Source organism: Mesoplodon densirostris, chromosome 15 (genome assembly GCF_025265405.1).
Source record: "Mesoplodon densirostris isolate mMesDen1 chromosome 15, mMesDen1 primary haplotype, whole genome shotgun sequence".
In the NCBI taxonomy this organism is placed as follows: Eukaryota; Metazoa; Chordata; class Mammalia; order Artiodactyla; family Ziphiidae; genus Mesoplodon; species Mesoplodon densirostris.
The window spans coordinates 394,546-465,896 of record NC_082675.1 but is presented as its reverse complement, the minus strand read 5'-3'; the positions used below and the strand labels follow the sequence as shown (position 1 = coordinate 465,896).

The 71,351-nt window shown below is 46.4% G+C and overlaps 2 protein-coding genes across 8 annotated transcripts; one reads left to right on the top strand and one right to left on the bottom strand.

Moving 5' to 3' along the window:
- Window positions 1–30,611: 30,611 nt before the first annotated feature.
- ZNF605 (zinc finger protein 605) lies at window positions 30,612–50,786 on the bottom strand. 7 transcript variants are annotated; one of them, XM_060118932.1, is made up of 9 exons: window positions 50,716–50,766; window positions 46,568–46,667; window positions 46,340–46,466; window positions 44,741–44,803; window positions 44,166–44,333; window positions 42,498–42,673; window positions 39,656–39,776; window positions 39,335–39,427; window positions 30,612–35,897 (listed from the first exon to the last, which is right to left on the bottom strand). In XM_060118932.1, exons 7-9 carry the CDS (start codon window positions 39,687–39,689, stop codon window positions 34,102–34,104), a joined length of 1,923 nt encoding a protein of 640 aa, XP_059974915.1. In that variant the 5' UTR covers window positions 39,690–39,776; window positions 42,498–42,673; window positions 44,166–44,333; window positions 44,741–44,803; window positions 46,340–46,466; window positions 46,568–46,667; window positions 50,716–50,766; the 3' UTR covers window positions 30,612–34,101. The 7 variants fall into 7 exon arrangements, with proteins under 7 accessions (XP_059974915.1, XP_059974908.1, XP_059974909.1 ...); XM_060118925.1 differs by lacking the exon at window positions 42,498–42,673; XM_060118926.1 differs by lacking the exons at window positions 42,498–42,673; window positions 50,716–50,766 and adding an exon at window positions 50,520–50,679.
- A 2,988-nt stretch (window positions 50,787–53,774) lies between these two features.
- ZNF26 (zinc finger protein 26) lies at window positions 53,775–67,919 on the top strand. The gene is made up of 4 exons (XM_060118777.1): window positions 53,775–54,209; window positions 62,449–62,575; window positions 62,845–62,940; window positions 65,417–67,919. Exons 1-4 carry the CDS (start codon window positions 54,177–54,179, stop codon window positions 66,766–66,768), a joined length of 1,608 nt encoding a protein of 535 aa, XP_059974760.1. The 5' UTR covers window positions 53,775–54,176; the 3' UTR covers window positions 66,769–67,919.
- Window positions 67,920–71,351: the final 3,432 nt, after the last annotated feature.

Genomic DNA, 71,351 nt, shown 5'->3' with positions numbered 1-71,351 from the left:
ATAGACTGCTTCCCCAGCCCCACACATTAACAATACACCAATAGGGACGTTGTATAATAAGAGGGGGTTACAGCTGCAAGAACTGCAGAGCTCAGACCTTCCTTAAGAAGTAGTCTCTTGGGCTTCCCTGGTGGCACAGTGGTTGAGAGTCTGCCTGCCGATGCAGGGGACATGGGTTCGTGCCCCAGTCTGGGAAGATCCCACATGCCGCGCAGCGGCTGGGCCCGTGAGCCATGGCCGCTGAGCCTGCGCGTCTGGAGCCTGTGCTCCGCAACGGGAGAGGCCACAACAGTGAGAAGCCCGCGTAACTGCAAAAAAAAAAAAAAAGGAAGTAGTCTCTAGGGAAACCCAAGGACAACAGGGGAGACAAAAACAAATACACCAAAGAGGAAATTTTAGCCTCTATCATCACCTACACCTATAGGAGACAATAAGCAACCTACCTCCTAGCCAGATAAGCATGAAACCTCACACTAAAAGCCTATTTACCTCAATTCCTTTTACTCAATGCATCATGTTCCACTTTCAACCAGAAGTCTACAAGGAAGACTAAAAGACAAAAACACAGTTTGAAGAGAGTAAGCATCAGAATCGGGCTCAGACACGGCAGAGATTTTGGAATTATAAGGGACCTCATGGAAAAAGTGGACAACATGCAATAACAAATGGGTAATATAAACAGAGAAATGGAAATTCTAAGGAAGAATCAAAATGAAGTGCTGGAGATAAAAAACATTAACAGAAATCAAGAATGCCTTTGATGGGCTCATCAACAGACTGTACACATCCAAGGAGAGAATCAGTGAGCTTGAAAAAATATGCCAACAGAAACTTCCAATGCAGAAATGCAAAGAGAAAAGAAGTTTTAAATGAAAGAGAATATCAAAGAACTTTGATGGACTAACATGTAAAGGGAATACCAACAAGAGGAAAAAGAGAAAAAAACAGAAAAAAACATTTGAAATAATAATGGCCAAGAATTTTCCAAAATAATGACACCAAACCACAGGAATCTCAAAGAACACCAAGCAGGATAAGTACCAAAAAAATTACAACTAGGGCCTCCCTGGTGGCGCAAGTGGTTGAGAGTCCGCCTGCCGATGCAGGGGATACGGGTTCGTGCCCCGGTCTGGGAGGATCCCATATGCCGCGGAGCGGCTGGGCCCGTGAGCCATGGCCGCTGAGCCTGCGCGTCCGGAGCCTGCGCGTCCGGAGCCTGTGCTCCGCAACGGGGGAGGCCACAGCAGTGAGAGGCCCGCATACCGCAAAAAAAAAAAAAAAAAATTACAACTAGATGTATCATATATGCAGAAAACAGAACAATAAGAGAAAATCCTCAGGTGAGTAAGAGGAAAAAAAACAAAAACCAAAAACACCTCACCTATTGAGGATCAGCATAAGAATCACATCAGGTTTCTCTTCAAAAACCACACAAGGAAGAAGAGAGTGGAGTGAAATATTTAAAGTATTGAAAGAAAAAAAAAAAACCCACCGAACTAGAATTCCATACCCTGCAAGGTTATTTCTTCAAAAGTGAAGGAGAAATAAAGACTTTTTCAGACAAACAAAAATTGAGAGAATTTGTTGCCAGTCATCCTGCCTTGCAAGAAATGTTAAAACAAATTCTTTAGAGAGAAAGAAAAGGATAAAGGTTAGAAACTCTGATCTACATGAAGAGTTAGAGAAGGAATAAGTGAAGGTGAAACAAAAACCTTTATTTTTCTGTTCTTCAAAGAGGTAACATTTTGTTCAAAATAAGAGCAACAATGTAGTCAGTAATTATAGCTGTAATAAGAGCTAGGAAGAAGGAATTGGGAATATTCTGTTATAAGATTCTCGTGTTACCATGAAGCAGTACAGTGTTATTTGAAAATGAACTTGGATTAGTTGTAAATGGTTGTTGCAAACTATAGGGCAACCATTACAAAAAAATTTTTTTAAGTATAATTGATATGCTAAGAGAGGAGAAAAATGGAATCTTATAAAATGCTCTATTAAAATTAAAAAGGTAGGGGCTTCCCTGGTGGCGCAGTGGTTGAGGGTCTGCCTGCCGATGCAGGGGACTTCGGTTCGTGCCCCGGTTTGGGAGGATCCTACATGCCGCGGAGCGGCTGGGCCCGTGAGCCATGGCCCCTGAGCCTGTGTGTCCGGAGCCTGTGCTCCGCAACAGGAGAGGCCACAACAGTGAGAGGCCCGCGTACTGCTCGCTAAATAAATGAATGAATGAATGAATAAATAAATAAATAAATAAAGCAGGCAGAAAAGAATATGATAAGTAAGGAAAAAATAAGGGCGATGCATAGAAAACAGTAACAAATATGGTAGATATTTGCCTAACTATGTCAATAATCACTTTGTTAATGGTCTAACTACATCAATTAAAAGACAGAGACTGTCCTTGTGAATTAAAAACAAAACAAAACAAACAAAAAACCATGAAGCAGTACAGAAAACCAGAAAAACCCAAGACCTGACTCTATATCAACTACAAGAAACCTTTCAATATAAAGACACAGATATATTAATGGTAAATGAATGGAGAAAGTTATACTATGCTAACACTAATCAAAAGGAAGTGAGAGGGCCTCCCTGGTGGCGCAGTGGTTGAGAGTCTGCCTGCCGATGCAGGGGACACGGGTTCGTGCCCCGATCCCGGAGGATCCCACATGCCGCGGAGCGGCTGGGCCCGCGAGCCATGGCCGCGGGGCCTGTGTGTCCGGAGCCTGTGCTCCGCAACGGGAGAGGCCACAGCAGTGAGAGGCCCGCGTACAGCAAAAAAAAAAAAAAAAAAAAAAAAAAAAAAAAAAAAAGGAAGTGAGAGTAGTTACATAAATTTCAGACAAAGCAGACTTCAGAGCAAGGCAAATTATCAGAGATAATGAGAGGCATTACACACTGCTAAAGGATTCAAAGCTCCAAGAAGATATAGCAATCCTTAACGTATATACACTAACAACACAGCATCAAAATATGTGAGGGAAAAACTGATAGAACTGCAAGGACAAATAGATTAATCCAGTATTATATTTGGAGATTTCAACACTGCATATCAGTAATGGGCAGATCCAGGAAGGGCATAGTTGAACTGAACAGCATCATCAATCACCTGGACTTAGTAGACATTTACAGACTACATCATCCAATCAGGGCAGAAATCACATTCTTCTCAAGTTTGTCTGGAACATTCACCAAGATATGCCACATTCTAGGCAATAAAACAGTCGAACACATTTAAAAGAAAGTAAATCATACAAAATATGTTCTCAGACCACAGTGGAATTAAACTAGAAAATTTCCAACAGATAGTTGGAAAATCCCCCAAACACTTGGAGATTAAACAACACAATTCTAAATAACAAGCAAAACAATTTCTAAATAACAAATAGGTCAAAGAAGAACTCTCTCAAGAGAAATTTTTAAATATTTCAAATGAAATGAAAATGAAAGTACAACTTAAAAGAGGAGATATATGTATACATATAGCTGGTTTGCTTCGCTGTACAGCAGAAACTAACACAACATTGTAAAGCAACTATACCCCAATTAAATATATATATTACATATATATAAAAGTATGCTGTTTCTCAGCTGCTGAACCTGATATAAAAATTAACAACAACAACAACAAATTTGTGAGATGCGGTGAGAACAGTGCTTAGAAGGAAATTTATAGTATTGAATGAATATATTAGAAAAGAACAAAGATCCAAAATCATTAAGATACCACCTTAGGCAACTAGAAAATGAAGAGCAAACAATAAATGCTGGAGAGGTTGTGGAGAAAAGGGAACCCTCTTGCACTGTTGGTGGGAATGTAAATTGATACAGCCACTATGGAGAACAGTATGGAGGTTCCTTAAAAAACTAAAAATAGAATTACCATATGACCCAGCAGTCCCACTACTGGGCATATACACTGAGAAAACCATAATTCAAAAAGAGTCATGTACCACAATGTTCACTGCAGCTCTATTTACAATAGCCAGGACATGGAAACAACCTAAGTGTCCATTGACAGATGAATGGATAAAGAAGATGTCGTACATATATACAATGGAATATTACTCAGCCATAAAAAGGAACGAAATTGGGTCATTTGTAGAGACATGGATGGACCTAGAGTCTGTCGTACAGAGTGAAGTAAGTCAGAAAGAGAAAAACAAATATCGTATATTAACACATATATGTAGAATCTAGAAAAATGATACAGATGAACTTATTTCCAGGGAAGGAATAGGGACGTAGACATAGACAATGTGGACATGGTGGGGAAGGGGAGGGTGGGACAAATTGGGAGATGAGGATTGACATATATACACTACCATGTGTAAAATAGATAGCTAGTGGGAACCTGCTGTATAGCACAGGGAACTCAGTTGGTGACCTAGCTGGGGGGGGTGGGGGGGGTGGGAGGGAGGCCCAAGAGGGAGGGGATATATGTGTACATATAGTTGATTCACTTCGTTGTACAGCAGAAACTAACAGAACATTGTAAAGCAACTATACCCCAATAAAATTTTTTTTTTAAATATTTTCATGGGTATATACATATGTAAAATTCAACAAATTGTAGGTTTAACCTAAGTTCAGTATCTGTGTATCACTTATAAGTCAACACAGCAGTAGAAAAAAAAACCCTGACAAACTGTAAGAGCTTTTAACTTTCTTGACAAAAAAATAATAGCTTTCAAAAACAGAATTAAGCTTATGAATTTATAAGCCAACTTACAGTTGGGTGTAAAATGAACCCATAATTTACATACTAATGAATCTGGTGTTTCATTAGTAAATTCGCACACTGCTTGGCTTAAGGCCATTGGAGAATATCTAAACGCATTCAGCATGGATGGGAAACGCACGCTGTCTGAAAGGAAGCAGTGGCTCTTGCAGATGTGGGCCAAACACACACAAAGGCAGAGCCATCCCGTCACTAACGGGTCATTTCTACAACATGAGGCAACTGGATGCCGATACCTAGATTAGATTAGACTGGACCGAGGAAACCATGCCTCAGGTGATTAATATCTGACAGTCTAAGAAAGTAAAAAAAAAAAAAATACTGCAGGATGAAAACTAAGTTATTTTGAAGGCTATAAAGGGAGAAATTAAAATTCACTCATGTATAAGACTTGCAAAGTGAGAGGGGTGACTGAGAAAAAATACTTTCCCTTCTGAGGAAAAGTTTAATGAGAGAGAATCTGGAAGACAGAAAGAAATCGGAGACACCTCGAGGGAGACATTTATCTTTGTCTACTCTTTGTCACTGAGACCAGGGGTCATAGCCAACTCCATGTTTACCCACAGGGTGGTTTCAGCGTGGCTATAATCTCACAAAGAATCATAGGCCATCAACACCAGATGTTGTATGTAGGTCCCACCACCCTGGTAAAATCAATGGTTGAGTTTACCTCTATGCATCATCCCCACCAAGGAATTATTCATTTGAGAAAACAAGCCAAATGCTGCTTTTACAGAAGACACTCCCCATAAGTGGTCATCAGGAAGCTGTTCTACCAGGAAGGCAGGACAGTGGACAAGATGCCATTGTTCCCCACAGAGCCTGTGACTTTATGGGAGAGGCCAAGCCATGTGCACACAGCAACCGCAACACAGGCAGTGGGAACAGAGGCCTCGGGGGCACCCAAGACAGCGAAGACTCCTGGATGGTCCTGAGGCTGTGTGACCCTAGAGTGGGGAGGGTAAGAGTTGGCCTCAAGAATGGTCAACTGCACTTGAGGTCAGACATGGCCTTAAGCAAGGTAGGAAATGCCCGACAGGTAGGAAATACCTACTCTAGTGCTCAGAGCTGAGGCAGGAGAGCTCCCACTCTATGAGTAATGCACCCTCCCTCCAAGGAAGAGTTCCAGTTTTAAAGATAATCTAAAAATCGCCTCCTTATTCTGCAGAGATGCTTATTGTATTAGTGCAGTCGTCTGCTCTAGAAGGCCACTCCCATCATAACTAGTGAACACAATATGTTATCTCTGATCAATTCAATGAAAACACATTTTTCAGGAGCCAATTTCCCAAATACACCAAGCTTTAATATTCACCAACATCACTGACTTACCAAAATCTTACTATTAATAATACATACAGGACTTCCCTGGTGGCGCAGTGGTTGAGAGTCCGCCTGCCGATGCAGGGGACCCGGGTTCGTGCTCCGGTCCGGGAAGATCCCACATGCCGTGGAGCGGCTGGGCCCGTGAGCCATGGCCGCTGAGCCTGCGTATCCGGAGCCTGTGCTCCACAACGGGAGAGGCCACAACAGTGAGAGGCCTGCGTACTGCAAAAAAAAAACAAAAAACAAAAAACATACATACATACATTTTGGGACTTCCCTGGTGGTCCAGTGGTTAAGATTCCACGCTTCCTAATGCAGGGGGCCTGGGTTGGATCCCTGGTCAGGGAACTAGATCCTGCATGCCGCAACTAAAGATCCCACATGCTGCAACGAAGATCTCGCATGCCGCAACAAAGACCCAGTGCAGCCAAGTAAATAAATATTTTTATAAAAAAACATACATTTTAAGGCAATTCATATTTGGATGGGATGGTTTTTAGCATTATTTGAGGATAGCTAGGAAGTTTTAGTTGAAGAGATTCTGTTTAATTTTAATGGAACCATTAAAAAGATTGTTACCTGTTTACTGTCAGGGTGGTTTAGTATTCTAATGAATATAATATTTACTTACAAGTGTATACTTTGTCATTTGTATCCCAAATCTAATTATAAATTGAGGTGGAAAATGAGATAAAATCACAGAAGTAACCCAAATCAGGAAAACATTGATGTAACTGTTAAAACAGAATCAGGAAAGTACTGGGAAAATACTGCTGTAACAGAGAGGAAAGTGTCCCCATTCCAGAGAAGTTCCTGTGAATGTCCAAGAGTTAAGGAAAACAAGAAACTCCGAGTGACCAGAGACACTGAGGGAGAATCCAGAGACTACAAAACCAGGCAACACAGGATTCAGATAAATTCCAGATACCATGGCAACACAGACTCCTTAGTCTTAAAGGGAAGCCACAGGTAAATGGTATTTCACTGAGTTCAAGAATTACTGATGTATATTCCACTTCTACTAGTGATTCTTAACTATTCTTTTTATAAAAGCCATTTTGGGAATGTACACATGCCACTTCCCACCTCGAACCTCCTCTACCCCAGCCCTACCCAGTCTCTGAGAAAAGCCCAGCCATCCTACAAGAAGCACAGAAGCTTTTCTTTAAGTGACAATAGGTGATGAAATATAGGTGAGAAAAATTTAGAAATAAGTAAATCAATTCCTGTAAGAAAAAATGTACAAATTGTGTCAAATGCCCTCCAGAAACGAAAATATGCCAATTTGCTATACCATGAATGGAGAGACAATATATTTAAAAAATTTGTAGGTGAGAATAATAATAAATAAAATTTAAATATACATCAGTGAAAATTTTTAATTTGGTGGCATATGTTCCTACATATCAATTGCAAGCTGAGGAAGAAAATGGGGCAAAAATCACAAAATAACAGGAAAAACAAAGCCAAGAAGACAAATGACCCATCTGTTAGATCAGGCAGGGTAAGGAAGCTACCCTGGAACGGACTTGGCCTGACACAGGAATTTCCATCATAGGTGGCCGGAAGTACAAAAGACCCTGGAAACTCCGAGGGGCCAGGGGAGTGGCAGGAGGATTCCTATCTTTAAGGAAGTGGGCAACAGACTCTGCTGGGGCCCGGGGGAGGGGCCATGCAGGCCGGCACCCGCCTCGGCCCGAGCCCTGCTGCACGGACCCTCGCGGTGCGGCGTCAGCGCGGGGAAGGGCTGCCGCCCCGAGCCCGGGACAACGGCGGACCCCCGCTGCGAGGCCCAGGTGCCAGCCCGAAGCCGCCCCCGGGGCGCCCACACGGCGGACCCTGCAGATCCTCCGCCCTCCGCGCCGCCAGCTCTCCACCCCTTGGGACCCGGGACGGGGACTGAGCCAAGCGCGGCAGGGGAGCCGCCTCCGCAGCGGGAACGGCCCCAGCCAACCTCAGCACCTAGGCCAACGGCAATTGTCCGCCTCCCGTTGCTGGGCAGGATGCTGTCTCCCGGCAACACAGAGGCGCGGAATTGGCCAACAAACGGACAAGAATTTTAGCCAATGGCGTCTTGCGCCAGTGGGCCGTGGGCGCCCTGGCCAATGGAAAACGTGAGCGGTCAGTTACTAAGCTGAAACCGGTCTCTAAGTAGCGCGCCCGCGGAGGATGGAACCCAGAAGGCACTAGCTGAGCATTGATAAAGGGAAAGAAAATATTCTCTGTGAGCCAGATTTTAAAGTTTTGCTAAACCTACTAGGCTTTCAGTGTTGTTCAGCCTCGCTCATGTACTGCTGTCGATCTGGCAGCCGCTCTGCCCCAGGCCACCCCCATCCAGACCCGGGTTTATCCCCGAAGAGCCCCGAGGACCGGGATGCCAAGGGATCACTGCACAGAGAAGGCAGGAGCAGCGACCTCCCAGGAACACTGAAATCAGTGCTCTTATTTATTTCTACTTTAATTTTACTTTTAATTATGTTCTTGGGAAAGAAGTGCTGCATTCCCACGGGCTGGCATTTAAGTGGGTGGTCGGTAAGCTCAGTGACAGAAACCTGGCTGTCTGTGATGAGATTCCTTGGGTTCACAGGATGGGGACAGGGGTGTCAGAGAGGCGAGCTCTATTAGCCAGTGATGAGTCTGGTTTGAAATAGTGGAAAGATAAGAGGAAGAGTAACTCATCTGAGTATACATTTTGGACAGCTGTGACTAGGGAACTTTTTATATATCCAATAATAAAACAAAATAAACAAGGTTGGGCTTAAAACATTTAAAATTGAATACAAAGATAAGAGCATGGACTTCACTGTGTTTCAAATGAATACTACAGTCACACAGGAGAAAAAAGAACCAGTCCAAGTAGATTGAAATATCAATACAATACTTTTGTTATATGTGCTTAGGCCAAAGACAGAAATAACTGCAAAGAATTCTGAAAGCTACTAGTAGGTTGTTTTTTGCAGTAGTATGGTGTAGAATTCTAGGATTATTTTTGTATTATGTAACTGAATACATGATTAAATAACTGAGCAGTGATTAGTAGTATTGGGACCTACGGTTTTCCCCACTGGAGAAAGGAGATACAGACACTGAGGAGGGAAGGGGAGAGCAGTTGCAAGGGGTTAGATTACAATTAGTTAGAGCAGGGATTCATAATGGTCACATATACGGGGTTATGTGTGTCTATTTCCTAGCTCTGTCCATTAAAACGGCCTAGCTCTAATGATACCTCAGTAGCAATGAGCACACCAGCCTCCATATTGAGATTGATGAATCCCATTCGCCCCTGATAGGAACCAGCCTCCCTTGGAGAGGGGTTGGCTCAAGCAGGGAACACACAAGACTGACATGAGGGCAGGGTCAGCGCAGCACAGCTGCCCGACACGGTGGCCACACCCCTCAGAGATGTTTTTCTGTGGTCTTTGCTCTGCGGTCCTCAACCAGTCACTGCCTCTCTGGGCCCTACTTCCTCCCTAAGAGAACAAAGGATTGTATCCTGGCAGCCTGGGGTCTCTTTTGCCCCCTTTGCTCCCGTACCTACCTGTGACCCTGTGGTCTTTCTCCAGCACCGGTCTGAACAGTGGAAGGGGGGTGTAAACAAGCTGTGAAGCCACAAGCTGAGTCCTCACCCTCGTTCTGAGGCGTCTAAATGGCCCTTCTGCTCTCGTTTCACGGGAGCTGCAGCCTGAGGGTCTCAGCACTGCGCTGGGGCTGGGCAAGAAGGGGAAGCCTCTCCAGACCCAGCGCACGGCTCGGGGTGGGAGAGATGGCACGGGGGGTGGGGTCCGCAAGATGTTGCACGCGGGGCCCCCGCGTGTGTGCTAGAGGGACTGGCGGTGGCAGCTTCGTGGGCTAGTGCTGGCCTCCAGTCCTTCACGGGTGGCGACCACAGCCTGCAGGTCTCACTGTGAGCGCTCGTCTTCCGACTTCTAACCCACTGCAGGTTGGGGGCCACGCCCACCTGGAGCCCGAGCTGAATCGCTGTGAACGCCCAGACCACGCACTGGAGGCCCTGCTCCGCGATAGCAGAGGCAAAGGGACCGGAGGCCCTTGCCTCCCAGCCCCCCAAGCCTGTGCGAGCAGACGGCAGGGACTCCATTCCCTTCCTCAACCCCGGAGTGCAGCTGGGGCTGGTGGCGGGCGCCAGCAGGGGCAGCCATCTCGTGACCCCCGTGCTGAGCTGCTTCCCCGAGGGAGAAGCGGTGCAGGCAGTGCCGCAGTCACTGCCTCCTGTGGCTTGCCCGTGGCCCTCAGCCTCTGCCTCAGGGAGCACAGCTGGGGCTGAGCGGCAAGCCCAAGGGCATCCCTGGCAGGAGGACACTTGCCCCTGGGGGCCAAGGAGGCCTCAGCAGCAGGGCCCCCTGCCCAGCCAGAGGTCCCCTGACAGCCCACGGCAGTCCCGTGGATGAGGAGGCGGTTCTGACCCTCTCAAGGGACCAGCAGCCACCCCGACCCCCGCCCTGGTGCTGGCTGTCATGTAGCCCTACAGCCTCGGGCTTGGGTGGCAGTCGGCCCTGCAGCCGGGTTCCTCCTGCCCGTTCAGTGTCAGCCCTCACTGGGGCTTCAACACAGACTCGTTTCTTAAGAACGTTTAGAACGTGAGCACACAGAGCAAGGTTTGGACGGTAAACTCTTGTGGATATGATTAGATGCGTATAGACGTACTGTTCTACGGAGACATGCTACTGGCCCCCAGGAAAGTCAGGCTCAGGGTACCAGCTCCTGCATTTCAGCAGCAGCTTTTCTCCTTCTCCCACACTTCCGTGAAAAGTAGGGGCAGGAAGTGAGGTGGGGACCTGCAGCCCACCGGCTGCAACTGTGGTGCTGACCGCTCTTAAATCTGGTACTGGGGAGAAGCAGGAGGGGAGGAAACACCCGTCAGAAAATCCTGGAGCCACAGGGAGCTCGACGTGGGGACGAGGAGACCCTGGGCTGGTGGCATGTGGGAACTTCAGCTGAGGTAGGGTCAGTGTCCAGGCAGCCAGGGAGCCCTGGCCATTCCCCTTCGGGCCCCCCCCCCCGTTGTCTCCTGCTTTCTGACCCTGACCCTCCCCTCCATCGGAAAAGATGTCACTGCTTAAATGTCAGTCCCACGGGGCTCGGGGCTGGGAAGTGCCGAGCCTCCCTCATGGCCAGATGCCAACTTGGAGAGGCCAAGGGCAGGAAAGGCTGGCATCGGTGCCGGAGAGCTTGCTCACGTCACACTGGAGAACGTCCAGGAGGATGGGAGACGGATACAAAATGGAAATTTCAAACATGAAAAGCATTTTATAGGAAATGTTCACAGCACGGAAAAAGCAGTTTAACTCAGGACAAAGTGACTTTGGCTCTGACTCTGACAATGAGTGAGCAAAGCACGTGTGACACCTCGCCCACCTGTGCCCACCTGCGCCCTGGGTTGTTCTCACCTGAGCGCCCTGGTTGTTCTCACCTGAGCGCCCTGGGCTTGTGCCCTGGGGAAAAAATTCCCTCTGGGTTTACATTTCGTCTTCAGAAAGCCACCTCTCATCTTCCGGAACTTTTTTGGAACTGAGGGTTTTTCTCGCCCTCCGGAGGTCCCACGTTCTTTGTTTCGCAGATTTTCTTCTCTATCTCTTTGATGTCACTTAAGAAGAAGGATATCATGAAGGAGGGATTAGTGATCACTAAACCCTAGGGATGATCCCTCTAGCAGGAAACTGGCACATGGTTCTAACCGGTTCTATTATTAGTGCTGTTCAATATGAATTACTAAAATTTAAAACAATATTAGGGCCTCCCTGGTGGCGCAAGTGGTTGAGAGTCCGCCTGCCGATGCAGGGGATACGGGTTCGTGCCCCGGTCAGGGAGGATCCCATATGCCGCGGAGCGGCTGGGCCCGTGAGCCATGGCCGCTGAGCCTGCGCGTCCGGAGCCTGCGCGTCCGGAGCCTGTGCTCCGCAACGGGGGAGGCCACAACAGTGAGAGGCCCGCATACCGCAAAAAAATAAAAAATAAAAATAAATAAATAAAACAATATTATATCAAAAGCTGATTTTAGAATAATTCTATTACAGCTCAAACTGTAGAGGACCAGGCAAGTGGAACAAAAGTATAAATGTATTTCTTGCTTTTTGTTGACTTACATTGCCGTTTCAAGGGAAAATGAGTGTATTCACATGCCTTGCCATATAGAGGAAGAAAACATATTTTAAATTCTAATTCAGAGGCTGTTGTCCTGCAGCTCTTCACATACCATAGAACAGTATCTCCTCTTTGGCAAGTAAGGTAAAGAGGCTAATTTGTGACTGGATATTTGTGGCCAACACAAAGTCAGGCGATACATCACTGCACAGGGGTGGGAGGTGGGCATCTGCTGTTGCCCCGAAGAGATCGAACCCAACCAAGAGCGAGGTCAAATCAATGACCTTGACACACCTGCACAGTCGTAGTGCTCCTGACCAATTCATCATCCAACTTTATAAAACTGTTATATGATTACCAGCTTATCAACTGCATAGCAGAATTTCTTTGTCCCATTTTTGTGGTAAGAATTAAGGGAACGGTCATAAAGGGTCTAACTGGATAAGTATATTTATTTATTATTTGTTTTATTTATTTTGGCAGGTGGACTCTTCGTTCCTCAGGGCTCACCAATGGGAGTGGCTGTAGTCTGATGCTGCTAGATGGCAGGTATTCTTTGCTTCCTTCCTGAGTTCCTTCAGGGCTCACCAGCTCACCTTTGGAGGGCTGCAATTGCTATTGACTATGACATCATTTATTTACTGATATGGAAGGCAATATTTTATTTCTCAAGTAAAAATAATGTTAATAAAGTGGCTTATAGGAAAGGGAGTCTTGTGAGTTTGGTGGAGCGCTCTTCTCAGATCTTGGAGTCAGGTGAACGTTAAGCAATTGGAAAAAGCATTTTCCTTCAATATAAATGATGATATCAGTTTCAAAACCAGAACACTGGGCCTCAAGCCGGTACTAAAATTGCTGAACCTTAGATTCACACAATAAACCAGGATTCCAAAAGGGGGCAGGAAGGGTCCCAGGCAGTAGGTAGCTCCCCCTGGACTTTAGCAGAATCAAAGGCAAGTTGTCTCTGGAAGACAATGTTCCCCAATTCATTCAGTCAGGATTCCTCCAGCTTAAAATTAAACACATATTATTGACAGCTCACAAAGATCACCAAACCCACATGGAAACGAAGCCATTATGAGGGAAAAGATCACCCAAATGATAAGCAACAGATTTAGGCCCAAAATACATCAGATATTAGAATGATCAGATACAGACTATAAAAGGATTAGATGAAATGTTTAAATAAATAAATTAGGGAATCACAAAAGTAAATAAGCAAAAAGAGACTATAAAAATGACCAGGCAGGGCTTCCCTGGTGGCGCAGTGGTTGAGAGTCCGCCTGCCGATGCAGGGGACACGGGTTCGTGCCCCGGTCCGGGAGGATCCCACATGCCGCGGAGCGGCTGGGCCCGTAAGCCATGGCCGCTGAGCCTGCGCTTCTGGAGCCTGTGCTCCGCAACAGGAGAGGCCACAACAGTGAGAGGCCCGTGAACCGCAAAAAAAAAAAAAAAAAAAAAAAAAAAAAAAAGACCAGGCAGACTTTTAAAGTTTACTTTTATTTATCTTAAATATGCATATGGAAAATTCACTATTGTTGATGTTAAGTGCTGAGCATATTGACAAACGCATAGTCATGTAACCACCACAATCAAGACACAAACGCTGCCATCATCCTCCCCAAATTCTTTCCTGCTACCCCTTTGAAGTCACCCATTCCTTCCTCACCTCCAAACCCTGATTATGACTGATCTGTTCTCTCTCTGTATAATCAATGCCATTCCCAGGATGTCGGGTAAGTGGAATCAGTCACACAGTAGGCAGCATTTCAGTCTGGCTTCTCTCACCCAGCGTAAGGTGTGAGACCAAGCTGTGCGGCCACGTGGTTCCATAGCCTGCTCCCCTGTGGTGCTGAGTAGCATCCCACTGTGGGTGCTACAGTGCATTGATCTATTTGTTATAGTACATTTATCCACCCTCCAGCTGGGCATGTGGGTTGTATCCAGTCCTTGGTGAATATGTAAAACCTGCTATGAACATTGCAATGAAAGTTTTTCCTTTTTTTTTTTTTCTTTTTTTTTTTTTTTGCGGTACACGGGCCTCTCACTGTTGTGGCCTCTCCCGTTGCGGAGCACAGGCTCCGGACGCACAGGCTCAGCGGCCATGGCTCACAGGCCCAGCCGCTCCGCGGCATGTGGGATCTTCTCAGACTGGGGCACGAACCCATGTCCCGTGCATCAGCAGGCAGACTCTCAACCACTGCGCCACCAGGGAAGCCCTGCAATGCAAGTTTTTACGTGAAAATGTTTTCCTTTCTCTTGGGCATAAATTGGCAATATGGTAAATGTACATGTAACTTTAAAGAACTGCCAAATTGCTTTCCAGAATGCATTGTCTTGCATTCCCACCAGCAATGTATGCTCTCCAGTGGTTCCACATCCACACCAGTGCTTAACAGTGTCAGTTCTTTTTAAATTTGTTTGTTGTTAACCTAATAGATGTGTAGTGATATCTCATTGTGGTATTAATTCCCTAATAATTAATGATGTTGATCATATTTTCATGTGCTTATTTAACATCTATTTATTTTCTTTGAAGTGTTCAACTATTTTGCCCATTTAAAAATTGGGTTGTTGTGTCCCTATTTTTAAGTTTTGAGAGTTCTTTATGTATTTTGGATATAAATTCTTTCTTAGATATGTGATTTGTGAATATTTTCTCCCACTCTTGGCTTCTTTTTAATTTTCTTAACAGATTTTTCAACTGAGCTGACTTCAAATCCATTAATCCTATCTTCTAATATGTCTCTTCTGCTGTCAACTCCATTCAATGAGTTCATAATCTCATTGTATTTTTAGTTTTAGAATACCCATTAAAAATTTTTTTTAAATTTATTTTTGGCTGCGTTGGGTCTTCATTGTTGCGCGTGGGCTTTCTCTATTTGTGGCGAGCGGGGGCTACTCTTTGTTGCACTGTGCAGGCTTCTCATTGTGGTGGCTTCTCTTGTTGTGGAGCACAGGATCTAGGTGCATGGGCTTCAGTAGTTGTGGCACGCAGGCTCAGTAGTTGTGGCTTGCAGGCTTAGTTGCTCCACAGCATGTGGGATCTTCCCGGACCAGGGCTTGAACCCATGTCTCCTGCATAGGCAGGTGGATTCTTAACCACTGCACCACCAGGGAAGCCCCAGAATACCCATTTTTAATACAGTTTGTTACAATTCTATATCTTTCCATTCATTATGTCTACTTTTTCCTCTATCTTCTACTTATTCATCATAGTTACTTCAAGGTCCTCATCTGCCAAGTCCAGTATCTGAATCATCTGTAGGTCTGTTTCTATTGACCATTTTTTCTTTTGGTCATCAGTTACATTTTCCTGATTTTTTTGCACAACTAGCTGTCTTTTATGTTTAATGTTGTATAAATAAGAAATGTACAGTCCCTCCAGATGATACTGTCTTAGATCAGAGAGGATTACTCCTTTCCTATTTCAGGGAAATAGTATAGGGACTGTGCACTTCAATCCAGTAAGAGAGTGAGTTGTGTTGGGGCTGAAGGTCTATCACTGAGGCACAACTTACACACAATAAAATGCATGTTGTGTAGTTTAACGAGCCATGATAAATACACACCTGTCTCTAACACCCCAATCAAGAGGTAAACTTTTCCCCAATCCCTCAAAATGTTCCCATTTGAATTTGTCAAAAATTTTTTGCATATACGGAGATAATTTTTCTCCTTTGTTAATGTGAATTACACTGATTGGTCTTCAAGTATTCATTAAAATTTGCATTCCTGGGATAAATGCTACTTGGTCATGATGTATTAACCATTTTTACATATTGCTAATATTTGCTTGATGTTTATATTTTGTTTAGGGCTTCCCTGGTGGCGCAGTGGTTGAGAGTCCTCCTGCCGATGCAGGGGACAGGGGTTCGTGCCCCAGTCCAGGAAGATCCCACATGCCGCGGAGCGGCTAGGCCTGTGAGCCATGGCCGCTGAGCCTGCACGTCCGGAGCCTGTGCTCCGCAACAGGAGAGGCCACAACAGTGAGAGGCCCGCGTACCACAAAAAAAATATATATATATATATATATTTTGTTTAGGATTTCTGCATCTGTTGAATTGGCCTGTCATTTTCCTTTCTTATAATATCCTTGTTAGGTTTTTTTTTTTTTTTTTTGCGGTATGCGGGCCTCTCACTGCTGTGGCCTCTCCCGTCGTGGAGCACAGGCTCCGGACGCGCAGGCTCAGCAGCCATGGCTCACGGGCCCAGCCTCTCCGCGGCATGTGGGATCTTCCCGGACCGGGGCACGAACCTGTGTCCCCTGCATCGGCAGGCAGACTCTCAACCACTGCGCCACCAGGGAAGCCCATCCTGGATGCTTTTAATACAGATGTTAGACTTGGAGCTGCAGCAACCATCTTGAGCCATGAGGCAATATGTGTGAGCACAGAAAACCATCTTGTGAAGTACAGCAGAGTGAAACCCTAGAAATAGCCGTAAATCTCTTATGACACCAGTGAAGTGCTGTGTCAGCCCAGGGCTGTCTACTTCCAGGTGTCTTATAGGAGAAAATTAAATGGCCTTATTATTAAAGCTAGTATTATTTAGGTTTTCTGTTACTTATAAATGAAAGCATTATTTATTTGTTTGTTTATTTGTTTATTTATTTATTTATTTGGCTGCGTTGGGTCTTCGTTGCTGCACGTGCGCTTTCTCTAGTTGTGGCGAGCGGGGGCTACTCTTCGTTGCGGTGTGCAGGCTTCTCATTGTGGTGGCTTCTCTTGTTGCGGAGCTTGGGCTCTAGGTGTGCGGGCTTCAGTAGTTGTGGAACGTGGGCTTCTAGAGTCCCAGCTCAGTAGCTGTGATGCACGGGCTTAGTTGCTCCACGGCATGTGGGATCTTCCCGGACCAGGGATCGAAACTGTGTACCCTGTATCGGCAGGCGGACTCTCAACCACTGCACCACCAGGGAAGCCCGGAAATGATTTTTTTTAAAGAACCAAATGGGAACTCTAGAATGAAAAACAGCTGATATAAAATATTTATTGAATGGACTTATCAGCAGATTTGACATTATAAAGAAAAGGATTTATGACCTTGAAAACTGGTTAATAAAAACTACACAATCTAAAGTATAAAAATTGGAAAGAAATTGTAGAGCATCAGTGACCTGTAGGACAATATCAAAAAGTCTTAAATACCTGTAATTGGAGGGTCATAAAAGAGGAAAGAAAATAGGGCAGAAAAAATATTTGAGCAAACAATGGCTGAAAATGTTCCAAATTTGATGAAAAACACCATTCCACAGACACAAGAAGCTCAGAGTATCCCATTCAGGATACACATAAAGAAAACCACAGCAAGGCCCATCACAGCCAAACTGCTGAAAACCAAAGATAAAGAGAAAATCTTTAAATCAGCCAAAGAATAAAAGACACATGACAGGGACTTCCCTGGTGGAGCAGTGGTTAAGAATCCGCCTGCCAATGCAGGGGACATGGGTTCGATCCCTGGTCTGGGAAGATCCCACATGCTGCAGGGCAACTAAGCCTGTGTGCCGCAACTACTGAGCCTGCGCTCTAGAGCCCGTGAGCCACAACTACTGAGCCAGCGTGCCAAAACTACTGAAGCCTGTGTGCCTAGAGCCCATGCTCCGCAACAAGAGAAGCCACCACAATGAGAAGCCCACGCACCGCAATGAAGAGTAGCCCCCGCTCGCTGCAACTAGAGAAAGCCTGCGCGCAGCAACGAAGACCCAACGCAGCCGAAAAATAAATAAATAAATATATCAAAAAAAAAATTAGACTGTAGTTGCACAAGTAGATGATTGCAGAACCCTCTAAACTTACTAAAAAATATTAAATTGTTCACTTTAAATGGGTGAATTGTATGAAACCACAATTGAGGAATAAATAAATAAGTTACTCACCTGGGACTTGGTCATTTTTTGCTACTCTTGGGAAAGGGCCAGCAAATCTAGGCTCTGCCCTAACATGTGAATCTTCTGGACTCTGTTACAATGCTGAAGTTAGAGGGCTCTAGTCAGGTCTCTTCACCAAGGATGAATCCTTGATCCTGGGTGTCCTCCATCTCACATAAGCCGATTAGTTCATGGAAACTGGAATCTGTTGAATCAGTAGCAAATTAAATTCTCTTTCGTTGAGGCATATTCTTTAGCATCTAAATCTCCCTATCTTGCTGGAAACTGACCTTCATTTAAAGCCTGGACTGGGTTTTCTATAGACTCTAAGCAGAGCTAACAAGGACTGGAATATGCAGAGGGTACCCCACAGCATTAATGGCAGGGCCTTTTTTTTTTTTTTAATTTTTGGCTGCGTCGGGTCTTCGTTGCTGAGAGCAGGCTTTCTCTAGTTGCGTCGAGCGGCGGCTACTCTTCGTTGTGGTGCACGGGCTTCTCATTGCGGTGGCTTCTCTTGTTGCAGAGCATGGGCTCTAGGCGCGTCGGCTTCAGTGGTTGTGGCATGCGGGCTCAGTAGTTGTGGCGCACGGGCTTAGTTGCTCCACGGCCTGTGGGATCTTCCTGGACCAGGGCTCGAACCCGTGTCCCCTGCACTGGCAGGCAGATTCTTAACCACTGCACCACCAGGGAAGTCCCAGTAGCAGTGTTTAACCCAAGAGCTCTGCAAAAACTCCAAAAAGCCCCGTGAATTCCATGATCATCTGTGAGACTTAACAGGTCCTCTACAAATATCTCAAGACCCCTTGGTACAAAACATTTAATTAGGTGCTTGGGAGTGAATGTGTTTCAAGCAAAGAACATGAGATATGGAGTAAAACAAATAAGGTTCCTTCTGAGCTTTGTCTCTTGCTGGCCATGTGACTTTAAGCAAGGCACTTCACTTCACTGAGCCTGGTGTGTTTTGTTTTGTTTTAAATGGTGATGGAAACACAGACCACATGGGATGCTTATAAGAATTAAAAAGGTGATATGGACACGAAAGTGCCTACTAAGGACCCTTAAGATAAGAAGTGGAAACAGAATGATTATGAGAAGGGTTTCTGGAGCTTGAATGTGTACATCAAAATCTTGTCTTTGCCTTGGAGTCCCCATCAATTCTTAAGCTTGAAGGGGCCCACATTCCCTTCTTTCTGTGCTGGAGAGGATTCGGGCCCTCTGGCCTGGCCTATCCTTACGTGGGAGCAAGAGAAGAAGCACGGTCCAAACACAGGACTGCACGTGGGTGGAGGGAGGGGTGAGTGCAAGTGTGCATGGTCTCTGAAAGGCTGCCTCTGAATTCCAGAACCCTTGTCTCACACAAGCTTCCACAGCACAGCACTCTGGAAGGTCGGAAGAATGTGATTTTCTTCACAAGGGTGGGTGGCCTGGGAAACTGGGCATTATTCCATCATTCTCTCTGAAAGTAAGTAAGTGAGGGAGAGAGACAAAGAATGTGTGCGTGTGTGTAACACATAGCAAATGGGAAAGGAGAACATCAATTTCACTTTTAAAGGCATGAATAAAAGAGGAAATTGAATCCAACAATTCATTAAGTGAACAATTTGCATCAGTTTCTCCTCAAAATACAACAGAGTTCATTTTAACCTCATAATGTTCTTGGGTGTTCTAAATTAGTTAATATGTGTAAAAAGCTTAGAACTGAGACTGGCACACAAACATTTTATAAATGCTAGTTAGTGTTCTTATTATTGCATGATATGATTATAGAGAAATCAGAATATACATGTAAGCTAAATAAAGAAACAATTACCCATAATCCCGCTACTTCAAGGTAAGTAGTTTCTCAAAGGGTGGTAGAAACAAAAACGTGATCTTATAGTCTTTCTAACTTTGTAAACTGGCTTTAATGCTATATAGTGAAGACATATTTTTATATACATATTTTTTTTCAGACCAGTAAATATACTCATAGACCTGTTGTTTTGGCCTATCAGAGGCCACCCAATCAGTGTCAGTCACTAACCCCCAAATGATACCTAACCCCTCACCCTGAGCCCCTGCCATGCATTATTACCTCCCCAGGTCCCCCAGCCATCGCCTCCCAGAAGGTGTCCCTAAACATGAGCTGCCGAGGCCCTTCAATGATTCACGCCCACAGGCTCCCCTCACCCCTTTCTCCATAGTCCATTCACTAGCCCCCAGACCAACTAACATGCGATATCCAGGTGTCCCATGTCTCCAATCACTGATTCGAGGCCACCCAATCATTACCCTCAAAGACCCCTCACTCAATCCCACCGCCTGGGCAAACATTCCTGAGGCCCTCAACACTTACTCCACCAAGGCTGCCCCCAACCAGCCCTGCGACTCCCACTCAGACCCACGTGGCCCATCCCGGCCCTCCCACAGCCCTACCTCGTACACCAACAACTCCCATCACCGACTCTCAAAATCATCCACCTCCACAGGCTTCTTCATGTTTTTGTAAAAATTATTTATTTATTTGTTTGTTATTATTATTTTTTTATTTTATTTATTTATTTTTGGCTGTGTTGGGTCTTCGTTTCTGTGCGAGGGCTTTCTCTAGTTGCGGCAAGCAGGGGCCACTCTTCGTCGCGGTGCGCGGGCCTCTCATTATCGCAGCCTCTCTTGTCGCAGAGCACAGGCTCCAGACGCGCAGGCTCAGTAGTTGTGGCTCACGGGCCCAGTTGCTCCGCGGCATGTGGGATCCTCCCAGACCAGGGCTCGAACCTGTGTCCCCTGCACTAGCAGGCAGACCCTCAACCACTGAGCCACCAGGGAAGCCCTATTATTATTATTATTATTATTATTTATTTATTTATTTTTTTTTTTTTGGGGGCTGCGTCAGGTCTTAGTTGCAGCACGCGGGATCTTTCACTGTGGCGTTTGGGCTTCTCTCCAGGTGTGGCGCGTGCCAGTTTTCTCCCTCTAGTTGTGGCGTGTGGGTTTAGTTGCCTCGCGGCATGTGGGATCTTAGTTCCCCGACCAGGGATAAGATAAGCTTCCTCCACGAGCCTATAATTTACACACACCGCACTCCCCTGCCCCATCACTGACCCCCATAGGGCCCCCAACCCACTCGTCCCTACGGCACAGTAATAAGCTACTGAGAAAAATTCTCCCTCCAACAATGAGATCCGGCCTCCCCATTGACAGAACTCTCACAAACCCCAGCCATCCCCAAACCATACAGAACCCCAATCATTCACCCCACAAACATTAAACGTCATGGTTCCTCCAAACAGCAAGTTCGTCGCCCTCTGCCGACCCCAGCAGGCACCCAGTTTCTGCTCTCCACACAGGCCGCCGTCACCGACCTCCGGAAGGCACCCCAGGTCCAGGTGCCGCATCACTGACGCCTTCAGACCGACTCAGGTAACCTTCAAGCACCAGTGCTGCGCACCCCACATCATTTATCACTACAGCTGTCCAGTCACTGTCTGCGGACCCACGGATCCCCACACACCGGCCCTCGCATGTCCGCAATCACTTAAAACCCCTTCCCCACGCCAGCTCGCCCCAATCACCCACCCCCGCAGCCCCGGTACTCGCCTCCCCAAGCCCGCACGGCGTCCGACGCAGCTGTCACACTCCAGGCCCACGACCTGCGATCCCAAGGCCCGAATCACCCAATCTCCGCAGTCCTCGGCCACTCACCCCAAGAACCCCCGGTTCCGACCCTCACTGGCCGCCTCACTCGGCCGCACGGCTGTGCTGCGGGCCCACAGCGGGACCCCAGCAAACGCGGACGCCGCCCCCAACACCTGACCTCTCCCCCGGGTCGCGACGCTGACGCCGCAGGGCCGCGCAAGTGTCCGCGCAGAACTACATTTCCCATAGCGCTGCTCTCTCTAGAACTACATTTCCCAGAGGGCTCCGCGGCGCATCTGGCCGGGAGCTCCCACCGCCGCCTCTGCTCGGGTGGGCGGGCTGCGAGGATGGGTGTCCGGACCCGGCGACAGCCCGTCTGACCACCCTGGCGTCAGACGCCGGAGGCTTTGAGGCGGAGGTGAGCTGAAGCCCAGAGAGTGAACGTGGTGGGGGGAAACTAAGAGGAAACACCCTCTTAAGTGTATTGTTGCAAGAAGTTTAGATCGCATAGTGCAAAGTGGAGTATCCCACTACTTTAACAGTAAAACGTGGAAATAAATGAATTAGGCAGTAAAGACATTGGGAAGAAACAAAATAGACGTCTGGGAAGCAGAAGAAATAAATGTGTGAAAGATCCATTACCCCATCTGCAGACAGTTTTCCCTATATTTACATCTTATATTACTGGGGTATATTCGTTACAACTGATGCACTAATATGGATACATTATGATTGTTATTAAAGTCCATAGTTTACACCAGGATGCACTTTTCGTGTCCTACATTCCCCGAGTTTTGACAAAATTGTATCCACCATTACAGTATCATGATTAGTTTTACTGCCCTAAAAATCTCCCATGCTCCACCTATTTGCACCTCTCTCCATAACTAGAACCGCCCCCCCAAATCTCAGCAACCACTGATCTTTTTACTGTCTCCACAGTTTCACCTTTTCTAGAGTGTCATATAGTTGAAATCATATAGTTGAAATCATATGGTAGCCTTTTCACATTGGCTCCTTTCACTTAGCAATGTGCTTTCAAGATTCCTCCATGTCGTTTTACAGCTCATTTTTAAATTTCTGAATAATATTCCATTATATGGATGCACACAGTTTGTTTATATATTTACCAGTTGAAGGACATCTCGATTGCTTCCAAGTTTCAGTACTCATGAAAAAAGCTGCTATAAATATTCGTGTGTAGGTTTTCATGTGGATATGAAATATTCATGAAATTTCATTTGGACATATTTATTTGGATAAATACCAAGGGGCACGATTTCTAGATTACATGGTAAGAGCATGTTTAATTTTGTTAAAACACATGCCAAACTGTCTTCCAAAGTGGCTGTACCATTTTGCATCCCCACCAGCAATGAGTGAGAGTTCCTGTTGCTCCTCATCCTCGCCAGCATTTGGTGTTCTCAGTGTTTTGGATTCTAGCCATTCTATATGTACCTGTTGGTATCTCATTGTTGTTTTCATTTGCACTTCCTTAGTGACGTATGATACTGAGCAGCTTTTCATATGCTTATTTGCCATCTCTATATCATCTTTGGTGAGGTGTCTGTTCAGGTCTCTTGCCCATTTTTAAACTGGGTTGAGTATTAGAGAAACAGAGAAACAGAACCAATAAGATATATCTAGAGCTATCTCTCTGTACATATTTTTGTTTGTTATTGGGTCATTTGACGAAATTTGAACATGGACGATAGATTAACAGAATTGTATCACTATTAAAAGTTGATAACTGTAAGGGGATTATGTAAGAAAATATCATTTTCTTAGGAAATACACATTGAAGTATTTAAGGGTAAAGGTACATTTATGCAATTCCCAAATAACATCACACACGCATACACATATGGGAGACAGACAGAGAATACATAACACAATAACGCAAAAGTGGGGGTGAATTGTTTACAATAGGTGAATCTGGGTAAAGGATATTCAGATGCTCTATGTACTGTTCTCACTCCTACAACTTTTCTGTAATTTTGAAATTATTTCCAAACAAAATGGTTTTTTTCCCCAAAAAAGAAAAAAGTTGGTCAAAACAAATGCATATCATTGAGAAAAACCAGAACACTGGGCACAAAATCAAAATCTAACGGCTTGCAGGAAGAAAAAGGTCACATACAAACGATTAGGAATCAGAAAAGCTTCCTGCTGCAAGCAAGAAGATCATGGAGCAATGCATCCAAACTCATAAGAAGATGTGCTTACGGAATCACAGTGTATCAATGCTGAGTATTGCCCTGACCACAGTGACAAGGTACTACTTTGGAAGCATGAGGACGTGGGAAGAGTGTGCACTTGTGGAAGGCAACCCCTCACCCCGACAACAAACCTACGGCTGGTGCCTCATCACAGAAGCAGGATGGACAGCAGAGGTAAAGCGCATTGTCCCATAACTGACATGGTGATCTCCTCCATAAACCAAGTGCACGATGTGTCTTTGTCAGCTTGGGCTGCTGTAACAAAATGCCATAGAATGAGTGGCTTAGACAACAAAACTGATCTTCTCACTGTTCTGGAGGCTCGGAGTCTCAGATCAGGGTTCCGGCCAGGGTGGTTGGGTCCTGGTCGGCAGGTGGCTGCCTTCTCGCTGTGTCTTCACAGGGCAGAGAGAGAGCTCAAGCCCTCCGGTGCCTCTTCTTAGAAGGGCACAAATCCCATCATGAGGGCCCCACCTTCGTGATCTCATACCACCTTACCTCCAAAGGCCCTGCCTCAAATACCATCGCTTTGGGGTTTAGGGCTTCAACACATGAATTTGGGTGGGTGGGGGCATAGACATTCAGTGCATAACATCATGCATATGTTTGATGAACATAAAAACTTAAAGCCGCGGTGATAGTTCTTGTCTTGTTTAAATTTTCTAACTAAAGGGGTTTTAAATGGGTTAGGTTTCTTCACTGAGTTTGACATCTGATGAGCACCAAACGCCAGACTGGGAGCAGATTTAGGGAGCTCCTTTCTATCCCAAGGATTTTTTTTCCTAAAGAAAGAATTGGAATTGAATTTTACCACATACTTCTTCTATTTCTTATCTTTAAATCTATTCATCTGAATGTGTTAATTAATAGTAACAGACTTTTCCAAAGTTAACTGTTTCAATCCTAGGGTGAACTTACTTGTCACTGTTGTTTTTAATATATTGCTAGACTCAGTTTGCTAAAGTTATTTTGGATTTCTTTATTGATGTTCAAAGTGAGTTTGATCTCGTCTCTGTATTTTCTGAAAAAAGTATTTGATCTAAATTTTCATATTTTATAGTTTCCTCTAATAATTTTTCAAAACTCTTTTTTCATTCGATGCTGTTTACTTTTTATTTTTCTCAACCTTTTTGAGAGATTCATCATTTAATTGGCATTTTCAAAGAATCTGTTAATAATTTTGTTGATAATCTCTATTATATGTTTATTTTTTCTATATCAGTGATTTTTCTCTCTGTTCTTCTCATTTAGCTAATTTAATTAATGTGTTGTTTTAAAATATTTCAAAGCCTGTGGGCAAAATCGTTAACACCCACTACTAGTAGCTTCAGCCTTCCCTTCCACCACTAGTTCCTGTCTCTCCGTTTCTTCCGGAGCCTGAATCAGCACCTTACTGTCCCCGTGTGTCCTCACCTACTAGCCCCAGGACTCCAGCTTCTGTTCAACCCTTTCCTTGGCCCTGGCTGCTCCTTTTAGGGTAAGTGTGAATGAATTCAGTTGTTCCAATTGTGCCTTTTCATTGAGCACTTTTGTTTTCCAGTGATTAAGAACAAGGAGAATGATTTAATTGTTAACAAAATGATTGTTTTTCAAATTATAACAAGATGTGATCATGGTTCATCATGTAGAAAATAGACACATACAAAAAAAGAAAGTAATTGCCTTTAATCACACTCCTCTGGGAAAAGCAGTTGAAATCATATTACATCCACTGCACTGGTACAGTTGGCTAACCACACTCCAAATGATAGGAAAACCACTAGGTATTTTCTAAGTAAAGATTTATTGAGATATAATTTATACAAACTAAAAGTCACTCTTTTTATATCAACGTGTGTACATTTTGACAAATGCGCAATTGTATACCCACGACCATAATAAAACTCACTAGCTTTTAATATTATTTGTAACTTCTAATTACATTTACCAAAGCTTTGAAAAATGCACCCACATAACGGCCTATGGGGATGAACCAAATGACTGCTGTTTATTGTCCTACAGCAGGAAGGTTAAAGGGAAGGAAACAAGTAACAGGTGTGGAGGACCCCAAAGGAAAGGCCGTGGCCGGGACCAGGCTTACATCCCCACTGCAGATAAACACACCAGATGGGAAACAAGGAGAGAAAAAAGCTTCCCCAGGTGGGAGAGTCTGATGTGGAGCCTCAGTCAGAGATCACTAAGGGCTGAAAAGGGAGGGAGAGATTCCCAGGGAATGGCCCTAGGATGGGACTTGAAAGCTGGCAAAGCTGTAAATTAGAAGAGAGTAGATTTTCAAGTAGGGGCGCTGGGGACTGACTGAGCAGGAGATGAATACCAACAGTAACCTGGCTGGGAAAAGTCCATGCCAGCCGTGGCTGACTAGATAGCACAGTGGCAGTCTGGATGGTCTTACTCCATTCAGGCTGCTATAACACCAAGACTGGGTGGCTTATAAACAGCAGGAATTATTGCTCACAGTTCTGGAGGCTGGAAGTCGAAGACCAGAGTGCCAGCGTGGTCGGGTTCTGCTGAAAGCCCCCCCACCCCGCCAGGTCCCTGACTTCTCGTGTACCCTCACCTGGGGGAAGAGATGAGCTAGCTTTCTCGGGTCTTTTATGAGGGCACTGATTCCAATCAGGAGGGCTTCACCCTCATGACCTAAACACCTCCAAAGCCCCAGCTCCTAATGCCTTCACTTTGGGGTTTAGGATTTCAACATACGAATTTGGGGGAAACACAAATATTCAGATCATAGTAGAAAACAAGTTACAATCAGCTACTAAAAGTTGGGAATGAAGACCAGGTATGATTCTAGAGGCGCAACTGAAAGGTCCATGTGGGGGACACGGCAGAGCACAGGCGGGCACTGGGACTCAAGGTTCACGTCCTGGCTCCCCAGTGACATCTGTTACTACCTCTGTTTCCCACCTACATAACAGCAAGATTAAACTGGATGGCCCTAAGAGGCCCTTCTGACTCACATTCAGGACTAGGGGAAACAGGCAGTAGCAATAAGGCTCATTAATAACGGTATTTATTGGGCCCTCACTATATACAAGGCTTTCCACTTCCTATTGCATTCAGCCTTCCTAACAATCATATGTAGCATGTACTATTATGATCATCCTCATATGTTAGGAAACCGAGGAGCTGAGAAGGCATGTCTGAGGTTATATGTTGAGTGACGTGGCCAGGACCTGAGCCCAGGCAGACCCGCCATCTGAACCACCCCCCCCCCGTTAGCCCTGTTCCTTAGGTGACAGCTACTGTACACGAGTGAATTATTGGAGGGGGTGGGAGAGAGAATGTACATGAAATGAAACACGATGTGCTGAAACAAGAACAGGACTTGGTTCCAGACTATACATCAGGGAACAAGAATAAGGAAAAGGACTGAGATTTCTAGAATGGGAGACTGGAGGAATGTTGTTACCAGTGACAGAAGGATTTGCAGCTTGGGAAAGGCAGAGAACATGTATTTCAGAATTATGAGAAGCCTATGTATTCAAAAAATTTAAAACAGAATTACCACATGATCCCATAATTCGACTTCTGGGAATCACTAAATAATTAAAAGCAGGGTCTCAAAGAGACGTTTGTACACCCATGTTCACAGTGACATCATTCACAACAGCTAGAATGTGGAAAACAGCCCAAGTGTCCATCAATGGATGAAAGGATAAGCAAAATGTGATGTATATATACAATGGAATATTATTCAGCCTTAAAAGGAAGGAAATTCTGACACCTGCTACAACATGGATAAACCTTGAAGACATTATGCTCAGTGAAATAAGCCAGTCACATAAGGACAGATACTGTAGGATCCCACTTGTATGAGGTACAGACAGAAAGTAGAAAGCTGGTAACCAGAGGCTGGTGGAGGGGGCTTCGGGGCGTTTAATGGGTACAGAATTTTAGTGTTGCAAGATGAAAGGAGCTATTGAGATGGATGATGGTAATATATTCACAATATTATGAATATATTTAACACACTGGAGTGTACACTTAAGATAGTTAGGGTGGTATATTTTATGTTATATGCATGTTAGCAGTTTTTAAAAATAAAAAAAAAAAGAGGCCTAGGCATTATTTCTTTCTTACTTTGGTCTTATGAAGAATCTTGCAAATAGCTAAGGCAGGTGTAATACCTACTTTAGTCAAAACTCTTTTGATTGCAAGAGACAGAATGCAACTAAAACAGAAGATTAGGAAACAGAGAATTTGAGAGTGTAGATACCTCAGGGACGAGTGGGTCCAGACCTCAAATGACATCACTGGGACCTTCCCTAGTCATGTCTCTGCTTCATTTTAAGTCTAGAACCCTCCACTCCAGCTGAAGATCGAGTTCTCCAGGTAGGGAGGATGCACAAGAGCAGCTCCACCCTCCAAGGGAGGCCACCGCTTGGCACCCGTTTATAGGGTCTTGGTAAATACAACTTCTTGACTCACATGCACAAAACCTGGGCCGTCACTGGCCGACGGGATAGAATATGGCTGCGGCCAGGCAGGCCAGAGCAGTGCATTTGCAGTGAGGAGCGGGGGCCAGGATTCCGGCCCCCAGCACAGGATGAATGGACTGACTGGCCCGACACCGCAAGACCACATAACCCCATTTTAGTTGTACAGATTGGAAATTGGAGCTCAAAAAAGTTTAATTTGTCAAAAACTATGCAATAGTAAAATGGCTAATAATGCAAATGAGGTATGCCTTTTGTGATCCTAATTTTTTCAGACTCTCAGTCTTCCCAGCTTTAGTTTGTGACAAATGCCGGTAAGGATTTTGAGATATCTAAAGAAATTAGCTGATTTATACAGTGACGAAAACAGCATAATTACCAGCAGTGTAACAAAGAGCACTTCATTTCTAGGGAGATAGAGGGGTTCAAACCCAGCCCTGCCACCTGGTGGGACCCTGGTACCAAAGTAGCTTAGAGTGAGCGTGGAGCTAAACACTAAGCAAGCAAACAGTAAGGGAAACACGGGAAGCGCCAGGCACAGAGCTCACCTGCCACCAGCACTGCACTGACCACGCCCGGGGACTTCTCATTCCTTCCACCGGGGAGCCTCTCAACAAGGCGAACTCGCAAGACTTAACACCCACACTCAGGCATGAGTCAAAGATGGGACCTGATTGACGCTAGTGGCCATCAAGGCAGGACAGGAGCCGAGGACTGTCGTCTCTCACAGGGACAGCCCGGACGTGGGGTGTGGGATCGAGGCCTGGCTGGGCCCGCTCTGGCAGCATTGCCCGTGTTTCGTGGGGACATGGATTTGGTGTCTGACGGCGTTTCCAACATGACCTGTCTACGGCCCTACCCAGACCCTCCGCTTCAGAAGGCACAGGGCAGGTGTGGGTAAACCGTCTTAGACTCTGTGTCTTATCTCTATTTTTCTTGAAAGTTATGCTCTTGGTAGAGCTAAGCTGTGAGTACCCTACTCTTTTAAACCTCAGAGGATTAGGGGTTAATCCCCTTCCCCCATCTTTTTGTGAGTCTGAGCTTGATGTGTTTTATAATGAATGATTTTAACGACTCTAGAGCTTTGAGAACTTCAAATTACAAATGTCACCTCACTTGTGTTTCTCTCATCTCACCAGTGACTGCTCCATAGCTACATTCTCTTTGCTGGGCACCTTTAATGATTTAGGTATTGTTAAATACCTAAATATAATGACTTAGGTATCGTTAAATACCTAAATAAAATGATTTAGGTATTTAGGTATTAAATAAATTTGGTGTTCCTGGTTTATTTCATCTTAGCATTCTGAAAGAGTCTCAATGACAAGATGTCAAGACTACCCAGATGAATTGTGTAATAACTGTGAAACAAGTTGTAAAGAGCCCACAAAGAAAATACAGAATACATGGTATCACTAAATCTGCAGATTTGGCCCCAGAACAAATCCACTACTAAGGTCAGTTGATGTGGTGATGGGGTGTGTGGTGTTGGGAGGGAACTGTGCTGTGTGGAAGAAAAGCTTTACTTTAACTTAGTTAAATTTCATTCTTTTGAGCTGATCATGACACGTTACATTGCCTGCTTCTAAGTTGCAGACAGACATCAGGAGGTAAATGAAATTTTCTAAGATAATCAGAGTGAGGATGGCTTTTCCCTTCACCATGTGGCAAATAAGGGGCCAGGGGAGAATTCCGATGGTGGAAACCACTTTACATCATAACAGAATACAGAGAAACCATTACAGGTAACTGTCACAATGCTCTTTTCCAATTATGCCCAAACCTCAAAAGATTTATTTCATTCACTAGCTATTTCCATAAAGACAGGACCAGAGTGATACACAAGTTTATTAACACAATCTGCATTGTGAACAGTACCTCCTGGGGTTATATGAAATGGAAAACCTGCAGAAAGAGCTTCTTCAAAATGCAGATTGAAATGCAAATCCAACTGTTAGAGAAAATACCGCTGTGTAGCCTGATGGCAATTATTTCCCTTCAAATGAGGTTTGCCTGTCAGCAGGAGAGAAAGACTGGGTGAGAGGGGATGTCTGATAAATGACAGGGGAGTGTGCTCCACACCAGGCCTCTCTAACAGTCTACTTCCACCTAATTTATTAGGCTTCATGAGGTTATACCTGAAGCACCTCTGTTTTAATCTTAGAAAAGCTGATATTCAATTTGGCATGGTGTTTGTGATGGGAACTGGCGTGGAGCCTTTGAAGAGCTTCTCTGGGGTGATTCTGACTCCTGAGATGGGAAATCTTGTCTACAGGTGACAGACTACGTGAATTATAATAAAAACAGCAGAATACTGAATAAGAGTATTTTAATTGCGCAGCACAAGTTTTTAAACTGAGAGTACACGAAGTACAGTACATCATTCCTTTCTTTCTTCACTCAGTAATGGGCTACCTTTTTCTTGTCTGTACACATTTAACATAAATAACAACGCTTTCTTGTAAGGTGTTCAGCTAACCCAGAGGCAGCATAAAGACCTCATAAACATTTCGGTTTCTATCAGTGAAGAAAGTCTAGTAATAACTGCAAGGCCACCGGCATATGGAGCAGATGGTAATGATCTCCAGAGCCATTTATGTTTGCAGAAAAACAACAAAAAACACAAAAAACTGTTATAATTTCTACTGAATTATTAAAACACAAAGAGAAAACACTGATGTTGAGTGTGAAAAATCTTTTTTTTTTTGCGATACGCGGGCCTCTCACTGCTGTGGCCTCTCCCGTTGCGGAGCACAGGCTCCGGACGTGCGGGCTCAGCGGCCATGGCTCACGGGTCTAGCCGCTCCGTGGCATGTGGGATCTTCCCGGACCGGGGCACGAACCCGTGTCCCCTGCATCGGCAGGCGGACTCTCAACCACTGCGCCACCAGGGAAGCCCAGAGTGTGAGAAATCTTGACAGATGTCAGTCTATGCCCCGTGGACCAGGAACTGATACACAAAATTTGGGCAAATGTTCATCATTTAACACATCACAGAAAACAAATGTTACACTCAAATTATTAACTCAGGAACATTTAATAAAGGGACTATTTACAGATTTGTGTTCACAATTAAGAAAACCAACCAGGAGGGATGGTGAAGCCCCCAGAAGCAGTTAACACCCTTACATCTGACGACCAGGGAGCTGCAGCCATCTGGGTGTCTGTAGACCAGCAGGAGGGAGGAGGGCTGACACATACCTCCCTGTGTGAACCTGAGCAGAAACCCTAGGAAGCAGTCGTGCACTTCCTCTGGGCATGCAGAGCAGAAAAAGGAGAATGGGTGTGGAGACGTGCACAGATCCATAACACAGACAGCTTCCATCGTGCAGTTGCTACAAACACAAGTCATCCCGAGCCCCTGTCTCAGACAACACGGTCTATTCAACTATTTTTAAAGATTCACACTTAAGTGCTATCGTAGTCATACACTTTACTTCTAAATAGATCATAACCCCAAGTATGTTGTCATTACTTTGGTTTTAAGCAGTCCATTAACTTTTTGAAACATTTTTAAATGAGAAAAAAAATCTTTCATATTCACCCACACATTCACCATTTCCAGAATGTTCTTTTCTTGCTGTCCCCAAATTTCCTTCAGTGTTTCCTTATGGCAGGAACTCTCTCTGATTTTGTTTCTTTGAAGTCTTTTTTGCTTTCACTTTTGGAAGATGATTTTGACAGGCAACCGAACTCCAGGTTGCAGGGGTTTCTTTTTTTTTTTTTTTTTTTTGCGGTACGCAGGGCTCTTACTGTTGTGGCCTCTCCCGTTGCGGAGCACAGGCTCCGGACGCGCAGGCTCAGCAGCCATGGCTCACGGGTCCAGCCGCTCCGCGGCATGTGGGATCTTCCCAGACCAGGGCACGAACCCGTGTCCCCTGCATCGGCAGGCGGACTCTTAACCACTGCGCCACCAGGGAAGCCCAGAGGTTTCTTTTTTATCTTTCATAATTTAATGATGTCACTGTGCTGTCTTCTAGTTTGCATAGTTTCTGACCAGAAGTATGTTGTTATTCTTTGCTCTGTGAACGTGTTGTGTCTTTTTCTTCAGGCATTTTACAATCGTTCTCCTTAACACTGGTTTTCATCAATTTGACAATGATGTCCATTGGCATCTTTATGTTTCTTATGTGTTGGGTCCTTTGAGCTTATTGAACATGTGGAGTTATACTTTTCATCATATGTGGATATTTTTCAGCCATTGTTTATCCAAATCCCTTTTCTCCCTCCTCTTTCTGGACCTCCCATTCCATGTATGTTATGCCACAGTAACTAATTCCCTGTTCTTTCCCCCCCGTCTTTTTCTCTCTGTGTGTATCATTCACCTGGATAATTTTTATACTTACTGTTCAAATTCATTGTTTTCCTTCTTCTATGTCTAATATGTTCTTAATTCCATCCAGTTTTTTTTAAATTTACAGATGTTGTTTTCATCCTGAGAAGTTCCATTTGAGCTTTTAAAAATGTATCTTCCACTCATGTGTCGTCAAATTCATGTTTTCCTCTACTTTATACTTACAATAGCTATTTGAACATCCTTGTCTACTAATTCCAATCACTTCAGTCTTTTCTCTTTCTACTGCCTGATTTTCCTCCTGTTACAAGTCATATGTTCCTGCCCCTTGGCATGCCAGGTAAGTGTTTTGACGTCAGTCACTGTGGGTAGAGTAGCTTTTAATCTAGGTTTAGTTGCCCTCCCCACCAAGACAATATTGTTCTGGGAACTCTCTTGATGCTCATGTGCTTTCGTGTGGCTGGTGGGAACGTGAACTGTCCCCACCTGCGCTGAGCTCCAGGGCTCGCCCAGCTCACTGCTCTCCAGTGCTGCTCTCCTGGTCTCAGCTTCCTTCCACACACGTGTGAATCAGCACTAAAGCCCAAAGACTCAAGGGGGGACTCACTGCGGATTTCTGCTGGCCATCTCTGGGAAGCTCCTTCCTATCCAGCACTTTTCCCTGCAAATTCTAGCCACCAGGGCTCCCCAGGTGCCAACTCGGCAACTCTCTTCAGTCCAGCAGGACCACGTTCATTCCCCTCCCTGACCTGCAGCCTGGACACTGCCCCCAGGGCCTAGGCTGGGCAGTCGTGGGGCTCTCCTCACCATGTCCACCTCCTGCCAGGGATCAGAAACCTGTGTTTGACATATGTCTAAAAACCACTATTTCATAAATGGTACGGTTTCTAGCTGCTTAAGGCAGGAGAGTTTATCTGGTTCTTCCTATAGCACCATAGCAGAAAGCAGAAGTCTTCACACATAAAACACAGCTACCACTTTAAAATGCCTATTTTCTTATAATAATTTATATATAATGTACACATCTTCCTTTTAGAATTATTTTAATAGGATCATGCTTATCAAATTCTTCAAGTTATTAGAACTACTCCTCTGCATGAGATCTCTGATATATAATACTCAGTATTTCCTTTGTGTATGTATTCTCTAGTGTACTCTGAGTTACCCTTTCCCGGTGAAATCTTTCACTTACTTGTTATAACAATTGAGTTTTTCTCCTGTTTAGGTCTTCTAAATATTTAACAGGCTGTCACTTTTGACTGAAAGGTCTGTACTTATCACAATACTGCTAAGACTTCCACACTGAGGAGCCATCAATATGTAATAAGTTTTGTTTTCTGGGAGAAGGCTTTCCTATATTGCCTACTTAAAAAAAGTTCTCTTTCTGAATTCTGTATGGTGAGACAGTCACTGCAGTGACAGGGTGTCTCTCCTGTACATGTCCTTGGAGTGTGAGGGGCCTGACACCTGATGGCAGACTCCCCATACTCACCGCACTCACCCCGTGTCTACAGCATATGACTTCTCTGATGTATCAGGAGCTGTGCCTTCCTGTGGAAGGTTGTCCCACATTCACTGCATCTATAGCATTTATCTCCTGTATGGATCCTTTGATGCCTCATAAGGTGCGACTTTCTAGTGAAAGATTTCCCACATTCCCCACATTTATAGGGTCTCTCTCCTGTATGAATCCTCTGATGTATAATGAGCTGCGCCTTCTCAAAGAAAGCTTTTGTACAATCACTGCATCCATAGGTCTTCTCTCCTGTATGATTTCTCTGATGCTTAATGAGCTGTACTTTCTGAACAAATGCCTTCCCACACTCACTGCATTCATAGGGTTTCTCCCCTGTATGAATTCTCTGATGCCTAAGAAGCTGTGGCTTCCAGGCAAAAGCTTTTCTACACTCACTACATTCGAAGGGTTTCTCTCCAGTGTGGGTTCTCTGATGGTGAATGAGGCTTGACTTCTCACTGAAGGCTTTCCCACACTCGCTGCACTCATAGGGTTTCTCCCCTGTGTGTGTCCTCTGATGAGATACCAGGCTGGACTTTTGGGTGAAGGCTTTCCCACAGGCACCGCATTCGTAAGGTTTCTCTCCGGTGTGAGTTCTCTGATGTGTCAGGAGCTGTGACTTCCCAAAGAAGGTTTTTCCACATTCAACACATCCATAGGGTTTTTCTCCTAAATGAGCTTTCTGATGTCTAATTAGTTCTGACTTCTTAAAGAAGGCTTCTTCACAGTTCCTGCACTGATAGTTCTTCTCTCCTGTGTGAGTCATTTGATGTTTGACAAGTTGCGGTTTCCTGATGAAGGCTTCACCACATTCACTGCATTCATAGGGCTTCTCTCCTGTGTGGATCCTCTGATGCCTAATGAGGAGTGAGTTCCTGCTGAAGGCTTTTTTACACTCACTACATGCATATGGTTTCTTCCCTGTATGAACCCTCTGATGAGTAATAAGCTGCGACTTCCAAAAGAAGGCTTTTCCGCAATCACTACATTTGTAGGGCTTCTCCCCTGTGTGTGTCCTCTGATGTGTAATGAGCCTTATTTTCTGGGAGAAGGCCTTCCCACAGTCATTGCAGCCATAGGGCTTCTCTACTGTGTGGGTTCTCTGATGCCTTTGAAGCTGTGACTTCCTGCTAAAGGACTTCCCACAGTCACTGCAGCCATAGGGCTTCTCTCCTGTATGAGTTCTCCGATGTAAAACGAGCAGTGACTTCCTGCTGAAAGCTTTTTGACATTCACCACACCCGTATGGCTTTTCTCCTGAATGAGTCCTTTGATGAATTGTGAGTAATGACTTCTGGGCGAAGGCTTTCCCACAGTCACGGCATCCATAGGGCTTCTCTCCTGTATGAGTTCTCTGATGTATAATGAGCTGTGACTTTTTGTTAAAAACCTTACCACATTCCATGCATAAACAGACTCCTGTATGTGCTATTTGGTTTGTAATGAGCCCTGGCTCTTTACTGCTGACTTTTCTACATTTACTGAAATCAGAGTATTTTATTCCACCATGGGTTTTGTCAGGCTTGATACAGAATAGTAATTTCTTATTAAGCTCATCAAGTTTTTTTCTTTCACAGTTACTTTTTGGAATAAGAAAATCAAAAGGATGTTTCAAACTTTTTTCACCTGTGCCACATTTATGGGATCTCATTCCTAAATGATCAAAGTTAATGCCTGAATGAAACATTTTCCCAAAGACGTCATATTCATGGCCTCTCTCCATACTTTTAAGCTTGTCTTGATTATCCTGGTGCCACATTTTGAGATTATTATCTAGCCAGACTTCTTCTAAAAAGGAAAAAATGAACCATACTGTGTAAATTTCCCCAATGATTATGCTTATTGAATAAGTCTTCTGAAATGGAGCCTAAGATCCCAGTCCATCAAAAAAAAAATTCTCCCAAATACAATGTCTACTTATTAGGCATTGAACATTTTAATAGAAATGAAAACAGATTTTGAAATTACAAATGTTTATAAACACAACTTTCAAATAAGGAAAGATGAAATATACGCAAGTGATCATGATGAGGTAAAAGAGACAAGCAATTTCTGGGGGTGGTTAATGCACTCATTCCACAATAACCTACTGATCATCTACTGTGTGCTCAGATGCTGTGAGTAGCAGAAATCAGGGAGGAAGGCAGGTAAGTACCCCCATCAGAGAAGGCTGAGAATCACAGTACACAGAAGAGCAAGATTAGTACACAGTGCTGAACGTCAGGCAGGAAGAAACACTGAATATGATGCACAGCAAATGCAGGATATCAACTTCATGTCGGAAAGATGAGGTACGTTAGTTTGCTGTACTACTGGTACATTAAAAAAAAAATTCTCATTCAAGGTCCTCACCCAAATCACTGATATCAGTAATTTTACCATCATGAGAGTTACTTTTGGAATTTTCCAAGAGTTCTCCAGAGCTCAGCATCAACACTTGTATTTAGGTTTTTGACATTTTAGTTGAATTGATCATCTATATATTGCATCTGTATATGATGGAAATTATTCTAAACCACAAATATTCTTTGCATATCATTAGGATAGATTTTTTTTACCCTGTAAGTACAATTATTTGTGATCTCCACAATATGACCATTTATTGAGTATTTTAAAATGATATTTTAAAGGTTTGTTTAGTTCATGATATTCTTTACTAGGAATTGTGAGGTAATACTCCCAAGATGAAAGATATGGCAAGATCTCAGATGTAAGGCTATCAGTCCTTTTCTGCAGGATAATTTTTTCTTGGGGGGAAAAAAAGCCATATCTAACTCTCAGACATACCAGAATTTCAGAGGAAGAACCAACTAGAGCCCAAAATGGAGGAGAACAAAGGATTCAACGATCCGAGCTTCAGTGAGTGTGGATGATAATGCTATTCGTGGATATTTTAAAGACTAGAGAGAGAAGTTAGGGGGTTAAAAACAAAGTCGTCTGTAGACACAGAAGTGTGAGATCCACCTGGATAGTTTACAAAAAATTGTTTCAGGAAATGTTAAAGAAAAATTACAAATTTTAATTCAAATCAAATCAGGAAATAAGATTAAGATATATATCCAAATTAATAAGTTAAATGATATAAAACAATATTGAAGTTAAACTGTACCAAAAAATCTTTAAGAAATTTTTAAAAAGTCTTGTCACTTTGGCAAACACATGGACCGGGTTTCACTGGTGCCACCACAGGTGCGGGTACACGTGTGTTTCCCCGTCTCTGTTTCCATTACACTCTTGTCCTTTCTGCCTTCATTTCACCCTACTTTCAATTGATATTCCCACTTCTAGGCTTGCTCCTTCCCAACTCTAGTCTCCACACAGCAACATGTAATATTTAGAAAATGTACTCAGGCCTTTTAACCCTTTGCTTAGAAACCTTTGATAAACCCAGACGTTTATCATGGCTTCTGCACCGCTGTGTGCCGGCTCCTTCCAGCCCCCACTCCCTCTCGCAACACTGGGCTCCTCCCCGTCCCAGACCCCAAAGGCCTTTTCCTGCTGCAGGCCCTTTGCATGTGCTCTCCCTGCCCAGCTTCCAGCATTCCTGGCTCACATCATTTTAAGGCCACACTACCAAACACCCTGTTTATTCCCTTCATAGCATGTATCAAATAGGTAATCACCTTGCTTCTGTCTCTCGCACTAGAATGTAAACCCTGAGGGCAGGGAACAGGTTTGTGTTTTTCACTGAGGTACCCCCGCTACATAGCGCATAACCAGCCCTCAATATGTGTAGGATAAATACTCTTCACTTGTCATTAAACTTCTAAAGCAATTCCTTTCTATATAGTTAATCTTGACAATTAATTTTGCATTTTGACAAAAATGCTTCATGTTCAAACACTGAATTAGTTTTATATTTTCTTCTAAATTAAAATTCTCTGGTCCTGCAAGGTTATTTCATGACTCATATTTTATCTCAACTCCTCTCATTCCACAAAAATAGCAGTGGTTCTAAATTAATGGGGGAACATAAAGTCTATCTTGACAGCTTTTCCAAACTATACACATCCAGTCCTAATAATTCGTGTGAATGGTGCCTAGACATCTGTAATTTGAAATATTTTCTAAGGTAAGCTGATACACTTACTTAGACGAAAACCTTTGTACTAAAGAAATATTTGATAAATAAGAAAGCTCCTGCCATACCTGGCCTCACAACAACCAATTAATGAAGTATTTAGTAATTACACAGCATAAATTCCATAGAGAACAGAGAAGAGTAAGTTACTCACCATCTTTCTATGTGGGAAAAAACCTTAAGACCTAATTGGTTAAGGAATTACAGATAATGTGTGATCACACCGGGTTCCTACAATACTGCTCAGTGGGTAGAGATTTCAGAAAAGGCTGGGAGTCAGGGAACACTCCCTGGAGGTGGAAAAAGAGCTTGAAGTGAAGAAGGGGAGGGTGTCTAAATGGGAAAGTGTAGGACAACCAAAGGCCCACATGCAGAGAAACAAACGTGAAAGACACGAGGAAAGAACTACTTTGAGTGGCGTCAACCAGGACCTCTGGGCACAGGAAAAACTGCAGAGATAAGATGCTGCCACACTGTGAGGGTCTTCAACACAAATGGCGTTAAAGTATCACAGAGCAGGTCTTAAACCCAGCAGACTATTTGAAGGGATAAATGAGAAGCTTTATAAGCTGAATACCAAAGGCACCAGAAAGAAGCCCTGGACGCTGACCCTGAAGTTCTTATCTGCAGGGAGGCCGGAAGAGTGCTTAAGGCGTTAGACTTTTCTCCTGGATCCATGGACTCACCTGCTACTCTATGTGGGTTTGAAATAGAAATCTGACCAATTAGGGAGAGAAAAGAAAAATAATAAAGGAAACTCAAAGGTAATCAGTGTCACCTCAAACAGGAAAAAACTATGAATTCTTAAAGAGGAGGAAGGAAGCCCACCTGTACAGGTGGGACTGGGGAAGCTAGCAGAAGGGGCGTATCCAAGAAGGCAGGTCCTAAATGACTGTGCTGCCGGGTACGAAGACAGGGCACACTTCATCACCAGCTCCGCCAAAGGGGACGCATCCTGACATGGAGACCAGGACGGAGAGCACGTGAAAAGTCAGGAAGGACTTGTGTCACTAGTCCTGAGTCAACTGCAAGGATGGAGGAACTTGAAACACGGTTTTACAGATAACATTTCAAAAGTACCAACCTGTCATCAAAACCCGAGACCTAACTTTCACTATCTGCCATATACCTGATTATTTCTCACCTGGAAAGTTCTGACTTAGGATTTCTTCACCTAATATCCACGGCTCTTCTTGCTCCAGTTTGAAAATCGCCTCAGGTTTGATCATTTGATAACCTGTCAATTGGAAACACAGAGAGTCCCAACTGCTTGGGCTGAGGGACTCTTAAATATAAAGATTTCACTACAGAGGCTAAAAAACAAAACAAGCAAATAAAAACCTTTCAACTGGGTGTAGCAATCAAAAAATCTTTTTGACATCTGAAACTTAAACCTGAAATCCGTAATATCTTAGGGGTCCCACAGTTGCTGGGTGTACCCTGTGTCACACAAGAATGTTCTTACCCAAGAAAACTAGATTGCTATAGTTCTCCAACATCACATCCCTGTACAAGGTCTTCTGAGTAGGATTAAGCAGCTGCCACTCCTCCAACGTGAAGTCCACAGCCACATCCTCAAATGATATCTAAAAAAGCATAATCCCTGTTAAATCGGAAGTCCTTCTCTTTGTTGCATACAGGCTTTCTTCTCTACAGTGACAGGTGGCCTCCGAGTTGGCCCCATGATCTCCAACTCCTGGGATTCATGCTTTCGTTTAATCCCCACCATCCTGACCATGGGCTGGACTTACTGACTCACTTCCACCGAATGGAACAGGGTAGAAGTGCTGGATCAGGTGTAAGAGAATGTGACTTCCACGTTGGGAACCCTCTCCTGCTCTCCCTGGGCCAAATGGCGAGGCAGCCCTGTGCACAAGCCCACGTGGCAAAGACCCGAGGCCTGCCAACACCCACATGAGTGAGCTTGGAGGGGGTCACCTCCCTACCGCCCCGTGAGATGACCACAGCCCTTCTCAACATCCTGATGACAGGGTCGTGTGAGACCCTCCACCAGAACCAAATGGGTGAGCAGCTGTCAGACTCATAACTCACAGAAACTGAGATACATGTTTGTGTTTTCAGCCACTGAGGTTTGGGGTAATTTGTTACACAGCAACGGATAAGTAATATAATATCCTAGTCGTGCATTATACTCTGAGAGGAAAACGAAAATGTTATTAAAATATTCATCATTATGAATTCATTCACCTATCCACCCATCTACCCATAGAATAAGAAGTTGGAATAGGCTGTCTTTAAACAAGCAGTGTTTCTCAAAGAAGGTGCCACTGGTATCTGGGCAAAGGACAAGACACCACAGAGACCGATACTGTCCCAGGCTGGGCCCACGTACGTGTGCTGCAGTGTCATCAGAAGGTGCCCAAACAGCGCGGAAAGCTGTCCTGCCTTCCAGACGCTGGACAAGACCCAAATCACTGCCCAGGGATAGGCTCCCGTGCCAGCGGGCCAGGATGCTCTCAATATGTGGACCTCACTGGTCCTCTGGTCCCAACCAGAGGGTTTCACTGGACGCTGACACTTTCTTGGGGTCTGGTCTGGCCATCCTCATGGGCTCCCCAGGCACGGGTCACACTCTCCAGGCCCTACCTGACCACATTTACTTCCTGTTCGAATTCACTGCATCTGATAATAGCCCCGTATTTGCAGAGGGGCTGAGTGAGCGTTTTAATGGACAGTTTGAGGACAGGCTTAAGGGGCTGACAGGAAGGCTCATGGCGACCCCAGCCTGGAGCACAGAGCTCAGAAGGGAGCGGCCCTTCGCACGGTGCCGGGGCCCAGCCAGGCTGCCCCCAGTCACAGCCCTCCTCTCACAGTCACTGACCCGTCATGCTCTGCAGGAGACCCCGCGGGAACCTCCACCCCTACGACCCCGTCCTGAAGACTCAGTGACTGCCAGATCCTGTACACCCACTTTCAAATCTTTTAAAAACTCAGGAGTTTCTGCTAACCAATTCTTAAACACGCTCTCTCTCTCTGGTTAAATTATGTAAAAATATCTGTTCCTCTGTATAGGCACAAAGTGTCTTTCCAGACAAAGGGTCTGGATGAAAACGGAGATGATTTCTTTTAAAGTTTTGATTATTAAATGGGACACACTGATGATGACCAGAGAGAAAAGAAAATAAAGCCCAGCACCAGGGGAGGCACAGGGGAGGGAGAAAGACATTAACGACCTTTGTGTTTTAGACCTGCTCCTGAAAGCTTTCCTTCCTCCTGGAAAAAAAACAAGAAACAAAAGAAAATGACTCCTTGTGCTTCTCTCCGCACCCGTGACCGCTCTGGGTGTAGACTGACGCCTTCCTGCTCGACGGGGCTGCCGCCCAGCAGCACAGGGCGCCTCAGCCCCTGTGCTTCCCACGCAACAGCCCCGATGCCGTCTGCACCCCATGAGGTGGCCGGGCCTGGACAAACAAAATGGCCTGGAACTCAGCGCCCCAGGCAGCCCCTCGAAAACCAAGGACTGACGTAAATTATTCAGACTGGGCAACGGAAAGCCACGCGGGGGCCCTGTTAGCCTAACTGCCTGATGAAAGCATGTGCTGCCTGGAGGCTCTGGGACTGCGTTCCTGGTGTGCACACCCAGCCGCGTGACCCCGCAGTCTCAGCCCTGGCGGGTGTTCAGGCCAGCCTCCGCCTGCTGCCAGAGCTGTGCTATGCGAACCACTGCCTTGTGCCAGGTCACAGTTGTTCACACGGCCACTTGAGAAGCCTCCTGATGTGCTGACACAGGCCTTCCTGATTGGGAAACGGCTGAGACCACATGCAGGCTGGGAGGCTGCCCCGGATGAACTCCCTGGTTCCTGTCTTGGCCCCTCTAGGTCTGACCTGTTCAGGTTCATGATGGGGTTGCCTGTTTCCCACTCAGGTCCTGAAAAATCAAGCGGATGGGCTGAGGAGTCTGGCTCCTGGTTAAAAACCTAAGTGTGAACCTTCAGGTCCAAACACAGGCAGGCCCAAAGGGCTACCCCGCAGGCCTCCTGGGGGACACTGCCCCCCCCCGCCCCCAGACCTGGGGCACAGCCTGCGTGCCATGGCCTCCGAGGGGCCGGTGAGGATCTCGTGTGCCCTGCATCTCTGCCTGAGGCCTTTGGCAGAAGCCTTCCTCAGGTGCCTCTCTAAGAACCCCTGTGGGAGGGGGGGCCTGAGGACACCGTCCGCCTCTGACCCAGTGCCCGGTGCTTTCCACTCCCTCCTCCCCTTCCCCTCCTCCCGGCCCCCAAGTCCATAAATCTGCCGGAGCCTTTTGTTCGGGGCTCCCTGGGCAGCGAACACCTGTGCTGGCTCACCTGACACGGGGCCGGGGCGCTGTTCACGCCTCAGGAAAAGGTAATGGGGAGTCGGTGCCTTCTGCGGCCTCCGGCTCGCACTCGCGCCATCACTCTCGGCTACGGTCACCCTGGCTGCTGCTGTCACCAGCTACTCTGACACCTGGCGGCTCGGCCCTCTCAGCTCTGCTGAGCTCCTGGCACAGAACACAGCAGCGAAGGGGAAAAGCTACAGTGCTGTGCACTGCTTTGAACAACAGGATTTTTCAAAGAAAGGAACAGAGGAAGGAAAAGAGGGAGGAGGTCAGCTAGGTGGATGGGAATTGTTTTGAAAGGTGAAGGGAGGGATTCCCCTGGCGGCGCAGTGGCTAAGAATCCGCCTGCCAATGCAGGGGACACGGGTTTGAGCCCTGGTCTGGGAAGATCCCACATGCCGCGGAGCACCTAAGCCCTTGCACCACAACTACTGAGCCTGTGCTCTAGAGCCCACGAGCCGCAACTACTGAGCCCGTGTGCCACAACTACTGAAGCCTGCGTGCCTAGAGCCCATGCTCCGCAACAAGAGAAGCCACCGCAATGAGAAGCCCGCGCACCGCAACGAAGAGTAGCCCCCGCTCGCTGCAACTAGAGAAAGCCCGCGTGCAGCAACGAAGACCCAATGCAGCCAAAAAATTAATTAATTTAAAAAAACAAAAAGAGAAGAAAAGTGAAGGGACACCGCAGTCGTTTCTTGAGTCAATAATGTTGGGGCGGTGGGGGGAGGGATGAATTAGGAGGTTGGGACTAGCAGATGCAAACTATTATATATAGACTGGATAAACAACAAGGCCCTACTGTAGAGCACAGGGAACTATATCTAATCTCCTGGGATAAACCGTAATGGAAAAGAATATGAAAAACAATGTATATATATTTTTATATATAACTGAACCACTTTGCTGTACAGCAGAAACTAACACCACATTGTAAATCAACTATACATCAAAAAAAAAAGGTCAGAAAAAGGAACTGAAAGCAGATACCCTCCTGTGCAGCTTTTGCCAGCAGAAGCAAAAACAGTTCTACCTAAAATGTATCGAAATTCCAACTGAGAGAATATATATGGGGCCATTTGAAGGTTTTGTAACAATCAGTTGTGCCAGATGATTCAGGTTTCTTCCCTAAACCCAGAGCTCAGGTGGGACGTGGACCCCGGCCTGCTGCCCACTGCTGTGCTCTTTACACCCGCGCCCACCGAGGACCTGCAAGGAACAGCCTCAGAAATACGTTCATCCGTTACAGGGTGCCATCTGCCACGTCATCAACATCAACAGCTAGTAAAATGCTTTCTTTACGGGAAACCATCAGGAGATGTTTGCTCCCACCGAGCAAATGGTCTGCTTTTTGACAGAGGAAACCATGCAACTCTTCCTGTTTCTCTTTCTGTGGCGGCTTCTGGGAACGTGTGAGGAAGCTTGCGGCTCAACTCCAACAGTGCAGGGCCTTACTTCTCTTATGTCTGTGCCCCAACTTCAAGACTTTTGTATGATTCTGTGATCCACCTTGTACTTCTTTTGACATCTTCCTTCCCAAGGTTATATTTTCTCCGGTTACAATTTAAATGTATTTAGACCCTTCTTGTTAGTTGTAGAGATGCCTGTGAGCCTCATCACACCCACAGATAAAACTGCTAGAGGACAAATAACTCACCTGTGACTTGATCATTCTCCCCCGTTCCTGGGAAATCTGCTCTGCTCTGTCCTGATGCTCTGGAAAAAGGCCTCTGGTCAAAGGTCTGTGGACTGGGAATGCACCCCGAGTCCTGAGGCCTCTTCTTTCTTATTTCACATGAGTTTTCGTGCTCCTGAGGGCCATGGCCTGGAGGTGCAGTGGGAATTTTATTTTAGATGATGCAATTCATTTGGGGACCTCAATCTTGGTTCTCTATAGCTGGGAACTCAGACAGGCTGTGTGCGAGCACTGAGAAACAGGATAGAAAGTAAGCTACTGGCATGTGTCAGTCGGGCCGACCGCAGCCAGGCCAGGCCTGCACCGCACACTGGGCTCTGCAGCCTGGCTCCCACCTGGGACTGCCCGATGGGAGCCACCTGCCTCGCCGGTTCAACCGAAGACCCCAGGGGAGCCCCACCACCTCAAAGCACTCTGCAGAGACGGCAGCAAAGTCTGGAAAGACAGTCTTGGCTCACCCACCCTGCAGCACCTTTCCCCGGGGGCACTTAGATGAAGCCACTGGCACAGGTACTACAGAATAAAATGCGACTCACTTCTAGGCAGGACAGGGAACGGGCAATGGCCTGGGGTACTGGCTCTCTACTCCAAAATCAGCCCTGGAGCAAAAGGAAAGCAGAGATCAGAGGAACTAAAAGAAATGGTCAAAAGGAGAGGAGAGACCCCGGGGGAGACGGAGGCCGCGGTGAAGCTGACGCTCGGGTGTGGGTTTCCGGCTGAGCCGGCCGCACTACAGCCCAGAGCAGGTGCAGCAAGAAGAGAGGCCTAAGGAAATCTTTTCCGTTCTTTCTTTCTCAGCTCACATTGGCGCAAATACTGCCTTCCCTTCCCTCGGAAATCAGCAGAACAGCCTAGGCCACGGTAGAAGGCGGCTCAAAATCCTTGCTGAGTTTAGGAATCACAGAAACGGCAAGGGCCCAGCTGCCTTCAGGCACTTACTTGTCTCCCACTGCCCCATGGACCCCAAGGAAACTGCTCCACACCTGCTTCTTCCTAAGGGTCTCTGATCCCTGATCGGAGGAGCTGCTCAGACAAGTGGTGGGTACGGGGCTATCCAGTGGCTCTAAGGTCCACACTGCTGGCCCTGGGGCCCCTTCCCTTCCCTTTACTTCAAAGGCCTGGCCTCAGCCCTTCCCTAATGCAATTATCAGAGTAGGAAAGCAAATAACACCTCTAGGGAGATACAGCTCAGAGCCTGTGAGGGCATATACGAATTAAAAAGAAAAAGACTCCCCAGAACCTTATTCAAAGAGCATTTACTGTAGAAAATCTGTAATTACAAAATCCTTCTCTGCCCCTTTGGGATGTATGTTAATCTTTCCTAAAACTAAGTTTAACAACTCAAGAATGCCTTTCTTAAGGACCTGGGAGCCGTCTTGAAATAATCCAGGAAGGTACACCCCTCTCTCTGGGTCTCTGGGAGGACAGGAGCCTAACCAGCCTGACTTTGGCACCCGGCTCCAAATTGTAAAATCACCCCCCATCATAAAGGTATGACAAGTGTATTCTTCCTTTGGATGAAGGCAAGTAGCTAACACAGTAGCCACCCCCACTACCAGGATGGACTACATGTGACAAATGATCACTTAACTTGAGACCGTGTGTATAACGGGTTGTACATGCCCGGCTACAGAAAAGGGCACGATCTCTTCCTGTCTCTCGCAATGTCTTTAGCAGACTGCCTGAGGTGGGCATCAAATTCTGGTTCAATTTTTATTCAATAATAAAACTGTTCTAAGGGACTTCCCTGGGGGTCCAGTGGTTAAGACTCCATGCTTTCACTGCAGGGGGCACGGGTTCGATCCCTGGTCAGGGAACTAAGAACCTGCATGCCACGCGTGCAGCCAAAAAAAATTTTTTTTAATTAAAAAAAATTAAAAAACAACCACCACCTATTCTTTCTCTTCTACTTTGGTGGAGAAGTCTTCTGGATTGGCAGAGACTGGTTGAAATTATTTCCCCAACGAGCCAAATAACCAAATAAATGAGTACAACCACTACTTTAAAAACTTTTTAAAGATCGCAAACTGTATTACAGAGATCACCTGAGGCAGAATTATCAGAACAGATGGACCAAGGGTTAAGATCAGCACAATCACAAAAAACACGATGTCTTCATGCACACAAATACTTACACTTTCAATGTCTCCACCGCTCATGAACCAGGTCACTTACACCAGCCGGATACTGGATCAGGGCCAAGGACTCCACGGGCTCACAGCAGGGTCACACAGGGATGTGACTTCCTTCATGAGGGTACACCTGAAAGGAAATATCCAAAAATACAGTTGCCGGTAAGCCTGGGGGCACGAGGGACAAACTCCACCTCCCACCCGAGATCTGTCTAGCGCTGCGGTCCACACCTGTGGCTCCTTGTTCTCCCGGCTTGGTCCCCACAGGCTGACAGGCTGAGAGGAAGACCGACATGGTGGATGGCCAGTGGGCACCTTTCCGCAAAGTAAGCTGAGCAAGGAGAGAACATAATAGCTACAGGAGACCTAGAGCAGGAGCCCCTTTTTCTAACAAAGAATGGGGGGAAAGGAGGGAGGTATCCTCAGGGTCCCAGTGCAACGGAGAGAGATGGGTGGACTCGTCCTCCACAAACGAGGGAAGAAACTTATGCCCTGGTGTTAGCAGACTGCCAGGTTTTCCTCCCGGGCAGCTAACAAGAGTGGAGAGAACACTGGCCCCTTTGAGGCCCTTCCTGCCCACCCCTAGAGCTGGGCTGAGGGCTGGAATCAGACTACCTGCTCGGGAGCCCCACACCCTCGGTCAGCAAGGGAAAGAGGAAAGGAAACCCAGGAATGCTGCTCAACGCCAGCCGGACCACGGACCAGCTCCTGGCACCGTCTCTCGAGGGCCTTAAACATTTCCCTCTTCGTCCTGTAGCGAATCGAGGCGGGACACAGGCCAGGGAGGGAGGGCAGGTCCCAATGTTACCCAGGGGCTGAGGATCCTGTGGAGAGTCAAGAACCAGCCCATCTAGGCAGACAGGCTGGATCTTGAAATTTGACCTGAAACAGCGGCAGAGGGCAGAGCGAGGGCGTCCAGGGCAGGAAGAACTCTACAAGCGGGAACGGAGCCGGCACGCGTTCTGCCCACGCGTGGGGGGCGGCACACACAAAGGTCAGGTTCCCCGAGTGAAACCGGACTCTCCTGAGACCAGAGCAAAGAGTGTGGTGCATGGGAGCAGGTCTGTCACGAAAAACATCCTGGGAGAGCAGAGAGCGACACCCAAAGGAGAAGCGCCTCTTCCCGAGACGCGCAGGGAGCTCCCTGGGGCTCCCGGGCACGGGCAGGTCCCGGTGGTCTAGGAGGCCCAGTGAAAAGGGAGCCCAGAGTCACTGCTTTCCAAACCCGAGGTCCCCTGAGACACAGGCCCACCTGCCCTGGAAGCTTCTATCTTGTCTGGACCCCTTTTGGATTGATGCATAGGAGACCTTCTGTAGCTTCTCCTCTGGAAAAGGGGACGTGCCAACTGTACTAACACCCCGAACAGTCACCCTGCTTCCTCCCCCAGGACCCCAACATACTCCTGCACTGTGCCCTCACGTCCACGTCGGGTCCCACTCACACACTGATGCAGACCTAGACACACACTCACAGTCTCATTTATGGGCCAGGAAAGCAGCAATTTGCTGAAGGCCTCTTACTACCAGGCCCTGTTCTGGGCACGTGGGAGAGACCACTAAACAGGACAGAAAGTCCCTGCCCTCTAGGATGGGAAACAGACACACAAGTAAGTATAATAATTTCAGACTGTGAGAGTGCTCAGAAGAAACTTCAGATGTGCCAGAGGAGTGGGTGGGTGGAGGGCACTCCTTGCAGATGACTTTTAGCTGAGCTCTGAGGAGGAGGGGCTGGCCCTGGAAGGCTACAGGCCAGCCACGCCCGGCAAGGAGCATCCCACACAAAGGGCTGGAGCAAGGGGGAGGACTCCTAGCCGGTGGGGTCTCTGAGCACTTTTAAACAAGGAAATATTCAAGTAAAAGGAGCCATCACTGACCAACGCAGCCGTGTGCACGCTGGGTGAGACGGGCCAACGAACAAAGGACAAGGCGGTTACTGAGCAGAAGTCATGACGTTGAGTCTTGCCTGAGCCAACGCAGGACTCACCCAAACCCCAGAACACCACCCTTAGAGGCCCCGCAATCACCAACACGCAAAGGCCCTCAAATTCGGTTCCAAAGACCGCCTCAATCACACTGACTGACCCCCCGAGAACCCCCAGCCCCCAGACCACTGGACACACGAGTCTCCAGGACACACAAGCATTGACTCCATAAACCCCATGTGCCCGACGCCCCCAAGGGGGCCTGGGCCGTCAGTTACACACACTGTGAGTCCCCATCGGCTCCTCTAGCAAGGCCCCCCCATCACCAACCACCAGTGACAAAAACAATCCACAGAAGTGCGTGAATCAATGAACCCGAAAGTCTCTCCACAGCCAACCCATGATCAGACACCCACAGAACCCCTGACTCCCGGTCACGGCGGGCTCTCCGTCACTCAGCCCTGCGCACCAGCCACAGGCCTCCCTACGGGCCACCTGGTTGATTACGACCCCAGAGCCCTCTGACATCCACAGGCTTCTCAATGCCAAGGCCAAGAAACCCCCTCACTGGCTCCTCCAGACACCACTCGATAACCTCCACGGTCTATCCACTGACTAGACACTGAGTCAGTGGAACCCCAAATGCTGAGTCCCAAAGGACCCCCAGAGAACTCCAACCCCTCCCTCTCGCGGTGCCCACCCACTCACCTTCACAGAGCCCGTCACCACCCGCCCCCTGAACCAGGCCCTCATCACACGGGGCTGCCAGCCACTCACCTCCAGATACCCACTCTCCAGTCCACGCCGTGCTCACCCACCACTCAGACGCCCTCAGAGCTCATCACCCTGCGAGGGCCCCCAGCTCCGCACAAACACCCCCGGCCCCTCCAATGGCGCCAATTACCACCCCCCACTTCCCCCTCACAGCCCCCAACAGGCCGCCTGTCAACCTGTGTGCAGACCCCTGCCACTGACACGCGGCCTCCGACCTGATGCTTCAGCCACAAGATCCCCAAACACGGGCCGCCCCGGTCACTGCCCTCCACCGAAAAAGCTACCATCGAAAGGTCAAGTCAAACCAAACGCAGACGTAGCAAAGAAATGTTTTACTCCGAGGATTTATTCTTGGAGCGGGGGAGGGGTGCTGGAAGAGGAAGGACGCTGCGGCCCTAAGAGGCACAGCATCTCTGCAGAGTGTGGGGAAGCTGGATCAGAGGGCGGGGGACCAGACGGCAGACGACGAGAGGACATCTCACCGGCGGTCGGCCAGTTCTGGGCGCAGTGGCGGGCTGCAAGCTGCTCAAGCCTACGGCCCAGAGTTCAGGGAACTGCGGGAAGGAGAGAAGCTGAACCAAAGTTTGGTTTCTAAGCGTTCTGATCAGTGAGAACAAACAGCTCAGCTAATCACTGATGAGGCAAAAGATGAGAGGGGCTGTGTCATATTTACCTACGGCCTTGTCACGGGTAAACAAGGGCATCATGTGGGAAGGGGGTTCTTTGCAGCCAGCTGCTTCCCGGAACCCGAGAGAGGGGGGGGATCTTCCCAGGAGCACACGGCTCAGGTACAGCCCAACACTGCAGCAACCAGCGGCCCCTCCTGCCGACGAAATCCTCAGTGCAAGCACTCGGGGCCCTCTACATGCCCCCCACGCGCCCACAGAGCCTCGTCGTTCATCCCTTCGCGCCCAGTCGCCAAGCCAAAGGCACGCAAATCGTGGATGGCTAGAGCCTTAGCTATTGCTGCACACAGACCCGAACCCACATCCCCAGGGCACACGCCGGCCCCGCACAGCCCTCCACTCACTCCCGAGGGGAGCCTCTGGGCTCCCTCACTCCCAGGGCCTGCTGCCTCCAGCCCCCGAGGCTAATGTCCCCCCAAAGGCCCCTCCCAGAGGCGCCCACCATCCACTTAATTCCCTCCGCCGGCCTCACAACCGCTCACCCCTCCCTGGCCCCGAATTACTGATTTCCACAGACATTCCACTACCTCGCCCGCCAAGTGTCCCCAGCTTCATCAGCCCCACCGTCTCCCCGCACAGCCCCTCGTCTCCCACCACCACGGAAGGCCCTACCCTGCCCCCCAAATCTCCCTCCTGCTTCCCACATCACTGCCGCCCACACCCGCCCCTCCAGACCCCTGTCCCCCAGGCGTTTCCCCACCGTCGCGCTCCCTCCCGCCTCCCAGCTGCCCGGCCACCCCGCGGCCCCCGCGGCCCCTCCCCTCTGCCGCCCCACGCCCCTCCCCCACAGCGCACCCCCACCTGGACCGGAATCGGCGCCTGCGCGACAGGGCCGTCCTCTCGCGCCTTCCCCGCACCCGGCTCCGGAGCCGGTTCGTGCGCACGCCGGCGTAGCCCCGAGCCGGTCCGCGCCGGGGTCTCAGCGGCCCCGGTCGGACGCGGAGGCCACCGCCAGCCCGCAGCCCCGTCGTCCCGTCCCCGCCCCCCACACCCTTACCCCTTTGGCCCACGGCGCCGAGGCAAACACGGCCGGGCCGCGGGAGTGTCCGCGCAGAACTACGTTTCCCGGAGCCCCGTTCGCTTTAGAACTACACTTCCCAGAGGGCTCCGCGGCGCGCCTCCCTGATGGACAGGGGCGAGGTTTCCTGGTGCCAACCTCTTTGCGGCTGCCTGGGGCTCCCGGTTCAGACGGTGGGATGTAGCCTGCGCTCCCCCCCCACCCCTCAATGTGCTCCAGTTTTGATCATAGAGCAAAGTAACTTTTTTTTGAGTAAAGTAATTTATAAAATCAAAGTCGTAGTATAGGTACGTTTTATCCAGTCCAACAGTACTAACAAAAAGAATGAAAATAAATGAAATGAGGGATTTGGGGAGAAATAAAATGTAATTATGGGAAGAGAAGTAAATTAAGGAATATAAAAGCAGAATATAAAAGGAATTAAAATAGAAAAAACTAAACTTGATAAATCCAATTTTTAAAATAAAATATAAAATCATACTAGAGACTTTTATCAAAAAGTGAGAAGAAACAGCAAAAACAATTGGTAATGAAAAAAGAAAATTAGCCAAAAAGAACAAATTAAAATATCTGTGAAAGAATATTTTGCTCAATTCGCGCTCTTGAGAACCACAACTACTGAGCCTGTGTGCCTACAAGAATCAAGACAGTATGGTACTGGCACAAAAACAGAAATATAGATCAATGGAACAGGATAGAAAGCCCAGAGGTAAACCCACGCACCTATGGTCAACTAATCTAGGACAAAGTAGGCAAGGATATACAATGGAGAAAAGACAGTCTCTTCAATAAGCGGTGCTGGGAAAACTGGAAGCTACATGTTAAAGAATGAAATTAGAACACTCCCTAACACCATACACAAAAATAAACTCGGGCTTCCCTGGTGGCGCAGTGGTTGGGAGTCCGCCTGCTGATGCAGGGGACGTGGGTTCGTGCCCCCAGTCCGGGAGGATCCCACGTGCTGCGGAGCGGCTGGGCCCGTGAGCCATGGCCGCTGGGCCTGTGTGTCTGGAGCCTGTGCTCCGCAGCGGGAGAGGCCACAACAATGAGAGGCCCGCGTACCGCAAAAAAAAAAACAAAAAAACAAACAAACAAAAAAAACCTCAAAATGGATTAGAGACCTAAATGTAAGACTGGACACTGTAAAACTCTTAGAGGAAAATATAGGAAAAACACTCTTTGACACAATTCACAGCAAGATCTTTTTTGACCCACCCTCTAGAGTAATGGAAATAAAAACAAAAATAAACAAATGGGACCTCATGAAACTTAAAAGCTTTTGCACAGCAAAGGAAACTATAAACAAGACGAAAAGATAACCCTCAGAATAGGAGAAAATATTTGCAAGCGAATCAACGGACAAAGGATTAATCTCCAAAATATATAAACAGCTCATGCAGCTCAATATTAAAAAAACAAACAACCCAATCCAAAAGTAGGCAGAAGACCTAAATAGACATTTCTCCAAAGAAGACATACAGATGGCCAAGAGGCACATGAAAAGCTGCTCAACATCACTAATTATTAGAGAAGTGCAAATCAAAACTACAATGAGGTATCACCTCACACCAGTTAGAATGAGCATCATCAGAAAATCTACAAACAACAAATGCTGGAGAGAGTGTGGAGAAAAGGGAACCCTCTTGCACTGTTGGTGGGAATGTAAATTGATACAGCCACTGTGGAGAACAGTATGGAGGGTCCTTAAAAAACTGAAAATCTAATTACCGTATGACCCAGCTATGCCACTACTGGGCATATACCCAGAGAAAACCATAATTCAAAAAGACACATGCACCCCACCCCAATGTTCACTGCAGCACTATTTACGATAGCCAGGTCGTGGAAGCAACCTAAATGACCATCGACAGACGAATGGATCAAGATGTGGTACATATATACAATGGAATATTACTCAGCCATAAGAAGGAATGAAATTGGGTCATTTGTAGAGACGTGGATGGATCTAGAGGCTGTCATATAGAGTGAAGTAAGTCAGAAAGCGATAAACAAATAATGTATATTAACGCATATATGTGGAACCTAGAAAAATGGTAGAGACGAACCGGTTTCAGGGCAGAAATAGAGACACAGATGTAGCGAACAAACGTATGGACACCAAGAGGGGAAAGTGGTGGCGGTGGTGGTGGTATGATGAACTGGGGGATTGTGATTGACGTGTATACACTAATATGTATAAAATTGACGACTAATAAGAACCTGCTGTATAAAAAAATTAAGAAAATAAAATTCAAAAATAAAATAAAAATATCTCTTCCTTATGGTAAAAGTTACCAAAACAAATAAATAAATAAATCTCTCCCTTATGGTAAAAGTAAAAACAACAAAAAATAGCCCTGAATTCCTTAACTTGAGATGTGTGGTTTTCTTTAATCAACAGTAATCTTTTGATCCGACTACCTGCTCTTTGTTGCAAAAACTCCTATAATATCCTGGCTTCCCCATTTGCCTCTTTGGAGCAGCCCCTCAGAGCTAAGATGCTGTGTCCCAAGCTTAAGTCCTCAGTTTTGGCCATAAAATAAAACATAAGTCTCAACGTTTACGTTGTGCGTTTTCTTTCAGTCGGCTATTGTTTGCTCTGTCTGGGACGGAGAGTTGGCATGTTCATGTCTCCCATTAGTGATGTACTTCTATTTCTCTTTTCATCTACCGTTATGAAGTTGGTAACTATTATTTGGGGCACTGATATTCACAACTGTTTTATAACCCTGTGCACTGCAGCTTGCAGCCTCGCACGGTGTTCTTCTCCGCTGTGCCCTCCGGTCGGAACTCTACCCGGTGTGGCGTCCAGACCCGAGCGCCAGCCCCTGCACGTAGATGGACTCTGCCCAGGCAGGCGCTGACAGGGGGGAACACTGGGCGCTTGCAAAGCCTGCCAGCCCTCCTTTCCCGTCAGCCTCCGCCGCTCTCCCCAGGCCCTCCGCCTCCTCCGCAGAGGGTTCTGGGAGATGTCGTTTTCTGCCGGCCGCTCATGGTCGCGTGACGTACTTCCGCGTGCGCCGCACCCCCGCTTCAGCGGGGGACGCGCCTAGCGGGCTGCAGCCGGCTGGGCGACTGTGCACAGAGGCGGGCCGGGGACGTTCTGTTTCCTTGGCCGCGGGGCTGGCGGAGACGCGAAGGTACCCTGGCCCGAAACGTCCTGTGCGCACCAGGCTCTTGGCCGCCTGAACCCCCACGGTTGATACGGGCGTGGAGGCGGCCAGCCCGGCCTCGGTCCCTCCCGCCTCACGGCTGCGGAACGGTACAAACTCATTGCCCCGGTTCCCTCCGCCCGGGCCCGGAGGCCGCGTCCCTGCGAGGGACTCAGCCCCTAAGGGCAGGTGCCTGGTGCCCGCGGACCCTCCCTCTGTGGGGCGCGAAGCTCCTGCTGGGTGGGCGGGGTGGGAGCAGCCGGGAGACCCTGCACGAACCAGCGCGGGATGGCCAGCAGGTCCCGGACAGCTTCGTGTTGGGTGAGTCGGGACTTTCTCCCTTGCGCAAGCTGACTGGGCCGTGAGCGTGGCCTTGTTCATCCCGTGACGGCCACGCCAGGTCCTGAGCTCGCGTGTTCGCCGCCGTCCGCCTGGGTCTCCAGGAACGTTCCTAGTCTTCGGGCATTTTGTGTCCGGTGCCCTGTCCTTCGGCAGGTACCCTGTTTTATGGTCTACAGCGGACCCTGAATTCTGAGGGCAGCGAGGGTCCTCGTGAAGGAAGTGATCCTTTGTCGTTTCAGGTTTCTCACACACAAGTATGGAGTTGTCTTCGTGTCCAGCCCTTTCGGGCCCCATCAGGGAAATTAACCTCCTTTTTGTTCATTCACTTGTTGAGATGCTCATACACCGAGTGTCTTTGTGTGCTGGACGCTGAGACTGGCGCTGGCAGTACGTTTCTTGCTTTCGAGGAGCTGCGGTCTCTTGCGGAGGGTGGTCGCTGGGCAGGGTGGCGGGCAGGTTCGAGGGCTCAGAGCCGGAAGGAGCCGCGTGGCGAGGGGAGAGGGCCAGTGGACCGGCCGGGCCGGGCGGGTGGTTGGGCGGTGAGCCAGAGCGGGCTTCCAGGCGAAGGTGAACTTCCTCGGAGCCGTTGGCGCGCTGCTCGTATTTCCGGCCTTGAGAACACTGTTGGAAGAGGTATCCAGGGGCCGAGCGGGCTTGTAGGTGTTCGAAGCGCAGTGCCTGTCGTCGGGTCTGTAGCTTGGGTAGGGGTTTTCAACTAACATGTGCAGATTAAAGGCGCCTGTGTTCGGGGGAGCGCAGGGTACGACGAGTAGAGCCCCAGGAGGGACCAGTAGAGGACTCGGGGCAAGCAGGACGGCGGTGCCGAAGGACTGGGGTGCAAGGGAGGTGAAAGAAAATTTGGAGAGTGGTTTCTTCCCCTGCAAATTTGAGAAAAGAGAGCTTCCTAGAAGCCATGATACGAAATGCCTCAAGTATTTCATGAGGCCGAAATGTGCCGCCTGGACTTCAGAATGTGTGGGTCTTAAGCAGCTTTTCCAGAGCAGAGAGAATGGCGGGGGTGGTGCAGGTGGTCAGTTCCTGAGAGGCGAAGGGATTGCATGCGGCTGTGGGCAGCAGGATGTAGAGAAGCGACTAGTAATAGTATAGACACTTTTTTAGGTGATCAAGTGTGACAGGAAGAGTTTGGGTGTCAGGGGAGAAGGGATTTCACCGAGGCGGCCGGAGGGGTACAGTTAACCTCAAAATCAATGAACTTTTTGCTTTTAAACAATAACTATACAGAGAGTACAACGAGAGAAAACGTATTTGCAATAGCAATTGGAAAAGATAAAATAAGTGACCATAAGGGTACAGGACCTGAATAAAGAAGACTTCACAACTGTTGAATAATATTAATAGACACCACTCTTGGCCTAGCCACCTTGTGGGTGTGACGTCATTAACACCTCACGGCCCTGTGAGGCAAGTATGTCCCCATTTTACAGCTGAGGAAACTGGGGAGCCTGCCAGGTCCCAAACTAGTGAGGGAAACAAGGACACGAGGGTGGCAGAGCTGAGATTCAGACCCACGCAGAGTGTCTTCAGAGCCTGCACTCTGATCGCCTCTTAGGACCTAAAAGACTTGAACAAATGTAGACAGTATTTCCTTGTTTTTGAGTGCACGTGTTTAGCAAGCCTTTATTGACTACTATGCCAGGTAATTTTCTAGGGCATGCAGGGGTGAACAAGACTGACAGGGCCCATGACCCCGTGGAGGGTATGGGAGATGGTAAGACATACCAGGGGAACATCATGAACAAAGCTGTGAATGCTCATGCACTGAGAGGCTGGGTGGCTACTTCAGACTGGCAACCTTGTCTTGAGGCAGCATTTAAGCAGAATCTGAATGACAGCTGGATGATCATGGGAGGATGGGGGCACAGAACAGGAAGCAACTAAGTCAGTAGCCTTAAGGTGAGAACCAGCAGGTGCCCTGTCTAGTGGAAAGAAGGCGTGTGGCAGGAATGGGGAGGGAGCGTGTGAGAGCAAGGCCAGGTTGTGTAGGGCCCTTTCAGTAGGCAAAGGCTCATCTGGAAAGCCCTAGAGTTTATTACATTTTATGTTTTATTTTGAAATAATTTCAAAACTAGAGAAGTTGCAAGAATAGTATAAAATAATCTCCTGTATTGTATTTAAAGAAAACACCCTTCACCCAGATTCCCCAGATTAGCTCTGTCATTCTCTCTTTACTTGTGTGTGTGTGTACATGAATTGGTATAAAGGGAACAGCCACAGAGACTGAAGTTCAATGTTACTTTCTACCAGAGCCTCTTTCCCCTTTCCTCTGTTGTGCAGATGGGGAGTGACTGATCACCTCATCTAAACAGACATTGAGCTGGTTTGGGGCTGGGGTGCTGCTTTAGTTGGACTCGGTTCACCTGTATTTTCAGCGGGGTTTGTGGATTGCAGGCTCCTCCCTCTCAGTGCTTTGTGTCCTAAGTGCCTTGAGACTATGGGAGAGTCAGTCTGCCATTCCCGCCCAATTCCTGCACTGACCGCACTCAGCAAATGCCCCAGGGGGACAGCCTGCTGTCCAGGGGGACATCGAAGGCTCCACTGGTTTCTCTTTCTCCTGGTGTCGTCCTCTGTCTCAGCTGACCCCGTCCCCCCTGTTCTCAGGCTGGACAAATGCCCTTGGCGAAGTAAACAGCCAGCCGGCTCTTAGCTCACCTGGGAAGAGCTCTCCCGTCTCTGAAATTTGGTTCATTTAGTCCTCTTTGCTTGCGTGGGTCTCTGATGTTCACGAGGATTGTAATTTACCATTAATTTTTTAGTTGTAGCAGCGGTAGTCCAAACGTATGATTTTATTTATTGTGAATAAGTGTTAGAAAAGAAATATCTTCTTAGCATTTTGATTGAGAATTCATTGAATTTCTAAATTAATTTGTTGAAAATTAATATCTTTATACCACATTGAGTCTACATATCATAAATGTTACTCGATTACTCAAGCCTCTGTGTTTTTTTTTCTTTTTAAAAAAAATATAAAAATGTTTGAAATTTAGTTGATATACAATATTATGGTAGCTTCAGGTGTACTACATAGTGATTTGACATTTACATACATTATGAAATGATCACTGCCCCAAGGCTGGTAATCGTCCCAGTACAAAGTTATTACAGCATTATTGACCATATTCCTTATGCTGCATCCCTATGGCTAATTTATTTTATAAATGAAGGTTTGTACCTCTTAATCCCCTTTACCTATTTCACTCACCCTTCCACCTCTGGCAACCACCTTTTTGGTCTCTGTGTCTATGAGTCTGTTTTTGTTTTGTTTTGTTTATTTGTTCATTTAATTTTTTAGATTCCACATATAAGTGAGGTCATATGGTATTTGTATTTCTGTCTGATTTATTTCACTTAGCATAATACCCTCTAGTTCCATCCATGTTGTCACAGATGGCAAGATTTGGGTTTTTTTTAAAATGGCTGAGTAATGTTCGTGTGTATGTGTGTGTGTGTGTTTGTGTGTGTGTAGCACATCTTCTGTATCCATTCATCTATCACTGGACATTTACGTTGCTTCTATATCTGGGCTATTGTGTTTTCTTTGCCTCTGCATTTATGTATTTTATCACATGTGTATTTTTCGTTAGGTTTTTCTCTATTTTTAAGCTTTATTCCTGAGTACTTTCTAGCTTTGTTGTGGTTCTTATTACATTTTCAAGTTGGTTACTGTTGATGTATCAAAGGGCTGTTACATGTTGATTTTTTTTTTTACTGCCACCCTGCTGATGTTTCTTATCGGTTCTCATGTTATGCCAGCTGTTTCTGTTAGGTTTTTTAGTCAGAAAATCAGATGTTTGTAAATAATGACAGTAATTTCTCCTCCTTGCTTAGTGTTTACCACTGGCATTTTGCTCTGTTCCTGCTGTGTTGGGTCCTCTGGGACAGTGCTGACTAGCAGAGTTGATGTGAGCGTCCGTGTCTTGTTCCTGATTTTAGTTTCACACAAAGTATGATTTTTTTTATAGGCTTAGGGAAATTACTTTTACCTGTAACAAACTGAATTCCGATTTTTAAAAGCGGTTAAATTTCCTCTTAGTACTTTGTTTCATCTATTGAGATGATTGTCTGTTCTCCATTAATGTACTAATGTTACTTATTTCTTTGATACAGTTGTGTTTTGTTTTTTTAAAGTTTGGACTGTCCTTTAAGTTTCTGGATAAACTTCATTCATAGTTTGCTATGTATGTATGTACAGGATTTGTTTTACTCTATTAGTGTCTTTATCTAGGTATTTTTAATAAATGAGATTGGACTACAGTTTGTGCTGTCCTTGCCTGCTCTGTAGGGTTATACAGGTTTTGTGTGATGGGTTTCCCATCATTTCCTGGCTCTACATCAGATTAGATATGGGAGAAAATTTCTGTTCCTTGGATGCTGATAGAACTTACTTTTCAAGATAGTGTGGGACTATTGTCTTTATGGAGAGCGTATACCTTTGATTACTGTTTCAGTTTATTTTATGACCATGGGCTAGTCAGTCTGGTCTTCCTAATTCTTTCTGGGCAAAATTTGGTTACTTTTATTTTCCTAGGAAAATTTCCATTTCTTCTAAGTTTTCAAATTTATTGGAAGAAATTTGTAAATACAGTCAGTTCTGCTATCATGTTTGCTTTAAGGATGTAAATTTGTTTCAACATGATTGATATCTTAGGGAACAAAGTGAGCTTTCTGACTGATTTCAGGCAAGCCTCTTTTCACCACTTTATACTAATCTATGGCCCTTCTGACACCCAAACGTCAGGTGTTTTTCAAGGTACAGTGCCATATTTATGGTAGTATTTATGTATTTCTCAAATCAAACATGTATAAAACTGCTACTGTTTTTATTAAGGTTCCTGATTTTCTTTTTTCATGTGTGCTACAAAAGTGTCACACCCCAACCCTGCTCTTCCCATAAGCAGAGACTTTGCATAATGGTGATTTTTTTTTGCAACATCACATTATAGCAGAACTGCTTGTGTATAGTGATCATTTATGAATTTTAAAATCCCTTTTCTATCTTAGAGTTATGCACCCTGTCTTGGTCATTCCCTCTTTTCTTTCTTTTCTTTTCTTTTTTTAAAATTTCTTTATTTTCTTTATTTTTTTGGCTGCTTCGGGTCTTAGCTGTGGCATCTTTCATTGTGGGGCGGGCTCTTCCCTGTGGCACGTGGGCTTCTCTCTTTTTTAAAAAAATTTTATTTATTCATTCATTTTTGGCTGCGTTGGGTCTTCATTGCTGCACATGGGCTTTTCTCTAGTTGCGGGGAGCGGGGACTACTCTTCGTTGCAGTGCGTGGGCTTCTCATTGCGGTGGCTTCTCTTGTTGCAGAGCACAGGCCCTAGGCACACGGGCTTCAGTAGTTGTGGCTCACGGGCTCTAGAGTGCAGGCGTAGCAGGTGTGGCACACGGGCTTACTTGCTCCATGGCATGTGGGATCTTCCCTGACCAGGGCTCAAACCCATGTCCCCTGCATTGGCAGGCGGATTCTTAACCACTGTGCCAGCAGGGAAGCCCCCGGGCTTCTCTCTAGTTGTGGTGCGAGGGCTCCAGGGTACGCAGGCTCTGTAGTTGCGGAGCTCGGGCTTAATTGCCCCACAGCATGTGGGATCTTAGTTCCCCGATCAGGGATTGAACCCGCTTCCCCTGTATTGGAAGGCGGATTCTTTACCACTGGACCACCAGGGAAGTCTCCTTATTTCTTGATTATGCTTGCCCAATTAAATTTTTTTGTAGTATTTCCTGTGTATTTTGTTTTTATTCTTATCGAACTTAAAAATAGCAAAAGGCTTAAAATAAAATACACTCTCTGCTCTACCCCTTTCTTCTTCCATCCTGTCCCTTTGGTCTGTGTTTGCTCTTGTGGCATCTACCTCAGGCCTTGCTTCCTTTTTCTCCTCCCCGCTGCATGAGTGCCTTGGACTTGATGTAATGGCTTCATTTTTCTCCATCACGACCTCAGACGTGCCCTGTCAGCTGTCCCTCCCCGGCCCTGGCAGTCATCTTGGCAAGAGCCAAGTATTTGGATGTCAGTTAACTTCCAGGCATTGGAAAGTCCAGGCTGCACTCCAACCCCTCTTCTTCCCCGACTCAGGCTGCGGGAGATGGGAGGCTCTTCTCTTTATTCCCACTTCACTTTTTGTCCCTGTGGGAGCTCCTCGTGGGTTGGGATGGGAAGCTCCTGTCATCTGGCGGTCAGTCCCCAGCATGACAGGGATCGCTTGGAGCCTGTGACAGGGCTCTACCCTGTATTTCCACTGGCCTCTGAGGCTCCCCCAGCGTTGCACTCACTGTGTCTTCCCTGGGGTCCCCCTCGCTGCAGGCAGCGCTCTTGGGGAGGAGCCTGTTAGGGCGTCAGTCGGGGCTCCTCTAGCTGCTGCTTCCTTGCCTTCAGCCCCCATCCCTCCCTTTCTCGTCCTGCAGGCTTCCCAACCTGTAGAGGGCAGTGTCTTCCGCTTGCTCGGCCAGGATCCTTGCCTTCTCCTCGACGTCGTCCTCTCTCTCTCTGCGCTGTCGTCTCCACCGGGGCGTCTCTGCCTCTGGCTTCACTGGATGCCTGGGACCCAACCACGACTCCTTACCCTAGTCCTCTTACTCCAGTCCCAGGGACCTTCATCTTACACTGGAACTAGGACCCCTCCCCTCTCCGTGGCAGTCAGAATGGTCTCAGATGGGGGTCAGAGCGCGCCACCCTGTCCAAGGCCTTCCGGGGGCTTCTCCTCCTGTGGAATGAAATCCAAGTCCTTACCACGTCCTTCGAGCCCTGCAGGCCTGTGCCTTTGTTCTCATGCTGCGTGGAAGGCTCTTCCCGAAGAAATCTCGGAGCTCGTTCTCACACTGCTTGTGTTTCTGCCCAAATGTCGCCTCAGCAGGGTGCTCCTGATCACCCATCTGAGATAGCGCCTGTGTCTTCCTCCCTGCCTCTCTCCCCTGAAGCTGCTGGAGGCCTGTCAGAGCACTGTCACCGCCTGCGTGCTAGGTGGCTGTGTGTTTACTGGCATCTCCCCTGCAGGAATGGAAACCCACTGAGGACAGGGACTGTGTCCGCAGTTGGTGCCTAATAAGTGCTTATTGAATGATCCCCTGAGGGTCTGTGGCTTGCTGCTATCTTTTGGTCCTGTGAGAGGAATTTATCGTGAGCACACTGGGTAGTTCTCAGAGGCATCAAGCACCAGGCATGCAGGCCGCATGGCTGACACTGCTGCAGGGCCGCCTGGTAGGACCCGCGCACCTCGGGGAGCAGACGCCCCCGTGCTGGCTTGTGGCCTGCGGCTCCGCAACCTGGGCTTTAGGTTCACAGTCGGTGCTGGGTGTCCCCTGGTCGGCTCTGTCGTGGACCCCTTCTTTTCTTGGAAGAAGCCTGGCAAGTCACCTATTTGTCACATTTTCTTTTCCTTCTTTTTTTTTTTTTTAATTTAATTTATTTTTGGCTGCGTTGGGTCTTTGTTGCAGTGCACAGGCTTTTCATTGCAGTGGCTTCGCTTGTTGCGGAGCATGGGCTCTAGGACCGCGGCTTCAGTAGTTGTGGCATGTGGGTTCAGTAGTTGCAGCACGCGGGCCATAGAGTGCGCGGGCTTCAGTGGTTGCGGCATGTGGGCTCAGTAGTTGTGGCTCGCAGGCTCTAGAGCGCAGGCTCGGTAGTTGTGGCGCACGGGCTTAGCTGCTGCACGGCATGTGGGATCTTCCCGGACCAGGGCTCGAACCCGTGTCCCCTGCATTGGCAGGCGGATTCTTAACCACTGCACCACCAGGGAAGTCCCTGGCATGTTTTCTTCATGTGCTTGCTCCCACTGAGACTCAGGTGGGCTGAGCAGCCGGCCAGACGGCAGGCACTTCCGGAGGGTCAGACCTTGTGTGTCTGGTGCCCGTAGTTAGAGTTGTGCTCGCCACACCATGCAAGGTCTCCCTGAATAGGTTCTTATCAGACTGGAAACACCTTATTTTGTCTGCATGCATAGCTCTTCATTTCCCTCTACAGGACTAAAAGCTTCTGGAGGCCAGAGTGAGCTTCACTCATCCTGAAGTCTTCAGGACCCAAAAGAGTATCTAGCACACAGAGGCTCATTTATTATTATTATTTTTAAATTCTCTCTCAAAGCAAGTGGTGGCCTGGGTGCAGGATGCAGTCTGTGGAGGGACATTCTCCTTTCCTGGGTCCTCTACATCTTTTCCATGTCTCCCAGTATAGTTGCAGCCTGTGGAATGGTGTGTGTATTGTTACAGGGATTGTCGTCATTCAAGGATATATCTATGGAGTTCACCTGGGAAGAATGGCAGTTACTGGATTCTGCGCAGAAGCACCTGTACCGGGATGTGACTCTGGAAAACTATAGTAACCTGGTGTCTTTGGGTAAGTACAGCTTCTCTTTTCGGCTCCGGTCGTGAGTCATAAGTTGCCACCGCTTTTTCTTTTGTTGTTCTGTCCTGGGGCCTCTGAAGTAATTAATGATTATGGTCTTGAGCTCTAGAGGTCATACGTTCTCAGTCCCTATTCTGTCTTCACCCCCTCATTGTAATCTTTCTGCAAGTGCAAACAAGCTGCTTCCTCTCCTAGCTCCTAACTTCCTTTTCTAGTTCCCAGTAGTTTGGCCCACATCCTTTGTGATTTTCCCTTAACAGGGTATCATGGTACCAAACCTGATTTAGTCTTCAAGTTGGAGCAAGGAGAAGAGCCATGGATAATAAACGCGGAAGTTTCCCGTCAGAGCTGTCCAGGTGGGTGAGCAGAAACCGTGGAGAGGGGAGGTCTGGAGTGAACCGGGGCTGGCACTCAGGGAGTGTTGCGTGCGCAAACTGTTCTTTGAAGTCCTTAAACCACTGGGTGGACTCGGGATGAGCCCACAAGTCCTCAGGTAAGGACGAGGCCCTCGGTTTCCTCCCGTGGCTCCGAGAGGTTGCTTTCTGGGTTAGTTTTCTTCCTTCTGGCACCTTTTTTCTCTGCCTTCCTTCCCGTAGTCATGGGCCTTGTTTTCTCTCTTGCCTCTGCAGTTAACTCCCTTGACTTTACCCATAGTTTTTCATTTCATTCTCTCCCCTTGACTGTCTTAGGAGATTTCATTGCTTCCTTCTCTCTTCTCACACCAGTCACTTGGAAATTGCAACTATTACTTTCTTGGGCACTTTTCTTTTTCTTTTTTTTTTGGACACACCGCGCAGCACATGGGATCTTAGTTCCCCGACCAGGGATGGAACCCATGCTCCCTGCAGTGTACGTGCAGATTCTTAACCACTGAACTGCCAGGGAAGTCCCTTGGGCTCTTTTCTTAAAAGAATTCTGAAATCTAGCCTAGTCTCACCTGTATCTTAGGTGGTTTTTATCACCCTACTTTTATTTCCCTGACCCCGCTTACTCTTCCCTTTTGAGTTGTCCAAGTTTGGGCTTCTCTTCTATATTGTAACTGTGGAAAGGCTCTTCTGTCCTGAAAATCAAAGCTTTTTCCTCCCAGTGTTGTAACAGCAGAATTGCCATCCTCCTTCTCCTTTCCTCATGCGCTCTGGTCCCAGCTTTATATGCTTGCAGGAGAGTGCCCCTGGGCTTTCCCACTCTGCATTCTGAGTGGCAGAAATGGGAAGGCACTTCTGAAATTGCTCTTCTTCCTCCGGTTTCCCACCACTTTGGGGAGAAAAGTGTTTAGCAAGCAGTCCTGAGAAAGCAGGACAGCTACTGAGGCCCCCAACGCAGCAGTCATGTACGGGGGTGACTGAGGCTGTGTGTCTGACGGGTGCTGACACACAGTCAGACAGTGTGTACGGGGCCTTGCCTAATCTGGTTCCTGCCTTCACTCTGTTCACTCAAGGGGTCTCAGCTGTCCTGGCCTTTGTTCTGTTTCTTAACCATGCCACGCAGATTCCCTCCTCAGGAGCTTTGTACCTGTTCCTTCTGTTTGGAATGCTTTTGTCTGGACGGCTGCTGTCCAGACTGCACCCCGCTGCTGTTCCTTTCCTTTAACCCTTGTCTTGCTATCACTGTCATCTTCACACGGTTTGGGCCTCACAGATGGACCTTCCCATTCTCTCTTCATCTCCTCTCCAACCTTAAATGTCGTCTGCTCCAGGGCTGTTTTGGCATCTCTTTTAATTTACACGTGTTCCCTAGAAGACGTTATCCCTCACGTCATTTAATACCTTGTATGTGCTGTTGATGCCTACTTTTTACTGAGCACTGAACTGAGGTCTAACTGCCTACCTGCTTCTCCTTTTGGATACTTAACTATGATCTCAAATGTAATAGGATCCAAAACAGAGTCCTTTGTTTTTCCTCCGAACATGTCTCTCTCTCAGTGTTTTCAGTCTCAAAGAGCAGCACTACCTGCTTCTCAAGTCTCAAGTCTAGGAGTTACTAAGTCCTCCCCTCCTCTGGGTTCTCACATCCAGTCCATTAGTATCTTTCTTAGTTCTCTTTCCAAGTATGTCCATGTTGCTCAGCTCCAGAAGGACAGCCAGCCCCACCCTGTCATCCTGGACTGCTGCAGTGGCTCTTCATTTGTCTCTGCCCTTTTCCTATTCGTTTTTACGTAACGGCCACTGATCTTTTAAAAGCACAAGACAACTCGAGATCCCCTCTAATTAAAGTCCTTTGGGTGAAAACTCTTTCCTGAGGCCTTGCCTAATCTGGTTCCTGCCTTCACTCTATTCACTCAGGGGGTCTCAGCTGTCCTGGCCTTTATTCTGTTCCTTAACCATGCCACGCAGGTTCCTTCCCCAGGAGCTTTGCACTTGCTCTTCCTTCTGTTTGGAATGCTTTTGCCTTACTTTCCTTATGGCTCACTCAGTCTCTCTTTTAATGTCTCATTGTACCTACCTACATGTCATACCTAGCTATTCTGTATCCTGTGAATTAACTTTATGAGTAAACTCCTGCAATAATAAAATTGGCATAAATAGTTGGCATTGGCTTCTAAGTGCAGGCGAAATTTTTTAAACTTCTATTTTTAAAAAACATTTTTGATCACTGCTAATTGGCTACCCATTTCTGTACAGGGACTTATTTTGGTTTGATTCACTTCCCCTTGCCCCCATGCTTGGTTATGTGATGTGTGTGCACTTGGCCAGTATTTCTTTTGAACCATTGTGTCAGAGGCCTGGACCAAAAGAAAAACACTCATTACATGGCAGTTCTAAAGCCCTTTAGTTCTATATTAGGTTTGTGTTATGATTTTAAATATATGGTGTTGGTTTTTTTTTTTTCTAGAAGGTTGGGAAGAATGGTACCAGAAAAACCAAGATGAACTTGAAAGTGTTGAGAGAAGCTATGCTTGTAATGCATTTGGAAAGCTTCATCTGAGCAAAAGCCACATTTCTTCAAGACAAAGCCTCCTTAAATATAATACACATGGAAAAAGCTTGACACAAAACTTAGCTTCAGCCAGAAGCTATCTAAGACAGAATCCTGATCAGTTTCATGGGTGTGATGAATCATATTTTCTTAAGCATCAAAGAACTCATAGTATAGAAAAAAACTGTGTATGTAACGAATGTGGGAAAGCTTTTCGTTGTAAATCACAGCTCATTGTACATCTCAGAATTCATACAGGAGAGAGACCATACGAATGCACTAAATGTGAGAGAGCCTTCAGTGCCAAGTCAAACCTCAATGCTCATCAAAGAGTCCACACAGGAGAGAAGCCCTACTCCTGTATCGAGTGTGGGAAAGTCTTCTCATTCAGGTCACAGCTCATTGTCCATCAGGAAATTCACTCAGGAGGGAAACCTTATGGTTGCAGTGAATGTGGGAAAGCCTACAGCTGGAAATCACAGCTTATTTTGCACCAGAGAAGCCATACAGGAGTGAAACCCTATGAATGCAGTGAATGTGGGAAAGCCTTTAGTCTGAAGTCCCCATTCATTGTGCACCAGAGAACTCACACAGGAGTGAAACCCCATAAATGCAGTGACTGTGGGAAAGCCTTCAGGAGTAAGTCGTATCTCCTCGTTCACATTAGGATGCACACGGGAGAGAAGCCCTATCAGTGCAGGGACTGTGGGAAGGCCTTCAGCATGAAGACACAACTCGTTGTGCACCAGGGAATTCACACAGGAAATAATCCTTATCAGTGCAGTGAATGTGGGAAGGCCTTCGGTAGGAAGGAACAGCTCACTGCGCATCTGAGAGCTCACGCGGGAGAGAAGCCCTATGGGTGCAGTGAGTGTGGGAAAGCCTTCAGCAGCAAGTCATACCTCGTTATACACCGGAGAGCACACACAGGAGAGAGACCCTATGAGTGTAGCTTCTGTGAGAGAGCCTTTTGTGGGAAATCACAGCTAATTATACATCAGAGAACTCATTCAACAGAGAAGCCCTATGAATGCAGCGAATGTGAGAAAGCCTATCCTAGGAAGGCATCACTTCAGATACACCAGAAGACTCATTCAGGAGAAAAACCCCACAAATGCAGTGAATGCGGGAAAGCCTTCACTCAGAAGTCATCTCTCAGTGAACATCAGAGAGTTCATACAGGAGAGAAGCCATGGAAATGCTCTGAATGTGGGAAATCCTTCTGCTGGAATTCAGGGCTTCGTATACATCGAAAAACACACAAGTGAGAAATCAGAATGGAGTAGATGTTAGAAGCATTCTCACAGAAGCTGATCCACAGGAGACTTCGGAGGATAATAGAGGCAGGAAGTCCTAAAAATACTCTCATCAAATTAGTCATACAAGAGAGAGGCCAATCATATTTGGAATGAATGTGCAAAAGCTTTCAGAAGTAAGTCATACAAACCTTTATATACAAGAGAATAGTTGCAGGAGTACGGAGCAGTAACTGTATCAGAAGTGGTAGCCTGATTATGAAGATTTAACATGGGGAATTCATATTGAGAAACCCTTGTAACTTTAATAAATCAGGAAAGCACTTCCCATGGAAGCTGTGTTACATGGGGAGTCGTGTTCCAGATGTGGTGCTGAAGAAAGTCTTGGTAGAGAGTAAAGTTGTTTTTTATTTTAATATGTAACTAGAGTAATAGCAGGAAAATGGCAAGGAACATACTCTGAAGGTTAAGGGGTATGGAGTGTGATTTTCCTGAGTAACACTGAATAGTGTTTTAAAAATTTTTGGTATTTTATTTTTAACTGTAACTTGTTATATTTGACAGTTTGTGGAATAACACCCTCTAATATTCTCCACATTAAAGGCTAAGGATCAGTGTTGTCTCTTTATTTCTTAGCAATATAACTAAAATAATGTAGTTTTTAATAAATGAAAGGATTCATTTCTCATTCCAAATGAATTTACTTATCCAGCAAGTGGGCCTGGCACTTGTTAACAGGGGTGCTTCCTAAGAGCACTCACCATAATGAACATTGATTATATTTACCAGTTCAGTGTCTGTTCTGCATTGATCGGTAAGAGCGGCTTAGATCTCTCTGGAGAAATACCCCTCCTGTGTGTGTGCACCCTTACGGTGGGTCTTTCAGGGTGTCCTTTCCACCAGTCACAGGTGAGCACTCTGCCGTTGTTGGGAAATGGGAGCCTCTTTTCCAGGAGTTTTCATCTCAATTTCAGTCTCCCATGAACCAGCAGGGAAATATTGGAACTCATTCTTGTCCCAGAATTCTACTGAGACCATCAGTTAGTTCTTGCTGTTTTGATTTCTCAGAATAACTTTGGATACTGCCCCTTTTGAACCTGGTTTTCTGGTCTTCTGTGTGCTTCCTCATCTTTTCAATAAATATTGTTTTCTGCTAAAGTTAAGCAGAATGAGTTCCTGTTTCTTGTCACTGAAGGGCTTTAACTGGTAAGTTGTTGTTCTGGAGTAGCTGTAGGTAGTAAACTGTTGAAGAACAGCTGGGTGTGTGGTTTAGGTTTTTTCCTGAGACAAGAAGAAAATCTTTCAGATTCCTGTTTATATTCCAGGTGCATACGTTTTAGTACATAGTATGAAATAGTGTTATTGCTTGTGTACACCAAGAACCTTGTGGCCCCTGTTGGTAAGATTCTGGGAACACTGAGGAACTATTGTCCTAGAAGAGTTTTAAATTAATGAAATCTGGGGCAGGAGATGAGATGGCTCATTCTGGTTACATCAGCTCTTAACAACAAGGACAGACTTGAAGGCCTGGAATCTCATCTCAAGGCAGAGTACTGAACTTAGGCACGCTCTGAGATTGCTGAAGTAATTGCTTAGTCAGAGCTGTAAGGTTGAGATGGTGGAAACCAAATACACAGTCGTGTTGCTGAATTAGAGTCATCTACCTTAAGTGCGCACTAATCCCTTATGTAAACGTGCATTAGAAAAGTTGTCTCTTGATAGTTGATAATTGGAATAGCGATATCTGAGAAGTATCCGAGGACTCAGCCTAGCAAACTCTTGATATACTTTGCACTGTATTTGCAGGCCAAATACAGAGTGCAGCCCATATTTGTATGGATGGCCAGCTAAGAAGCTTTTACATTTTTAAATGGTTCAAAAGATCCAAACTTTTATGAAATGAGAAAATTACTTGAAATTCAAATTTCAGTGTCCATCCATCAAGTTTCCTTGGACCACAGCCAGACACAATCTGGCTGTGTGTTGCTGTCCGGCTGCTTTTGCACTGCAATGGCAGAGTTGAATGGTGGAGGCAGACACGGTATTACCCACAGAACCCACTAACTCCTGATGTAGAGGCCCTTCCTTTCCGTGAAAAAGTGCACCGTGCCTTGTAGGAGGCAGCTTATTCTTGCAGTACCCCATGCCTCGCTGTTAACAGCTCTGTGTCCAAATTTCCTGTTCTTGTAAGGACACCAGTCATATTGGCTTAGGTCTCACCCTATGACCTAATTTAAACTTGATTATCTCTGTAAAGACCCTGTCTCTAATTAACTTCACATTCTGAGATACTGGGGGTTAGGAATCCAGCATCTTTTTTGACAGGATGCAATTCAACCCATAACAGTCTGCCCTCCTGCCCCTCCCCACCCCACCAAATTCATATGCTTTTCACATGCAAAATACATTCACCCCTGCCCAACATCCCCCCAAATCTTAATCCACTCCAACATCAACTCTAAGTCCATAATCTCATCTAAATCAGGTATGGGTGAGACTTGGGATATGATTTATCCTGGGGCAATATTCCTCTTCATCTGTGAATCTGTGACACCGGATAAGTTATCTGCTTCCAAAATACAATAATCAGATAGGCATGGGATAGATATTCCCATTCCAAAAGGAAGAAATCATCAGGAAAAAGGGTGTTATGAGTCCCAACCAAGTCCAAAAACTAGCAGGGTAAATTCCATTAGATGTTAAGGCTTGAGAATAACCCTGTTTGGCTAAATGCTCTGTCCTCTGAGCCCACTGGGGTGGTGGCCCTGCCCCTTCAACCCTGGATGGTGGGCCAGCCCTCTGGAATTAAAAAGGAGGCTTCACCTTCTGGAACCAAGGAAGTGGCCCCACCCTCAGGGTCATTCTTCCCTTTGCTTTAAGGATAACCTATGTTCACAGCTAGATAGCTCTATCAGCCTGTTTCCTGCCTGTAGAATCTCAGAAGTTTGACAAAGTTCCTTCATTTCAACCTTTCTCTGTTCCCTTCAGTCCAACTTGGTAGCATTTCTGCTGAGATGATTAATTGGATTCACAAGCCATACACCCATAAACTCTTGAGCAAGCAGCGTCTGGCCACATGCTTGGTGTTCTCTCCTGAGCTTGCTTTCTCGTTTTTTGCGATATGAGTAAGCTGAGAGTCTTCCAGATCTTCATGATCTAGTTCCTTTATGTTTAACAATACATTCTCAGAAGAAGTTAAGTCATGCCTTCAACACTTTGCTTAGAAATCTCTTCAGCTAAATATCCAAGTTCATCACTCACAAGTTCTGCCTTCCATTAAACACTAGAACACAAGTCAGCCAAGTTCTCTGCTGCTTTTCTCTGATTTCCAATAACACGTCCCTCATTTTTGTCTGACACCTCACCTACCTTAACATTCGTATTTCTACCAACAGTGTCCTCAAGGCAATCTGGGCTTTTTCTACCAAGTACCTCAAAACTCTTCCATCCTCTACCAATTCCAAAGCCACTTCCACATTTTTAGGTATTTGCTAAAGCAGCACCCTGTTTTCCAGCCAAAATCTTCATTTGTTTGCAAGGGCTGCTGTAACAGAGTACTACAAAGAGTGGTTTAAGTAACAGAAATTTATTTTTTATATTTTTCATAGTCCTGGAGGCTACAAGTCTGAAGTCAAGGTGCCAGCAGTGTTGATTCCTCCTGAGGGCTGTGAGGGGAGAATCTGTTCCAGGATTCTCTCTTCAACTTCTAGGTCTCTGTCTTCTCCCGTTGTCTCTTCACATCATTTTTCTCCTTACGTGTGTCCAATTTTCTCCTTTTTTAAGGGATACCAGTCATATTGGTTTAGGGCCCACACTAAAGACCTCATTTGAACATAATTATCTCTATAAAGACCCTGTCTCTAAATAAGTTCAGATTCTGAGGTGGGGGATTAGGATTCCAACATCTCTTTTGGGGGGGAAACAATTCAACCCATGACATTCACCAAGGAAACAGGCAATTTGAACAACACTCTAAACTGGACCTAGCAGACATGTGGAGCGCTGTACTCCACTGCAGCAGACTCCCCAAGCACACATGGAACTTTGTGTGACACAGAGACATGCTAGGCCACAGAACAAGCCCCGAAGGGCACTGCAAGCAGCTCTAACACACTGGCCAAAACTGGGACCAAATAAATAATGATAACAGGTTACAAACCAAAGAATAAAATAACAATCCATATATCCATAGTGATATATAGATATATAACTGTATAAACAACTAGGGAAGAGGGGGAAACTCTTTTAGACAGTTGGATATCAATAAATACAAAAGGAAATGACCATTTGGTAGCCAGCACAGTAATACTTGTTTTAGGCAAGAATCATTAATGAATACTAAACCTGGGTGAGTGACAGTTTTTTGGGTTTTTTTTTTTGAGTGACAGTTTTATGAGAGGATATTTTATTAGTTTCAAAACATCTGCCCACGAGATACTTATTAATTACAGTTGGAAAAAGAGAAATCTGGAATTTACCACCTTAATTAAGCAATCAAAGCTAATACTGCCCCTACTGGTACAAACAAATATCAGGGAACTGTTGCTGTAATTCTCTGAGAAGGACACAACGTCATTTCTGTAGTATTCCTGCCC

Bases quoted from the DNA above. Each gene is read 5' to 3' on its own strand.
- ZNF26 (XM_060118777.1), top strand. From the start codon at position 54,177: ATGGCCAGCAGGTCCCGGACAGCTTCGTGTTGG. The intron at 62,576-62,844 runs GTAAGTACAGCT...TTCCCTTAACAG, and splicing joins TAGTAACCTGGTGTCTTTGG to GGTATCATGGTACCAAACCT. The intron at 62,941-65,416 runs GTGGGTGAGCAG...TTTTTTTTCTAG, and splicing joins TTCCCGTCAGAGCTGTCCAG to AAGGTTGGGAAGAATGGTAC.
- ZNF605 (XM_060118928.1), bottom strand. The intron at 39,428-39,655 runs GTAAGAACATTC...TCCAATTGACAG, and splicing joins TAGCAATCTAGTTTTCTTGG to GTTATCAAATGATCAAACCT. The intron at 35,898-39,334 runs GTGAGAAATAAT...TTTCCTTTTTAG, and splicing joins CCTAAGTCAGAACTTTCCAG to AAGAAGTCTGGCTAGATAAT.